Source organism: Phodopus roborovskii, unplaced genomic scaffold (genome assembly GCF_943737965.1).
Source record: "Phodopus roborovskii unplaced genomic scaffold, PHOROB, whole genome shotgun sequence".
Taxonomy (NCBI): domain Eukaryota; kingdom Metazoa; phylum Chordata; class Mammalia; order Rodentia; family Cricetidae; genus Phodopus; species Phodopus roborovskii.
Window position 1 is genome coordinate 5060885 of NW_026126638.1, and position 72089 is coordinate 5132973.

Consider the following 72089-nt stretch of genomic DNA (forward strand, 5'->3'; position numbering starts at 1 on the left):
AGTGCTTGAGCTTTGGATGGCAAGAGCTGACCAATCAGCCAATCTTGACGAGCTCTAGCAGAATGATGACCCAAAGTCCCACCCAAATTCACCAAAGTTATACTATTTTCAGCTACCCAGGAGATGAAGAGCTATAGATGCAACTCTCTCAGGAAGTTCTTACATTTGGCTAGAGGTCCTCTGTAGTGTACAACATTAAGAAAAAGTAAACATTAGGGACTGAAATTACAAAACAAGTTGTATATGCCTTTCTACTCTGGCTTTATAAACATCCTTATACCCTAAACAATCAAGAAGAATGTGAACGTATTTTTGTTTAAAATACGTTATCATTAGGTCGTATTCATCTGGACCCTTCCATGAAGACGTCACTCTTGTGTAAAACAGTCGCCTAAATAGGGTCAGGGGCTCAGAAGGAACGTCAATAGCCTATACTTGCATGCTGTCACTTCTTGTCCAGGGTGAGTAAACTATGACTGAGCAATGTAAAGGTTGCTGCTGCTTCCATTTTCTTCTTAGTCCTTTGTGAGAAGTGTGTCTCTTGGTACTTTTAATTCAGTGTGAACATAGGAACGTGGTAGTATACTGTAGTGTCTCTGGCGAATAACTATGACTAAATCTGCGAACTGGCTTAAAACTGTGAGATGATATTTTTGCATTTGTTTTTCTAAAGACAGTATCAAGCTCCCAAAGTATAACTTCAAAATTACTAGACAGCCTCTCAGAGGTCAAGTAAAACATGGTGTTTAATTAGAATGACAAGCGTTTCTACTCTGTCTAATATTTCCTCATCTGGATGGGAGGTACTAAGTGGCTGTTTCCAAAGGAACTTAAAGAAGTCCAGAGAAAGCTCATGAAAGAACATCTTAGTAAAGTCTTACAAATGTTCTTTGTCAGGGTTTAATGACAAAAAGGAACTTGGTCGTTTAATTAAAAGGATACCAGAATCTTAAGCACCAGGAAGAAAATTCAGAGATAAGGGATTTCCTTTTTGCTGGATACGTTTGTGTGATTCTCTTTACATAAACATACTATTGAGAATGACACACTTTTCATCAATAAAAGAGGGGAATGTCAAAATACTTCATTAAAATGCAAGTGCTTATATACAAATTCACATACTACATATGTAGACATATCTACATACATACACATGTATATTCAAATGAGACATGTAAGTCAAACACTCAAACCCCCCCCCCATTGAACCAAACCATTTACACAAATTTGGCAAACACTGGTAAAAATTTTTGTTTATCCTGTTTTGCTATACTTCAGATTAACAAAATATTTAGCAAATTTTTTATAATATAAACAAAGACATTGTATGGTCATGATTAAAAATGTGTATACTATTGAACTATGCATGGTTTTATACATATATGTACACTATCCATACACAGTAATGGATGCTTACGCAAATGGCAAAATCTGAGTAAATTCTATGGATCTCATCAATGTCAGTTCCCTGGTTCTCACTTGCATTCTAGCTATGTAAGATAGCAACCCTGGAGAAAATGAAGTCCATAGTATAAATGAATTCCCTATATTACTATTGGTGATCTATTAAAAAAAATTAAAAACCAAAACCAAAACCAAACCAAACCAAAGAACCCAAACAACAATCAGAAGCTAACAGTATTTTATAGTCTTTTAAAACATTTTTATGTAAATTCAAAACAATCTTATTTTACATACCATTCCCAGTTTCCTCTCCCTCCCATCCTCCTCCCCCTCCCACCCCAACCCACATCCACTCCTCAGGGAGGGTGAGGCCTCCCATGGGGGATCATCAAAGTCTGACACATCTTTAGGGCAGGACCTAGTCCTCCCCTGTGTATCTAGGCTGAGAGAGTATCCCTCCATAGGGAATGGGTTCCCAAAGCCCATTCATGCACTAGGGATAAATACTGGATCCACTGCCAATGGTCCTATGGGCCCCCAACTGTTACCCACATTCAGGGGACCTGGTTCCATCTTATGCAGTTGCCCCGGCTGTCAGACTGGGGTCTCTGAGCTCCCACTTGCTTAGGTCAGCTGTTTCTATGGGTTTCCCCAACATAGTCTTGACCCTTTTGCTCATCACTCCTCCCTCTCTATAGTTGGATTCCAGGAGTTTGGCTCAGTGCTTAGCAGTGAATCTCTACTTCTGCTCCCAACAGCTACTGGATGAAGGTTTTACGATGATATTTAAAGTAATCATCAATCTCATTATAAGGGAAGGACATTTAAGGCAGCCTCCCGTTAAACATTTTAAATGCCATATTCAGCAGATCTCTGACAAGTTTGAGGACCATTATCTACTAAGTATATCCGCTCATCACTCCTCCCTTTCTACAGCTGGATTCCAGCTTGATATAAACATGAGCTAACACCATTTTCCCATCCTTCCTTTTCCACACCCTCTATTGGTTTTCTTCTTAAAGTTCAGTTCTATTATGTTGATTAATAAAAGATTTGATTTAGCCCACATCAGAAATGGTAGATATACTGTTTCCAAATAAAAGTTCATGGGAGTCGTTCTTAATCCAAGTTTCAGTTTTTACAAACACTACATATATCACACATTCAGATGTGTAGCCCCTGTTTTCATTTTCCCCCAATGATTATACGTCAGAGTGAACTTTCTCATGTATATTATCAAAAGCCCCATGCAGAAAATACAAGTCTAGCACAAGAAGCTAAACAAGGAAATTCCAGGAAGTGCCATCGGGGGGGGGGGGTCATCTGTTTGCCATGCTGTATCCTTGTTTATCAGCATCTCCTTGAGATGATTGTTGCTATCCATTCTTATCTAAGTGGAGCTTCAGGGTTGACCATGGAACCTTCATTCATGATGTTCCCAGAGTTTCTTATCCACTGACCACAGAATCTATTCAGTCCACTCACGAACAAAGCAGAAGAGAAGAGTTTCTGGATGACTTGTACACAAGAGAAATGGCAGTGGACGAAAGAGTTGGGGGAGGCAGAGGGATGGGAATGAATGCTTAGAAGAATAGGCAACTGTCTGAAACAGATACAGTCAAGCTCAGTATCTGCTGAGCATCAGTTTCGGTGTTTAAGTACTGAGAAAAGTTTTGGGTACAAAGTTTATTTGGAATATATATAAGGAATTGGGGTGGGAGGGGGCCTGGTATCACAGGGAGAAGGCAGAACACAATTGCAATTGTTCTTTCTCTTAACCAGTCGCTTGAGTAGGATTTTTGCAATGTTTAGGCGATTCTGAAAAGTGGGACAGATAACACTGTCCCTATTTCCTTGCCTTAAAGCCAGTGTCACTGAACTGTATCAAATTCTGAGAAATGTTAATAAAGATTAGCCTGGTGATAATTCGCCTGCACAGATTTTTAGAGACAGCTTTGATGTTCACACACTGAAAACAAGCTCTCTCCTATCTCCTTTTGCTCTGTTGTTTTGTCACAAACTTACAGAGAGAATTTCCTGTGCTGTGGTTCCTGGGTCATGGTAGAGGCTTGCGGCCTCACTTCTGCTCATATTCCTACTGTGCATCCGTGTACCACCAACAGATGATTCAAGAGCATCACTTCAACACACAATGTCCTTGCCTCTTCTAATGCTTGTCTCTTCCTCAGCTTCCTGCTCAGCTCTGGGATCCACATCATTTTTAAGCATAAACACACCTCTGAATCATCCTTGGAGCATCACTTCTCATGGCAGGTACGTACGCCCAGTCATAGCAATGATAAAACAATAGCCAGATGTGACGTCTCACAGATTAAGCAATTTCAGGGCCGTCTTTAATACAAAGAAAACAGAAAGTACATAATCAGCATTGGATCCTTTAGACTTTCCATGCTTTAACACTTTCTGCAGTCATTGTTTTCTTGATTCCACATTTTTGAAACTTGAACATGACTTTATCAAGCTAAACCTCTTGCAAACCTTTTCTAACTGAGTTAGGGATTTTTTATTTTTAATTCAAAACGAAACTGAAACTAAATTGATTACCTCGTCAGCACCATAGTTCTAGCACAGGAATAGAGAACGTCAAATATTAAGGACACAACACTTTATAAATAAATTTTCTTTCTGTGTTGTGGTCTTTTCACTGATACTTTGCACTGTTGTTGATGGAAGCACTGTGTTTTGACAATATTCTAAAGAGAGAATCATCTACTATTGGAATGTTTCATCCAATAAGCAAATGACTTTACATATGAACTATGATAATGTTGAGAAAACAGAAAGTCAAAGGTTACTTTTTTTTTTTAATCATAATTCAGGGTGAACAGAATTCAGATCCTCAATCCATACATCAGGGTGGACCTCCCACCACACCAGATTTTCCTGCAGATCTCTACAAGCCACTAGTCTGAGCTTGACCTGCATTCAGACCTGGAACACACACATTCTGTGATGGTATTCTCCTGACAAAAATGGAATATGATAAATGGCAGACTCTGGATCTTGACACCATTCTGTTAGATTCCTGTTAGGTACTCACTAGTTTTATGCTGTAAGAAAACAACATTGTGATTAATCTTTCATTTTTATCATTTCTCTAATGCAGATTTTTTTTTTAATCCATGGTATTCTTGAAAGGAAAAAAAAATGTCTATTTAGCAAGCCCATTGTGCATCATGGCTACTTGTTGAGCTATTCTCACCATAGAGATAAACGTCCCTGCTGATTTAATGAGTCAGTGGTAAAGGGTTCTAATGGGGTAGAAAATATGTATGAATAACCTCATCAAAGAATAAGGCACACCACATCAAAAGATTGCTGCTGGGTGGAGGTCTGCAGTAAAGTTTTCATTCCCCAGTGTCTTATGGAGAGACATCCCAGGAAGGATTTGGGTTTTTTTCTCTTCTTAAGAACTTCATCTTCTGTGTGTTCACGCTTTAATCTGTTAGTCATTAATCTATGTGTTTGGTATTTTTCTAGTTTCTAGGATCGCTCTATGGAGGTTGATGTCTGTGATCTTTGGAATAAAATGTCTTTTGCTGATGGTTACTTTGGGATTTTTGATGAAAAAATGTAAGTGTTTCTAGACATAGCTATAAAAAAATCAACATCGCGATGAACTAATTCAATAATAAATATTTAATTTTTCTAATGTAGTATTTTATTTAATAAATGTACGTCAAACTAAGCAAATCTCTACTCATGTCTTACAGCATTTACTATACCTTCTCCAACTTCCATTGTAGAATTCCAGGAAGGTAGGTTCTACTTTTTTTCACAAGCTTTATGACTGATAGAGGATAAGACAGAGTAGTTCACTCTCATGTGCACGGTTGCACTCAGTAACAGTGTCTCACCGTGTTGTGCTGTAGTAAAAGGAAAATAAGATTACCCTGAATTGTCTGTGTCAGCCTACTTAAGAAGTACTTTAAGTAAACACTGCATACAGAAGACCTTCACTTTTTCCTCATAGTTTTAGAAGTTTTGGTCTGTGGTTGGCTAGGCTTGTCAGTCTTGTACCTAAGCCAAGACAATGCGTCACAGTGGAAGCATGTGTGGTTGCACAGCTTCTCATGTCATGGCTAGAAACCAAAGAGAGGAGGAAGATGAATAGGAGGGTTTCCACTCTCCATTTGAAAGCCTACGCCAGTGCCCTGAAAAAGAACTATTATATTCCTCATCTAAAGGGTTGTGTGACTGCCTGCCTCATTGTACCAAGTTGGGTGCTGATTTTCTCATGAAGGGGCTTTTGAGAAGACTCCAGGTACGCAGTCTAGCAAAACATCATCATAAATTTCAGGAAAAGAGAAGATACCAGCCTCAAATGGCAGATACATATTTCTTAAGGAGTGTTCTTGAATAATTAATAAACAAAATTAAATGACAATAGACACTATAGACAAATCTGATTTTGTATTTTGCTTTTATATTCTTTCCTTTCAACGTTTTTGATTTAGAATACAGTGTAGACATCTCTGTAATTACAAACCTTACTTACCCTCAAGAGATAGTCCAAAACTCTATTTTTATATTCTTTTTCAAATGCTCCTCAAGTTTATAATCTTCTTATCATACAGTTAATTTTCTCTTATTTCAACTTAGTGTCATTTGTGTGATGAAGATTTGGGTGCCTACAGTGTGTTTTGATGCTTATTACTAAGGAAGAGAGATTCGGAGGACACATTACCACCCATAAACTGTCAATCTTGAAGTTATTTGGCTTACTTATCCTCATTTTTTAAACACATAAGAATTCTTTCAAAGTACTGTATCCTTCTCTGACTTAGGGACTTGGTAGGGGCCTTCCCTGTAGTCGGTTTCAGCTAATTAGTCCTATGGTCATTATAACCCTCAGCTGTGGGTACAACCTCAAAGTCATTCTTCTGACTGCTACTCTTTCGTCTTCTCTGCCATTACATCTATCATTACACATAACAAAGGACAGAAAATGATTTCATTTCGAATCTATCTTTAGAATACCCTCTCCGTGAAGCAAGGGGTTTGGATTAGCAATCCAGAAATGTGATGCATATAACAAATTTTGAAGGAGTATTTGCAGGAAAAAAATGAATAACAAGCAAATATTTTTTTGAATGTCAAGTAGCATCAAAGAAGTTGAACTCTATAATGATGTGTTTTATCTTTTAGTTTCTGAATGCTGTGCTTGCCTAGAAAAGTGGATTGGTTATCAATGTAACTGTTATTTCATTTCCAAAGAAGAAAAGTCTTGGAAAGAAAGCAGAGATTTCTGTGCCTCTAACAATTCCAGTCTTCTTCAGCTCGAAACCAGAAATGAAATGGCATGTACTTCCTTCTTGCTTCTTACATTCTTTCTCACCGAGGGACATGAGCTCCACATAAGCTGACCACTCTCATGCAGGTCTTTATTAGCAGGTAGACAATGATGGTTGCTGAGATCCTCAATTTGCTGTACCTTGAAATATTCTTAAAAAGTCTACAAAAATTATTCAAGTATGTGTAGTATAAGGGAACTATTGTGCAACCCTCTTAACTTTTCTAGAATCAGTAGGCTATTATTTTTTACTATGCCAAAAAAAAAAAAAAAAAAAAAACCAACACAGGGAGTCTTAATTATTTTTCATTGGAGCAGAATACATAATCTCTTGCATGTATTATATATTATTTTGCCATCTTTCTGGAATGCAATGTAGGGCCAGCAGTAAATCATATGAACATAAAATCATTTAGATTATGATTGTTGTTATTGTGTGTTTCATATGGAAATAAGCCTAGGGGCTGACACACACCAAGTAAGCATGCCTACCACTGTGCTATATTCCTAAACTGCCCTTTAAACTCCCCCTAGGTCAATGCAGTAAAATTCTTTTCAGTCTCCTAAACACTAGGGGTTATAGACCAGAACCACCAGACTCATCTTGGAAATCATTCATTTCTTATGAAAAAAATTCTCAGGCTGTCCATATTCTGCTCAGGTTGAAGAGGATATAGGTCTGAGAATTATCCCCTATGATGCTGTCATTGGGGTCATGTTTAATCACTGATCTCATTTTCTTTATGACAATTTTCACCTTTCAAGAAACAAGATTTTGTAGTGTTTTTCCGTGTGAGTCAAAGTGGCCTGGTAAATGAGAAATTTAAGACATGTAACTATGCCTCCCAGATCAGAAGTTCAAAAACATTTCAGTTTGAGAACCCACAATGTGAATCTCATTCTGAATGTCTTTTAAAATTTAAGTTGATTTCAGAGTACATTCAGATTTGGTTAACTTGTCCTTTCTGCCTCTAAGCAGAGTTTTATGAACAACAGTCAAAACCATTTCTGGACTGGAATGCGTTATAGTGAAGAATGGCATACCTGGCTGTGGGAGGATGGCTCAGCCCCCTCAAAAGATCTGTAAGTGTCTGGCTATTGAGGATTTGGGGGAGGCATACTTTTTATGACTTTATCCTAGCTATGACTACTGAAGAATCACTGCCAGAGACACAGAAGTTCAAATATCTTGTGTGGTGCATGATAATATATAAAATCCCAAAGGGCAAAAAGGACTGTCCCACCCATAACATTCAAGTTCATGTTCAAGTAACATCAAATTGTGTACCTGAGACATCAAGAAAATTCTCTTTATTGTCTTTTCCTTACTGTAAGACAATAGACAACACCAGATTTGTCTATGCATACTCAGGTGGTCTTAGATACTGTTATGTCCAGAGAACAGGGCCATTTTCATTGTTCTAATGGTTTCCACCATTTTTTAGCATCCTCAAATATTCAGCAATTATTTTCTGAATAAATGTTGTCCTTGGATAACATTCTCATTCATAAGCATGAAATCTAGAGAATCGTACTGTGACAAAATGTATGTTCTTCCCTGTAAGGAATAAGGTTTTTCCTCCTGCCGCTGGTCTTGTCCCGCTGCCGCGCCAGCCCCAATTAACACACCAAGACTCTGTATTTGATATAATGCTGTTGGCCAGGTACTATTTTCTTATAGGCTAGCTCTGTCTTAATTATTAATCCATTTCTATTAATCTCCATGTGGTCTTATCTTACCAGGGAGTGGACCCGGACTTCTGTTCTCTCCAGTCTCTCCATCTTGACTCCTTCTTCCTACTTCCTATCTCCTCTTTGTCTCCTAGTCCCTCCTATCTTCCTTTCCTATTGGCCAACAGTGCTTTATTCATTAACCAGTATGAGAAACATATATAGAGAATGACATCTCCCATCATCTCCTCTTTTCTGTTTAAATAAAAAGAAGGGTTTTAACCTTAACATAGCAAAATATATAACACAACAGTTATCAAGTAAGAATCACAGTTAACAGTATTTAGTCCATTAACATTTAGCAAGATTAAAAGAAACTATTCTATCATCTATCCTATATTTGTGAGTCTAAAGTCCTATATGTAACTTATCTTTAAGCTTAACTAAGGAAAACTATAACCATAACTATCTGTCTTCAAGTCCCTCAAAGACCACAGAAGGATAATATATAAATTCTATAAATGACAGAGACAACTCTCTGCCTGGCCAGTCACCTGAAGTTCTTTTGTAATCTTCCATCTGTAGCCCATAGGCCATAGTGTGTCTTTCTGGCAGACTCTTCAGCAAAGCAGGAAAGTTTAAACTGTCTTCTTGTATTGGCAGTTTGTCAGTCACTTTCCTTTGTGTCCTGCAGACTGTCTGGCAGACACTTCCATGAAGCAGGAACTCTGTAGCAATGTCCATCTTGAATCAGCAGTCAATTTTCTGTGGGTCCTGCATGTCCAGTTTATACAGCATAAAGTCAAACAGTCCAGACAAGAGCAGTATCTTGTCCAAATGGCTAGTCTTGCCATATTGGAAGTAAACTTCATAACGCGTTTCTTCCATGTCCATCTTTCTTTCTGACGCAGGTGGTGTTGCCAGGAGCATTTATGTCTCACTGTCAAGAAAAAACCTAAACCATTTTAAATGCCATATTCTGTAGGTCTTTGAAAGGTTTGAAGAATGCCTATTCATCTCAAATACATCTCTGTATATCTAGAAAACCTAACTCATTTAACTATAAGTTTTGACTATTATAGGTAAAAACCTAACTTAAATTTTGACTATTATATGTAACTATCTACAATCTATACTAAATTATACATTATATTTCTAAATGAGCTATATAAACACAATACCTAAACAAGAGGAGAAATATATATATCACAAAATTGACCTTAAATTTGTATCAATAAATGAAAATCCATTCCAAAACAAAGTATTCGTATCTATACCATAATCCCCTTTTTACCTTTAAAAAGATATTGGTTGTGATCATTAACCATTTATAACTAACTCCATTTAAATGAAAACAAACATTTATAAATAGTATTTAGGAATTTGGGCGTCGTTCCTTCCAAACTACTTCCTGCTGGTAAAGGTCGCTGTCAAGGGGGATTCTAAGAAGATGCAGAAATCCTGGCTGTAGTCTGTAAGGCTGCTTTGTCTAGTTGTTTTGAATGTAGGATCACCTGGTACTCTGTTTCGGGGGGGGGGGGTCTGACTTGCTCAAACCACATTAGTCTGGAAGGAATCCACAGCTTTTCATTTTCGGAGAGCCGCTGGCCTCCTATTCTCTCCAGACTCTCCATCTTGACTCCCCTTACTCTTCCTCTTTCCTCCTTGTCTCCTAATCCCACCTATCTTGCTTTCCTATTGGCCAACAGTGCTTTATTCATTAACCAGTATAAGAAACAAATATACAGAATGGCATCTACCATCACTCCCCCCCTCCCCCCATGCTTAGGTCAACTCAGATTTTCTTTCACACAGTGTAATCTGATTGCAGTTTTCCTTCTTTCAACTCCTCCCAGATCCCAGATCCATGCCCCTCCCCTCAATAAATCCTACAAACCACACTTAAGGATAGACCCATGCCCAGCAGTAGTTGACCAACACAAAACAAGAAAAAATGTACTCAATGGTAGAGTGTTTCTGTTGCTGTTGTTGTTTGTTTTGTAATGCTTTGTCAGAGCACCTTTATTCTAACCTTTCAGATATTTTGTTCATGTGTTATGTTTTCCAACTTTGTTTTTATGGGCTTTTTGTGTGCTATTATGTATGTCTCATTGTCCATATATGTTTCTTGTGCTTTTTCTCCTCCTCCTCCTCCTCTTCTTCTTCTTCCTTTCTGTTTGTTTTTACACAACTCATACTTCTTAACTACATAGAATACCAACATATCATCAAAAACATTTCTGGCCAGGCATGATGATTCACACCTCTAATTCCAACTAGACACACAGAGGCCAAGTACATATCTTTGAGTTCAAGGTTGGCCTGGTCTGTTAGTTCTGGGTCAGCTGAAGCTGCATACTGAGACACTGTCTCAAAAGACAAAAGATACAACCCAGTCATTTCTGATAGGGACAAAAATCCAACAAAGAAACAAATAATCACATTCAGACTCTATCCTATGGTCTTAGTGCTAGTGGCCTGTGAGGAAGTAACTGAGTTTTATGAAGTATTGTACTTTAAAATTGTGGAAGTTTGCTGAAAGGCAACGAAATGAGACCAAATAAACAAAACCCCAAATCACTCGGTTTTTAAGTATCTCACTCAAATGTTATCAAAACATCCAAGTTAATAAAAATAACTTTAAACATCCTACTGTTTTCAAACGTTAACACTTTCTTCTTCATTACAGATTTCCAGAGTCCTCATATAGCAAAACAACGGACTGTGTTGTTTATAATCCAAGCCAACCTCTTTCTTCTGAATCCTGTGAAAGTAAAAACCATTTTATCTGTAAGCAATTGATTATTTAAACACCTCCTAAGGCAAAGGGTATAGACAAGAGAGGTCCAGGATTACTTCAATGGGAAGTTGAACTTTGTCAAAAGGGCTTTTCTGCATCTATACAATCGATTAAAAACTAACCTGTAAAAATTATAGACAATTTGATTTTAGTATGTGTTTGCTGTGAAAGTTGAGTATGAATTGTGACAACTTGCAAGACCTGTACCAACGCTGCACTGAGAAATTTCCTTCCGTATCACACCCAGGCTAATGACTATGGCCAAAGCTACCGACCAGCAAGAGTTCGTTACTTCTGAGGCTAGGCCATTACAGCATTAGACCCTTTTCTCTCTGTTTCCTCTCTTGATCTGAGAGAATCCAGGTACCACGCCATTAACAGCTCTGTTCAGCAGGTGGTGTAAGGAAGAAAGACTTAAGGGCAGTCTTCCAGGACTGACATCTGTTTTAATCATCTATGCAATGAGCAAGTCTTCTTTTCAAGGACTCTGTAGCCCAAGTCAAACTCTCAAATAAACCTAGCCCAGTCAGGGTCTTGATGACAATTTCCCATCATGGGCACTTCCAGTAGGGCTGGGAAAATGGCACAGATATTCATTCCCTTCACACTTCATCAGCATGTTTCTGGTGATATCAGCAAAATACAACTTGGCTAGAAAAAGTGGCTATAAAGATAACATTGAAAAATGAGAGTATCTGTAAACCACCAATCACAGCTAACCAATCGACTAAGCCAGTGATAACCCCAACAGTCATTGTTGGCATTCAGGCAAGTACTTAGTCAGCCCAGGGGCCCTATGGCCATACATCACTATGTCATATGCTGTGTGGTTACACCATGGGTTGTGTGGCTGTGTAAGGCTCTGTTTGCATGCAAAGGGTCCCCTTTAAAGCAAGCTCCGCCTATCCCTCAATCTCTGAGGGGACCAGGCTCTCCTGAACCAAATACTGTCATTTCTGAGAGGGAGCACAGGGTGGACATCAAGGTTTCAGGGTGATCCATATCCTTCCTCTTGGACATAGGTGTCACATACTCTGCCTGAGGGAATCTTGGGGACCCACCTCTCCTTGTTTTTCTATTTTGTTGGGGTTGGGGGACAGCCTTACCTACCTCATCAGATCCCACCACTCTATTGCATTTTCAAGGGTTATTGCTCTCACTCACTCAGTTTTGGTTGTGCCCTTACTGGGAAGGATCTTTTAGCCAAAGTAGGAGCTTCTATTTCTTTTGCTCTCCCCATTCGCCTGACCCCAGACTTGTCAGCAGCTCCTCCTCTTCCTAGCCACCCACTCTACTGGTGCCAATATGTCATTTCCTCTGCTAGCATCATATGTGGACCCCCAAGTCTGGGACACCCAAGTCCCCCCCTCCCCCTGTTGCTAGAAACCATTCCCCTTCCCAGTATGTTACCCAATCCTAGTACCCATTCCCATTCCAGAGGCCTAGGGGACTTAAACCTATCATCTCTGACCTCATAACAAACAAACAAACAAACAAACAAACAAACAAATAACTTTGTACTACATCCTCTCCTTTTAATGCCCCTAGTCTTGTAAAGGAATAAAGGAATCTACTGCCTAGTTCAAGATCTCAGGCTCACTAATCCTGCAGTGGTCCCCCTCTATCTCATCATGCCTAATCCCTTCAACTTTCTCTCTACTGTCCTCTTAGGGACCTCTCATTTCTCAGTTCTGGATCCCAATGATGCTTTTTTCTCTATCCCTCTTAGCTCTGTCTCAAAATATCTTTGCTTTCACCTGGAATAACCCTCATACTCACTTTTCCACACAGCTCACCTGGACTGTCCTACCCCAAGGATTCTGGGACAGCCCACATCTATTTTGTCCAGGCCCTAGCTTCTGACCTACTCTCCCTGTCTCTCCCCAAATCTAAACTCGAACAATATGTGAATGATATTTTACTTTGTAGTCCATCCTTAGAAATTACCCAAAGTAACACCTCTGCTCTTCTAAATTTTTTGTTCATCCATGGCTGTAGAGTCTCACCTTCCAAGGTCGAACTGTCCATTCCTCATGTCACCTACTTGGGGCTAACCATTACCCCAACTCACAAAGCCATCACCTAATCCAGTCTCTCACAATCCCCTCTACTAAATGTCAGTGCCCAAAAAGATGGCTGCACTTCATCTTGGCACAAGGGCAGAGAGTTCAAAACTGTTCTCAACAATTCTAAGACCTAAAGGTCAAAGGTGTGGCCACAGTAGGGTGTTTGTCTGTTTTATTCTAATAACAATAGACCTGAATCTGAGGTGTGGCTTCTCCTGACCTCAAGGCTAGGGAACAAGAAGTTGAAGCTAAGGTGTGGTTACGGAACCTGTAGAATAAGTGAGAAAGGAAAGTCTGTTTGTTCCGTATACATGATACCATGCTTCCCTTTTTGGTTTAGGTATATAAGAATTGTGAAAAATAAACTCAGGGCAATTCAGTATTAACTGAATCTGTCTTCCTGAATTTTAGTCTGTGTTTCTGTCTTTTCTTTATTGTCTATAGCTAGCCTTTCCCTCATCCACACACCCTGACTCAGGTACAAACTTTGGGCTGCTCAGCTGGTTCTTGATGCAGCCCCCAAAAGACAACTTCCAACAACTAAAGAGGAAATTTTTATTATCCCTAGAAATAGCTGGCTTCTTATATTCCCAGATTCTCTTTTTTTTCTTTCCTAGCTTATCCCTTATATCAGGCAGCCCTTGGATCTTCACATGAACCTCTCCTTAATCCCATTACTCAGCCCTTCTAGAAGCTCCAAAAGGCTCTCCTCCAGGCTCCAGATCTTCAACTCCCAGACCTCTATGCAATAGAAAAAGAGGGTTATGCCCTTGGAGTCCTACACCACCAGCTGGGAGCTTCCTTTGCACCTGTAGCATACCTGTCAAAAAATTAGACCTAAACAGCCAGGAACGGGCACACTGCATATGTGCTTCAGTAGCTGCTGAGCTCCTTATTTGTGAATTAAAAAAACAAAAACAACAACAACAACAAAATCCTAACTTTTGGGTCATCTACAACAACCTTCTCCTACCCCAACCTGTCCCATTTCTTTATTTTTTAAGTTAACTTTTATTTTAATTAGAAACAATCTCATTTTACATGCCAATCCCAGTTCCCTCTCCTTCTCATCCTCCCATTCCCCCCACCAGCCCCCATCCCTCCTCCCAGCCACTCCTCAGGGAGGGGGAGGCTTTCCATGGGGATCATCTAAGTCTGCCCCATCATTGTATCTAGGCTGAGAGAGTATTCCACCGTAGGGAATGAACTCCCAAAGCTCATTTGTGCACTAGGGATAAATACTGTTTCCACTGCCAGAGGCCTCATAGACCCCCCCAACTGACACCCACATTCAGGAGGCCTGCTTCTGTCTTATGCAGCCTCCCCAGCTGTGTCTGGGGTCCATGAGCTCCTCCTTATTCAGGTCAGCTGTCTCTGTGGGTTTCTGTAGCCTGGTCTTGACCCTTTTGCTCATCACTCCTCCCATTGAGCAGGAGTTCTGCTCAATGCTTAGCTGTGAACCTCTGCTTCTGCTGCTGCTTCTATTAGCTACTAGATGAAGGCTCTATGATGGCATTTAAAGTAATCATCATTTTCATTATAGGGGAAGGGCATTTAAGGTAGCCTCTTTACTATTGCTTAGATTCTTAGTTGGGATAATCCTTGTGGATTCCTGGAGATTTCCCTAGTGCCAGATTTCTCCTTAAGTCCATAATAGCTCCCTCTATTAAGGTATCTCTTTCCTTGCTGTCTTTCTTTGTTCTTCCTCTAACTCAGGCTTCCTAAGCCCTCATGTGTCCCTCTCTCCCCTCCTCTTTCTCCTACCTGTCCCACTTCTTATAAAAACTTACAAAGTCAAACTCCTTCCCAGGTTCTTTCTCTTCAAGTGGAACTAGTAGAAGATGCCAAACTTACTTTCCAATCTTGCCTACCCCTCAATATCTAAAATCTTCTTCCTTGGCCCAACACTGACCACTCCCCATCTCATTCTTGCATTGATCCCTAGAAGAATTAGTGCCCCATCCTTCATGTATACAAGAGGGACTATGCCTCGGGACACTTACACCTGGTACACAGATGGCAATTCCTTTTAACATGAGGGAACCTGAAACGTAGGCTATGCCATAGTGTTAGATACTGGGGTGGTAGAAGCATAGGCATCCCCTGCCCACGCTACTAACCAACAGGCTGAATAAATAGTTCTCACCTGTGACTTCCAATTAGCACAAGGACAGCCCCTAAACATTTACACAGACTGCAAATACGTTTTTCATATCCTTTTGGCCCATGTTGCCATCTGGAAAGAGTGCAGGCTACTTACAACAAAACTAACTCATGTTACATTATGGCCATGCTAAAGCTCCCCATCTTCCTAAATCTATAGGAGCAGCACTAGGGAGAGTGGCCCCTACACCAAGCCTGGGCAACAAAGCAGAGCCGACCCTGAAAGTGTAGATATGGGTTAACTGACCCCAACCCCCACCCCAGGACATGAAACTGGAAGAATTGGCCTGGCCGCTTAAGCGCTCAGCACTGCAAGGGCTGAATTAGCCAGGGTGATGCTGGAGAGCTCAGCTTGGTGCTGAGGTCACGGGAGAACTGGTGGCCTGACCAACCTTGCATCTGTCCAGGCCCAGAGCCAGGGTTATGACTTGGCTCACCCTAACATCTTCCCTGTCTGTGACCTGCTGGACAATACGAAGGGACTGGTCCTGAAGACACAAAGCTGCAGGTTCTCCATAACACAGGACAACAACAGGACATCTAAGAGGAGTTCCAATTAAGGCCCAGCATTGAGAGTGTAGCAGAAACTGGAGGCTTCAAACTAGACTAATAACTCTTTGCAATGAACAATAGCAAGTAAAGATTTATGGATGGAAGGGTTTACTGAATGACTCACTGGGCCTCATAGCTTCCATAAAACTGATTTTTCCCTTTTGTTTTGTTTTCTTCTTGTTTTTTTCTCCTCTCTTAAATTTTATTTATCTATTTATTTTTCTTTTTTGGCGGGGAAGGAGAGGTTGCAAGGACAGAGGGCAGAATCGAAGGAACAGTAAAATAAATGGGATGAAGATACGTGACATGAAAACACCAAGAATAAATACAAAGAAAGTTATAAAGATAGCCACAGAGATTAAGCAGACTGCAAATGTACATCTACGACAAAGAACAGCATCTACCAAGTGTGGGGATCTATCTGCAAATATTAAAATAGATAGACTAAAGGGAGAGTCTGGAAAGGCCCCAAGTAGTCTGGACTTCAAACACAACAAAGTTGCATAAACTGTGTATATAACTAGATAAAGAAACTTTAACAGTGTTGGCTTGTCCAGTCTGTGAACAAATGTTCTCAGTCCTTTATTTACGCTGTTAATTTCTCATCAAGCACCTCTGGTTTTGGAAGAGATGATTTACTTTCAGTAGACACTTTCTCATGCATTTGACAGTTTTTGAGCTAATGGGAAATAGACTTCAAGTATTTTTATTTCCTAAAGAAGATCTGCCAACATGAAATTAAAGGGTATTTCTAATCTTGAAAAGTGAGATGTCTAGCACTTCTTGATATTAATTTGAAGTTTTTAATCTAACAAAGTGAGAAAATTTTAATAACATGAATCTAAAATAGAATAAAACCAATTGTATGGTTGTGTGTGTGTATTGTATTATCATTTCTAACAAATTACAGTCTGCATTATAGTTGTGGTAGCTGGAATGTTATTGGCCCCCGTAAGCTCATAGGGAATGGCACTGCTAGGAGGTATGACTTTGTTGGGATGGGTATGGCCTCATTGGAGGAAGGGTGTCAATGTGGTGGTGGGCTTTAGGTGTCAAAAATGCTCAAGCCACATCCAATTAGACAACCCACTTCCTGTTGTCTACTGACCAAAATGTAGCCAGCACCATATCTGCCTACATGCTGCCATGCTCCCTGCCATTATGATAATGGACTGAACCACTGAAAATGTAGGCAGCCACCCCAATTGAATGTTTTCACTTATAAGTGTTGCTGTGCTCATGGTATCTCTCCACAGCAATAGAAACCCTATCAAGGACAAGTTTACCATCAAATCATTATACTTTAAAAAAACAGGTTCATCTTCTTAGTCATTTATGTTATGCAATCTTATCTTTTTCATAGCAACTGCTTACTTACTGGCCTTGCACTTTCTTAGGCTCTTAAAAAAAAAAAAAGTCTAATTGGTGCTTCATAATACTAACTCAGTATAGTGCTCAGACAGCCTCAGAGTTATGTAGATCCTCCAACCTTAGTCTTCTTCTGAAGTGCTAGCATTGTCCAACTCTGAACAAGTTTTTTTTTTAAAAGTCTTTCTTAGCCTGTGCCACTACCTTGAGCAACAAACAGTTCATCACTGGGCCACTCAGGTCTCTGCTTTAAAGCAGTCCACACAGCCTGGCAGAGCTCTGTCTTATGTATGATGTAAATTTTGGTTACATTGCATAGACAAGGGGAAATAGTAACCAATTTATAACCATGTTTCCCATCATAATTTCATAAATGGTTTAAACAAAACTAAGACTTGACATAAGAGACATGAATACAAGGTGAGCTCAGGCACTCTTTCTAACCAAGCCCTTTCTGACAAGCAGGTTAACATGGTATTAGACACTGAAGAACACACTATCAAGAAATTCAAGTTCAGGAGCCGTCGGGATGGCTCATTCATTAAAAACTCTCATTTGAAGACATGAGTTCAGACTCTGGAACCCATGTGCTGCACGGAAATAATTGACTTCCACGGGTTGTCTCTGGTGTTCACATGCTAGCTGTGGCGTGTGTTCCCCTGACAACAAAATAAATAAAGAGGGGGATAGGGAGAAGTTGGAGGAAAGAAATTACAAAAGGAGAGGTTATATACTGCCAGGTTTTGCTTGCCTGGTCTAATGGTAAATTGCTAGTATCCCCAATGCTAGTCTTTAGTCTGAAGTGTTGAATTTTAGGAGAGAGTTCATGAAACAAGTCATTCATGCAATAATTTGCCTTTTCTGTGTACATTCATGTTACATGCTCTTTATACATCTCCCATATCTCCTGAATTGCCTCCTCTGGTCATGTTGATTTCCACCCTTTCTGCTTCAGCCTTTAAAGCATCAATCCTTGCTTTTCAGTTCTCTGTGTAGAATGTATTTGGCTCATCCCCATCTGATTTTCAAGGCTTTTTTTCTTTTTTGTGGGGGGAAATCTATCTTGATGGGTATAGCCTGTTCAGTGGGTGGATGGGCTCCCCAGACCCCTCTCTGTGGTATCTGCCTGATATCAGTGAGATCTCACATGCGAAGCAACTTCCTGTTTGCCAGCAGTAGTCTTCTAAGTTGTACACCGCAGGTCCAGGTTACAAGGTGGTTTCCTGCTTCACTTCTAGAAGCAAATGTCGTTAACCATTATCAGAGTGGAGTATGGGCGGCCTGGGATTCTGTGTTTTCCCCTGACAGCAGGAGAGCTCCTCTTTCCATGCCTACAACTAATGGGGTAGCTTGGGGTGCAAAGCCCCAAAGTGGTGTAGAGCAGTCAGCATGTTTAAATACTTTCCCACTGGCTGCTTAGAGTCAGGACAATAGATGGGTTTGTGTCTGTTCTCAAAGAGAAACAAATCACAATCCTTTACTCAGGAAAGCTCTAGGGAAGAAAACACAGGTGCTCTCAGGCACTTACTGGCTAAATGCATTTTCTTGCTGATGCCATGCTGTTTCTCTTTCTTGGTTTTGACCTCTCCTAGGCTACTGTTTGTTTTATAAAATGGGGTCTCACTATGTATTCTTGGCTGGTCTTGAACTCACGATGTTAACCAGGCTGGCCTCAAACCCATAGAAACCTGCTTGCTAGGATTAAAGGCACGTACCATAATGCCTGCCATCTCCTGAACTTCTTTGTGTTTTGGTTATACAATTATATTTTTTCCCCTATTTTACTTAAATTTGAAACAAGGTTGTTTTACATGTCAACCCCAGTTCCCTCATCCTCCCATCCTCCCCTATCACTCCCACCAAATCCCTTTCTGCTCCCCAGGGAGGGGGTGAGGATATCATTTGAAGTTGGGCCCCAGCCCTCCCCCATGTATCTAGGCTGAGAAAGTATATCCCTCCATGTGGGATGGGCTCCCAAAGTCCATTCATATACTAGGGATAAATGCTGACCAGATAAATACTACCAGAGGCTCCATAGACTGCCCAGTCCTCCTAACTAACTCCCGAACTTTTATTCCCTACAGTTACGTTGTATTTTAAGAACAGACCTGATTGGTGAACATTTTAAAACGAAGAAGAGAAGCTAAGAAACAGACATCTTGTTTCTTCCTCCCCTAGCACCACATGGAGGATTCTGAGATCAAGGCCCAGAGTATTATCACTATAGCCAGATCAGGACAGTCAGCATAGATGCCACAAAGCCCCACCGACCCTCCCTCTGTTTCCGTTTCCCACTGCTACAAGCACCCTGACTTCAGCTCTTGTGGGTGCACTAATGCTTCAATAAAGCCCCTGCTGTGTTGCTATTAGTTCAAGAACCAGTGCTAGGCTCTGTCCGTCAGAAGCCCTGGGGTTAGGGTGCTTCCTTCTTTCTAGAATTGCAGTGTCCTCCTCCCTAGGCTTCTCCAGAGTCCCCAGAACTCAGCAGGCTCTCCCTGCACCTCTGTGATAGACAGAAGACATGTATGATCAGGGTCAACTCTGATTCTCCAATCTTTCCACGCAACAGCAAGTGGGAATTGAAGAAAGAGAAAGTGGGTGTCGAGTGGATGCTGTCTTTCTTGATCTGGGGGCTATAAGGAGCCTTCACATCTCAGGGCAGCTTCCTCAAATTGTATTGGAAAGTTGGAAGAGTTTTCAACAGTTCTAATTGTTGGGATATTCCTTCACACTGTGTGAAGATGTGTCACTGTGACTGGTTTAATAAAGAGCTGGATGGACAATAGCTAGGCAGAAGAGGTTAGGCGGGACTTCTGAGGATAGAGAAGTCTGTGGAAAGAGAAAGGAGGAGTTGCCAGCAAGACAGGGAGGAAGGAGGATGGGGTGTGCAGAGTAAAGGTAAATGTTAGGGTCCAAGAGACCCCCCCAAGAAAAGACTAACAGCTATGTATGCAATAAACAAGGGCACATTTATTGTTTTCAACAAGATGGGTGGCAAATAGTGACCACCAAAGAATGCCACAAGTTCCTTTTAAGTGGAGTTAGGGAAATTCCAGGGAGGAGGGATTAATCTCGTGATGATTGGTGGAGGAAAAATTACGCTGGGGGCTGATGTGTGAAAACTGATTGGTGGGAGGACTAGCGGTTAGGGTAGGGAAAGCTATCTTTAGCTCCAAAAAGCTGGGGCACCTGCTGATCCAGCAAAGGGGCTCTGGGGGCCCAAGGAGCCAGCAGAAGGCTATGGGACACTTGCTTGTTGGTTGCCCCTCAGTTGTGATTTTCCTGAGAGCTGCTTACTTCTCTCTGGCTACATTCCAGGGAACTGAAACCAAAGTCTGGTCTCTGTCAGAGCTGTTAGGAGAGCCTGTCTTGGCTCTCTGGTCTGGGCCCATCCTGTCCTTTCAATAATCACATTTAAAAAAAAAAAAAAAAGTGTATTAAAAAACATGGGTCAATTGAAGTTATAAGAACTAGTTGGGAGCAAGCTTAAGCTAAGGCCGAGCTTTCATAATTAATAGTAAGTCTTCAGGTCATTACTGGGGAGCCGATGATGCTGCCAAGAAAAAGACCGACTACCTCTAATGGCAACTGCCTTCACAACTGTGAGTCACTCATCCGCAGGGCTTATCTGTTTAAACAAAACACAAGGTGTTAAGTTGGCTTTCCCTAGCCACAGTGGAATTTGTTTACATTCCAAAATTAACTCAATTTCCTGACCAAGTATAATGCTCTTTGCATGGTACTGGAGATGATCATTATAGAAATATCAAGTCATTTTCTAAGCACATCATGAAATGCATCTAAATATGTTACATTTTGTTTTCATGTTTTCTTTATTAAATGTCTTTTTAAAACCCCCCTTTTCTGGTAAAGTTACTGGCACTGCTAGCTGAACAAAACTTCCCTCCTCTGTAGCCTGCGGTATCAACCTGCCTTGTATTCTAGTCTTGCTTTTATGTTTAGGGCTGTCCAAATTGAGTACTTGGAAGCAAGTGGGATTTTACTGATTGATTTTTGCATCTTCAAATTAGATACAGTGTGTGAAACATAGGAATGGCTTAGTTTTTTCTCTCTCATGAGTTTTAAGATTAACTTTCTTTAGTTACTCAATGAATCAGATTACTACCCCTCACTAGGCTCCTCTGGACACTAAAACAAGGCTGTTAGCTAATAAACGGCCCTAGTCTGTAGTACCACTGTTACAAAATTTCTGTTTTACTGTTCAGGCTATGTGTGAAAAATATTAAAGGGGTGAGTTGAGGTTATTTCCCTTAAAAAAACAAACAAACAAAAAAAACCAAGGTGTTGTTGGGTGGCTCTATTGCACAGTGTCTGTATACTAGACTTGTAAAATTAAGTGTTGCTTATATCTTGTTCTTTATCTTGCTCTTCAACCCCATTTTACTGCAAATGCTGCTGGCCAGAATGGGGCTGTAAGCTTGAATGAAGGCTCTTTCATGGCTACAGATTCCTCCCAGAGGTTTGCATCCCACCCCCAACCCCCATCTCCTTGGAGGTAAAGATAGCTAGGGTCCTTGTTGCCACTTTCTAAAGTGTAGGTCTTATTTGTTATTCCTTGCTTATAAGCTTGCAGCCTTTGGAGAAATGCCTTATTCTGGTGATCCTTAAGCTAAATCTCATGTTTCTAACGAGTCACAAAAACTTTCAGAACAGCCATCTAAGGCTTGCCATGTTTGTTACAACCTCTCAGAGAAAAATCAGGTTCTATGGTTGCTTTTCTGTTGTGACCCCCTGTCCTATTTACATGTGACATTCTACAGAACTTTTTACCTGCCTATGGGCTTAGGATTTTTCCATGTTGCAAATTATTCTACGACAATATCACACAGTTTTCTGTTTTAGATTTGTTTTTGTTTTGTGTGTGAGTGCTTGTCTTTGTGCTTGGCTGTGCACCAAGTGCATGCAGGTGCCTGCAGAAGCTGGAAGAGAGTGTTGCATCCTTCGGAACTGGAGTCAAGGTAGCATGAGCTGTCATGTAGGCGCTGAGAATGAACCCAGCCCTCTTTACCTCTGAGCTACTTGTCTATCCCGCCCCCCCCCCCCCTTTTCAATTTCAGTGAAACCTACTACCTGACTGCCTTCCCCTCTGGTCTCAGCTTATTTGTGGTGCTATTATAAAACACTCAGACAAATTGTAAGTAACAGAAATCCATTTCCCAGAATTATGAAACCTGGGAATCTAAGGCCAGGGTAGTAGCATCTGTTGGGTTTGGTGAGGGAATCTTGTAAGTTGTACATCAGAACTTTTCTGTATTCTCTTGTGGCCAAAAGACGAGGGAGTAGTCTCTGCAGGTATTTTCTTAAGAGGCAATCCCACTCACTAAGGCTTCAAGCTTGTGACTTAAAACACGATGTTCCAATGCTTGTCTCCTAGTATTAAAAATACCAGGAGCTGGGATGTCAAATATGACATTTGACATGCACATTCAGCATATAACGTTATACCCATGGCCCCAGGAATTCATTTCTTCATTCATTTAACCTTAACAGCCTCGGGGCTTTCAGCTCCCTCCAGCATCACCGTTCAAACCTCAAGGTCAAGACTTCATCTAAATTTGACCCAAATCAGATGTGAAGCAGACAGTCAAAACTCTTTTTCTAGTTGTGACTTGTAAAATGAACCAAGTAATGCATTTCCAAAGTGCAATGGTGTATCTGGCCTTCAACAGACATTGCCATCTCAACAGGAAAACACGAGGAAAAGGGAGCGGGTGAGTCCAAAGAAAGTGGAAAAACAAAGCGAGTTCCGGGATATCTTCAAGTTCCAAAAGCAGTCCTGCTTGCCCTTAAGCAAACCCTGCTGTCTCTCACAGAAGCCGGCTTTCTTGCACCTCGGTGATTGCAACACCACTGGGGCACAGTGTGGACTGCCCTGTAGCTCTCTACTGCATCACCAATCACCCTGCGTTTTTCTATGGTGCTGGAGCTTGAAGTGCCAGGGTGTACCGGAATGCCTCCTCCCAATCTCTTTGCTCCTTTACGTGTTGGTCCCAGTTTGAAATTGAGGCTCCTCCTTGCCTCTTTCCCCACATCTTCGGCAGACGGGAAAATAACGTGAATGGCAGGCAGCCTTGATGATCTTCAAGTTAGCAATTGTTTTTATGGGACATAGAATGTTCGGCGAATTGTTCTGTGGCTTGTTTCTAGAAGGTGTAGGCCTTCTGTTTTGTGTTGGACAAATGTTCTTTTATTTTTAGACCCAGTTTCTCCCGGGACAACCCTTTCTCTCACCCTGGGTGTTGCGGAGATGGTTAATGAAGCCCCGATACTGCCTTCATCATGCAGATGTATGTGTGCGGAGTCGAACAGTTCTCCGTGTAGGCCTTAAAGCTCGAGCCATAGACAGCACAGGATCCGCTCTGCATTTCCACCAGTGTTAACCTGGAACACAGAGAACTGCATTTACATCCAGACTTGTTTAATGGATGATATAAACATGGAATCTTATTTATAGGATTTGATGTGGGAATTTCAAATATATTTCACATCGTTTTAGCACCAAGTTTAGCCCTCCTAACCTGCACACATACAAAACAGAGCTGATTTAGATAATAAAAATAAAAGTAAAAATGTCTTCTTTTGGAATTTTGTTTTTGTTGTTTTGGTTTTTTTATGAGTTAATTTTTTAGTTTTTTTAGTTTTCATTTGCATTAAATGTTTTGCCTGAATGTATGTTTTGTGTCAGGGTGTCAAATCCTCACATCCTAAATAGTTGTTAGCTGCCATGTGGGTGCTGGGAATTAACCTCTGAGCCATCTCTCCAGCTCTGTTTTTGTTTTCGGAGATAGGGTTTCTTTGTTTAGCCCTTACTGTCCTGGAACTCTCTAAGTAGACCAGCTTTGAGCTCAGAGATCCACCTGCCTCTGCTTCCAGAGTGCTGGGATTAAAGTAATTCGCCACTACCGCTCAGCTCTTGTGCTCATATCAGAAATTAATCACCTCAGAATTCTAAATTCTCAAGCCTGGTGGTGATAGCACACACCTTTAATCCCAGCACTCAGGAGGCAGAGGCAGGCTGATCTCTGTGAGTTCCAGCCAGTGTGGTCTACAAAGCTACACAGAGAAGATGAGTCTTGGAAAAAAAAAATTCTAAATTCTTTATATATGAACCTAAATAAAAATTCTTCAAAATGTTTATTTAATAGTAAGTATTTAGAAATGGATGTAGGACTAAATTTAGAATTCAATTGCTGTAATGTTTTGTGCAAAAATAAGCAAGTTTCCGCAGGTAAACAGATTATCATTGCCAGATACAACTGACTACAGATAAGAAATACTCTAAACAAAGCCCACATCTCTGTACTTTGTATGTTGTCCTGATTTCCTGATCAGTGTGAGAACTGTTTACACAATATTTACATTCTACTTGGTATTGTATAATACATACTATATATATGTATATATACAACATATAGCACATATGCAATCATACAACATTGTATTATATAATGTACACAATTATACAACATAAAATGTTTTAAATTGTACAGAATTTTCCATAGTCTACAAGCAGATTCTATGCCATTCTGAATAAAGATGATGATCAGTCGTGGAATTTAGTGTCTTTGGAGAGAGTTAGACTTTGAAATAATAACCCATGGCTACCAAGAGGTGACTGTGTACACATTATAATTGGTAAGTAATCAAAAGTATTCGTAATATCCTCAACACACGTCCACATGTATACACATAAATGTGTATATGTGTGGTGCATATGTGTGTTATATATGTGTGTGTGCACATGCATGTGTAGTGTGTGTGTTAGTGTAGCATATATGTGCTCACACATGTGTGTATGTATGTGAACATGTACATTTTACTTTTGTCTTAACATTTGGAATTCCATGAATTAATATAATAAATTTATTAATATAATAAATAAATTAGAAGAAGAAAAAGTTCATTATATTATTCTTCTTCTAAGAAAAAGTTGGAAATAGAAGAATCAAGAAAGTAATAATGTCATTTCAGCATGAAATTGAAAACTAAAAAGACAATGGTCTGATGTTAATCTCACTTAACATGATGAGGTATGAAATATGATTGGTATAGATACAAACAGCTGGTACAGGCAGGGATATTTCTATTAGGTAATTTCTTTCTGAGTTTCAATCCAGGCACATTAAAGCATTCTTTAATAATTTTTAAATTGCCACTATAATTGTATGCATTTGTGGAGTGTAGCCTCATGATGGGACATATAAATGGCATGTATTGATCATATAAAGGTATTTAGCATCTTTGGAGTCTCATGAATTTGTTATTTCTATTGTGCCATTGTACAATAGAGTGACAACAGCTAGCAGTTACTTCGTATTTTAAAATACCTGCAAACATAAAACCAGAAAGGAGGGTCCTGGGGATGGAGGAGTACAGCTTATTGTATGGTAGCTTTATCTTCATAATTCTAGTCACAAAGGCTTCAACCTTCTACTTATAAAATGGACATAATACAAGATCGGTCTCTCTTAGTACTTAGCCCTTAACAATCAATTTATGCTACTCTGCTCTTCTCCCTGCCCTTCAAATTAAGGGTCTAATATTTTTCTAACTCTATTAGAATATGATAATGCATTGCATTGTGAAAGTGAAACTGACAAACAATTGCTCATAGGGACAGCTGAACAGGTTCCCAGCTCAAAACCTGCCGGTCTGAGACTCACTGATTGGGCGAGAGAGTAGAGCCATCTTCCCACTGCCAGGAGCCTTTTGCCCGAGTCTGGAATAGTCCCATCCAGTGATACGACTTCACCAACTTAAAGAAATCCTATTAGAAACCACAAGAAAAGCACAGATCTAAACAGGACATTAGAAACACAAAGCCAAGTCACTCACTTGCCCCTTGGGGAAGGAAGCACTGTCACATAGGTACTTGTGAGGTGTCATTGCTTTTTTAATTTTTCTGTCTTTGGAGGTGTAGTGTGTATGGTTATGAGTGTGCAGCAGATCGTTTTGCACACAAAAGGTAGGGCAAGACATCAGACATCTTCTTCCATCGCTCTTGCCTCATTGCCTCAAAACACAATCCACCACTGAAGCAAAACCTCACCTTTTCAACTACATTGACTGGCCAGGAGCTTTTGGGATCTAGCTGTCTATGACCCTAGTGCTGGGGTTAGAGACGTGTGCAGCAATGGCTAATGGGTGCTATTGTGTTCATATACAGTTCCCAAGTTCTTAGAACAAATACTTCAGCTCACTGAGCCCTCTCCCAAGCTCCTACTTTCTTGATTTTTTGTTAACATTGTCTGGAGTGGGTGTTAGAACATCTTCATGCTTCTTGTATGTTTCAGGTTCATGCTCTAGTGAGCTACCTACCTCATGTATTAGAATTAAATGAAATTAAATATGCAACCTGGTCCTCTTTGTTGTATATCTTCAGAAGGGTGGAATTCTGAGACAAACACGAAGCTTGGCTCTGGTTCCAGTTTTTGCTCTCATTAAAAAAATGGTAGCAGTTGTTTCTATAACTTATCCAGTCATTAGGGCATTGACCACAGTAACCTTCTAGAAAGAGAATAGATTAAGTCTATGTAAGAGCAGATTTTTATCTAGGCAAGTTAAACACATTTCCTGTTTTAACTCTCAAATTCTAAATAATTAAACCACTATAATATATAAAGGGAGGAAGACCCCCAAACTAAGGATCATCAACTATTTTTTCTTTTACTGAAAATAGATATTTTCCTCATACATTACATCCTGATTATACTTTCTCCTCCCCTACTCCTGCCAATTCTTCCCGCCTCTCCTTCCCTGAAGATCAACTCCATTTCTGTCTCTCATTAGAAAATAACAGGCTTCTAAGAGATAACAACAAGATATGACAAAGTAAAATGTAATAAGACGAAGCAAAAACTATTCATTATTCATTTTTGTTTCCAGCTAGGGCCTTGTGTAACCCATTCTGGCTTTGGACTCTACAGAGCTGAGGTTGGCTGTGAACTCCCGATCCCCCTGCCTCAACCTGTGAAGTGCTGGAATTAAGGAAAGCAATACCATGACTTCCACCCATTACATGGCTTTCACAGTTAAAAACAATAAAGTTTATAGCGAGCTATAGACAAAACCCAGCAATTTCATTTCTCTCTTGTGAATGCCTTTGAATATATACTAAATCCTAGGGTGTGCAATTTGTATTTAATATTAAAAAGATTCACTCACCTCTTGAAGACATTGGAACCTCATTGTTGCATAACACTATCAAAATAATTGTGATTTAAAGGAGTTAGTAACTTCTACTGCAAACAAAAGTGACTTTTATGTTTCTGGAACAGCAACAGCATGGTAAAAAGACACTTTCTCTATTGCTCTTGTATGTTTCTGCACTTGTATTTTGGCTTTTCCTTTCTAAACCGTGTGTGGGCCCACCTGTGTGTGAGTGCAGACATGCGTGTGAGGACACCTATGTGCCATGGAACGGGTATGGAGGTCGGAGAACAGCACCGTGGACTCACTCAATTCTTCCTTCCATCTTTTTGAGGTACCTTTTCCTGGTTGAGCCATCTCTCTGGTCCCCAGTGTGCCTCTGAAATCTAATCAAGCTACACCCCATTGATTAACTTACAAGCTATGAAAATGGCAAACCATATCAACGTGATAATGACGAAGCGTGTTGCCATGGCTGCAGCAATGACTCGGCTAACGGAGGATGGAGATACTAACAAAGAAAAACAGGAAATGTCAGAGCAAAAGAAAGGCAATGAACCACGGTTTTCTGTTGAGTATAAATGCTGGTATTCATCTTTATGAGAATGAAGAGGAAGTACTTTGTTTTAGGCCAAGCAGGATAAGTACTCTAAAAATGACTTAAATATAAGAATACCAAATGTGGTATCCGCTCCCATGATTCTTTGTAAGTTGTCTAAGCTTTGTTTTTCTTTTTTTAGACAAAGTCTATCTATGTAGCCCCAGATTGTACACAAATTTGCAGTCCTCCAGCTTCAGATGCTGAATGGTGAGATTACAGATCATGCTACTATTTTCTGCTCTTAGAATAAATCACATTTCTTGATTGTATTCCTATGTGGATATAAGAGTTATTAAATATGAATACTCTTATAATCATTGTTTTTAAAAAACATGCATTTAAGGTATTAGTAAAATATCTGTATGTTTTTTGTTCTGACATGTCATATTTTGACATATAAAGAGGTCAAATTTCATAAATACTTGTATTCTTTTGTTGATATTTGCACAAAGTTTATTAATAACTGTGTACACATATAAGGTGCTGTCTTTATCTTTGAAGAGTTTCTATTTCCATTCTGTATGTTTTATTCTTTGTTCATTAGCAACTTTAACTAAGTAATGAAGTCATTTCTAGCTTACTTTTAATCTAAAAGTTTATTTTTACCTTTTTCTTTTATCTTTGTTCAGAAAATTTTTTCCCATTACCATTTGCTCATATTTTACTTAGAAAAGAAATTGATTTTCATTTGCGTCTTAAATTTTAGTGAAGCCTACATTCCAATTCTGTTACTACTAATTTTAATATTTAGGGAGTATCCATTTGCAAGTTTTCAGATATTTTTACTTATATCTTTGTCAAATACACTAATTTTGCTTTTAAATTATGATGTGATCCATATCATATTTTACCTTTTCTTGAACAGTAACTCAGAAACCTCAAAACAATGTTCAATAATGGCAATAACTGTGATTTTTTTGCATTTTAATAGTTAATTGAAAAATCTTCCTAACTTTTAATAGTATAATAAGGAATTTTGTATATATTCTATGTGTTTATATTCTCATAAAAGCTTATGTTTATAGAAATTTGAAGAACAAAGTCTCATAAAATAAGAATTTGTACTGAACATCATGTACACAATTACATAAGCATTCACCTTTGGTGAATATCACATATCACATATCACATGGGTTAACAGGCATGTGTGACTATACCAGGCTCAGGTTCTCCCCTTTGCATCAGCCATCACAAATTCTAATATCAATAATATTCTGGCTTGAAAATAGTGTGAGTACAAACTGTCTCCATTACATTCAGAAATGTCTCTGAAAATTACTACCATTTATTGCTTCTATCATATTTAAGACGATAGTTGGATGGTTCTTAAATTTCCTCTCTCTGCTCCATTTCTAGATATTCTTCCTTAAAGGTAGACCAACCCCAAATTTCTTGTTTCATTTGTGCTTATGATAAATTCTCTCATCATCTGTAACTTGATCTCACTTCCTAATATTACTTTAGAGCAAATACAACTTACTTCCCTGGGGAGGTAAGCACAAGCATCGTCACTGACAATAGTATGGTTTCTACATTCATGTCGGACCATCAGAAGGAGACAAATGGAACCCGAGACTTACCATTTTCTCTGGGCTGGCTAGGACACGGTGCAGATCTTTGTTTCTGCCACACTTGAGAAGCATCCCTCTTTTTGGGCTTGAGTTTGTAATTATGACATTTGCTCGTCTCTAGAGAAAACAATTCAAGCTGGCACAAGTCAATGGCCTTTCTGCCATTTGAAGAATAGGTTTCTACCTTTCAATTTGTGTTTCTATGGATATACATTCCATAAGCATCCTTTTAAGTGATGACATGAGTTTCCTTTTGCTTTTTATTATCTCATTATGATGCTTATGCTTCATAACATATGTATATATAAAACAATGTACATTCTGTGGAGAAATAGTGTTAGCAAAATAGTAAGTACTTTTGAAATAAATGAATTTACAATGTAGAATGAAATCTAACATTGAAGCAAGCTTTTTATAATGGAAGTAAATGGTAGAAGAAGACAGACATATAATTATGCCATACACCCAGATGTAATAAATAAGCAGAAGTAATTTAAAATCTGTATCAAGTGTCCTACATTGCAGAAGAGAAAGAGTATCTACACAATATCCTAACATCATAACAATTAAATTAAATGTGATGAACTTGGTATCAATAGTGCCAACTGCATACAAAGAGTAAATCTAAAGTGTCAAATTTCTTGACAGTGAGGGACACACAAAGTCCTAAATAGTAGACTTCAAAGTCTCAGAATATATATGGCAGTCTTGCCTTTGAAGAAAGCAAGTTAGACAAAGCCATTTAACTGTTTTCTTTACATTTCCATCATTAATTGAATCACTTTGTAAAAGAAAAGATATAACCCATTTTCTTTTAGGCTTAAATATTCACCGTACACATTGATTGCACATAATCCTATTAATAACCTGAAGAAAATAGTACCAGTTATAATGTTGTGTGAAAAATTTGACAATAAGTTCTATTCAGCATAACATTGTTCATTTAGCATGGTATTATCAATTATGATAATCCATAACACTTTTAGAACAGAAAACACTTTCAAAATCTATATCCCATGCAATGCATAGTCTTTAATTCCACTAAGGTAAATCTTTATTTTTCTATTGGTAGAAAGAGAAATGAAAATTCGCAGAGACCATGGACTGCCCCAATTTAAAAATGGAAAGCTGGGAAAAGTTGATTAAAACCCAGCTCTTTCCACTTCAAGTCCTTATGCCATTTCATTAATTCTATGTATCCTGTTTAAATGCTTTCACAGTAGATAGATGGCGAAGTAAAGGGAAATTTTCTTTTCACATTCATAAAAGCTAAAATGTAAACACAAAGTAAATATGACGTGAAATACACGTAGTGAGAATAGCGGTAAGTGGCTTCCCAGGCCTGACATGCTTTGTATATAGATGCTGGGTGTGTTAGCATTACAGAGCAGTAGACATACACATTCACATGTACATTACATACCTGGACCATGATGAGATGTTCGATCACGAATCGGTGTCATCATGTGATGGTTATGACACATTTACTTCAGGAACAGACCCGGGTTCTGGGTTTTTGTTATTTAATTAATTAACTGTTTGCTTTGAGACAGTGTGTCTCTATGAAGCCCTGGCTATCCTAGAACTCACAATATAGACCAGGCCGATCTCTGATTTACCAGAGATGGCCTGTCCCTGTCTCTGCCTCTTGAGTGCTGGAATTAAGGACATGTGCCACCACTTGTGACTGATCTAATTTCTGTAAAGCACAAAGGATTCTTTAAAAAAAAAAAATAAGGTGGAGTACAAAAGATTTTTTCTGATACCTTTGTACTGAGATGAAATATTTGTATTGGAGATGTAAAAATACAGAAATTTTTTTTTCTTAAACATTAAATAATGGAAACAATAGCTCACATAAGATAAAGGGAAATTGATTAACATTTTTTTATTGTAAAATGAAGACCCATTGCTTCTAAATACCATAAAATATAATAAATACTTTAAGTTCAGTTACACTGAGATATTTAATAAGAAATATTTGGCTTCCTGACATAACAATTTTATCATTTTTATTTGGTGATGAACATTTTTGGTAAGTAAGTTCATGTCACATACATTAATTTCTGTGGTACATTTTTTCTTTATCTTTTAGTAAAGCTTCTGTTTACCACTATCAATAAAATGCTACCACTTTCAGCAATGATTTCATGTATGTTTATATTGTAACATTTTATATTGTCTGTCAGTGTTCCCAGAGAGTAGCTATTTAATAAATATTGCTTGGATTTTAAAAATGAACGGTATTCATATTTTTATTATGATAATTGGATGAAATGGATATAAGTTGTCTCTTCGTGACTGCCAAGTTGTGTTATCTCAGAAGCAAAGGTACCTTCCATAAGATGTGAGAATTCTCATTCAAACATCAGCCTTCTAATACCCAAAAGATATTTTGCTTAAGAGGTAGTAAGGCTTATTAGGTCAGCAACATAATTTTTTACTCTTCTGTAGACATCTCCTGATTATGGACACTGGATATTGTAATAAAGAATATATTAATACCTCAGACAAGAAAAGCCATCTTCTCATCTAGCAATTCTACTCAAACTCTTAAGCTAGAATTACCATACCGTGTAAACAGTTATAGAACTTTCTCCTAAGTTGACATAAAACTCCCATTTCTTGGAAAACAGTTGTTAGAAACACATGCATAAGCATATACACTCACAGTCCTGGGCAGAGAAGGGAAGTCCTGTGTCTTGTGAATCAAAGACTTCTACTCAATTAGAAAATACGGCCTTGTTCTGAGCAACAATTTGGAACCGAAAGTAGAGATGTCTGTGTAATTTCTGTCTCTGAGACCGATAATGTCAAGGTTAGTCTCTTCTTCCTGTGAAGAAATACCACACAGCCACAGCAGATTTGACTTATTTGGTGAATGAGGTTTGATCACAGTTTGTGAACAAATATCTGGTACTCAGACCATTTTAGGGGTTGAAAATGGTGATTTTAATGATAAGAAGTAACATGGAGTTATATAAGATGGGAATAAAAATTGAAAAATATAAAACATGGTTTTCAGTCTCTTTTTGAAATTAAACAGAGGGAGAATTTTTTAAATGCTTTACTCACCCTGTGCATAAACTTTGGTTCATTTGATTGGAATCAAGTCTGTTGCACTATGTACGTCAGAACCATGGGAACTATCTTTCCTGACCATACACAGACACATACACACATGTATGTTATATGCTTGCTGTGGAACAATCTTTTTGTGCAAATATTTGTTTTCAGTTGCTTAATAAAGGGCAAAATGGTCAATAGCTAGGCAGGTAGAGGTTAGGTAGAACTCGTGGACAAAAGATCATGGGGAAGAAAAAGGAAGGAGCCATGAACATTTATTATTAATAATAAGTCTCTGTGTGGTTATTTGGGAGTTGGATGGCAGGACAAAGCTGACCAGTGGCCCCCAAGAGAAAACTCCACCTACATATGAATACATATGAAAACAGAAAATGCATACTAGTAATAACCTCATAAAGGCTTATGACATTCATGTACATAGAAAATAAAGATAATTTAAGTTCATTTAACAGGAGTAGTGTTGGCATAACAGTGTAGCATTAATTTACAGATGTTATTATATTGCTAAAGATGATTGACTAGCAGAAACAACCATTTTATTAAATGTACAGTTAAACCAACAGTAGAAGCATTGCAAAACATTTGTGAGGAAATAACAAAGCACACTTGTGTGGGACTTACCATGTCATTGTATAGGAAACATTAAAAATAACAAACTAAAAATTTATAGTGCCTGTGAATATTCACAAAGCTGTCAAGTATTTGTAACATGCTTTAAGTATTTGGTTCAATTCTAATTAATAATCTGGGTTTTGGTGTAGGAAAATCTCCAGTATGCATTAAGTACATAGCTAAGATCCAGGAGGCCACAACAGAAGAAACAAAAGTTGGGAACATCATTTTTATTTTATCTTTTTTTGTTTTGCTGGAGGGAAGGCTCAGCAATTGAAAGCACTTGCTGCCCTTTCGGAGAACTTTGGTTGGATTCCCATCACCCTTTGGTGGAACTCTCACTCTTTTTCTGGATTCTCCATACACCAGGCACCTATGTGGTACACATACATACAAACCTGCAGGCAAAATACTCATACATATGGAATTTTAAAAAGCCATTTCATTTTTAAATTAAAATTCAAATATAATGACATAATTTCTTTTTCCCCTCTCTTTTCTACAAACCCTGCCATGTCGCCATATCCCTCTTGCTACCTCTCAAAGTCATGTTTCTTCATTAATTCTGTTATCTATCTATCTATCTATCTACACAATCACACATACACTAAATAAATAAGTACAACCTTCTCAACCATCTGACTCTACTTGTATGTACTTAATTTCAGGGCTGACGCATGGTATTAGATAACAAATTAGGAGACTGAGGAAGACTATTTCCCCTGACTCTCAGCATTCCTTATTCTCTGTATATTGTTGTGGAATATTAGTTGAAGATCTGTTACATCCTTGTATGCTTTGGAATATTTGTTTAATGATTCAAGGATGTGTTGTATTCCTTTATGCTGAATTTATTTAACTCTGTGAAGCTGCGTTACTTTGACTGCCTGAAACACCTGCTTGGTCTAATAAAGAGCTCAACAGCCAATAGCCAGGCAGGGGAAATGATAGGCAGGGGTAGCAGGTAGAGACAATAAATAGGAGGAGATATCTGGAAAGAGCAAGAGAGGGAGATGAGGACATCAGGGGCCAGTGATCTAGCTACAAAGCAAGCCACGGAATAAGAAGTAAACAAAGGTACATAGAATAGAGGAAGATAAAAGCCCAGAAGCAAAGGTATATGGGATAATTAAGTTACAAAAAAAGCTGACTAAAAATAAGCCACTCTAAGGTCAGGCATTTATAAGTAATAACAAGAATCTATGTATTTATTTGGAAGCTATATGGTGGGCCCCTAAAGTCAAAAAAGAGTAAAACCAACCAACTACATTTTAGCATACCAATGTGAGACTCTGGAATATCCCTATGGCCTGAGAAATCTGGAAAAACAAAAACAAAAAAACCCCATCTCCTTTAGCCATATAGTAGAGTACTGAAACAACTTTTCCACAATAAATAGAAACAAAAAGCTAAGTAAAAGTGCCAGGTACAGTGCAAGCTTCGACATCCTAGTACTCTGGGGGATTGAATGCTATTCCTGGTCAAAGGAAGTTCTGATCAGGCTGTGAGCTTTGGTTTGGCTCTCACAACCCAAGAAGTGGGCAGAGCCAGTCTTCAGAGGGGTGCAGAGAAGCCTGCTGTAGCTTAGCAGGTTAAAGTTTGTTGACACGGTCAAAAGGGGCTAAGAGATATGTAGTAAAAGAGGTTCAGATTGGGAAAACAAAAACAAAAACAAAAAACTCTAAACAGGTTCTAGTGTGTTTAACAGTGTGCATAGGCTTAAGATAGAAAGACAAAGTATATACATCATTTTAGAAAGAAATGAATGGTTTAGTAATAATAAAGTCTTTTAATGCCATCCTAGAGCCTTCATCTAGTAGCTGATGGAAGCAGAAGCAGACAACCGCAACTAAACTCTGAGCTGAACTCCTGGGATCCAGTTGCAGAGAGGGAGGAGTGATGAGCAAAGGGGTAAAGACCAGGCTGGAGAAACCCACAGAAACAGCTGACCTGAACAAGGGAGAGTTCATGGACCCTAGTCTGATAGCTGGGAAAACAGCATAGGACCGACATAGACTCCTTGAATGTGGGTGTTAGGAGGCCTAGGCAATCTATGGGGTCTCTGGTAGTAAATCAGTATTTATCCCTAGTATACAAATGGTCTTTGGAAGATTATTCTATGTAAAGGGATACTCTCTCAGTCTGGACACATGGGGGAGGGCCTGGGCCCTGCTCCAAATGATATGACAGATTTTGAAGATCCCCATGGAAGGCCTCATTCTCCCTGGGGAGCAGAAAAGGGGTGGGCTGGGGACTGAGGGGGACAGGGGAAGAGGGGAGGGAGAGGGAACTGGGATTGACATGTAAAACAAGCTTGTTTCAAGTTTAAATAAAGAGGGAGAGAGTAAAAGTAACATAAAAGAGAAGACAACATAACAATGGAAAATATACAAAGAAGCCTGGATCCTGTGTAGTATTGTGTTGATTTTGAATTTTTTGATTACTGATAAGCAAAAGACAACTGCTTGCAGACATGGTATTATGAACAGGACTGCAAAACTGAACAAATCTAGATACTTTAGGGCTATTGTAACTTTAAAAAAGAATCCATGTATTTGTCAAAAGGAGTTAAAAAATGCTTATGAGAAGATGTTTTTCTTTTGTTTCCACAGAAAAGGAGAGGCTATGGAATTTCTCCAGGTTAATACGGATAAGGTTAGATCAGGGAGTTCTCCTCAATCTTGACAGGTGATATCTATCAACAAAGGTAACCACTGGTCTTTCCAATTATCTCAATTTTCTCAGGGACTCTTAATGATGCCTTCCCCCATAGACATCAGGAAGCAGTTCAGAGAAAATAATGCCCACATTTCCAAGTGTTTGAATGTGGAAGACTTTTGGTTATTTAGTGGGACATGAATATTTGTTATAATTTAGGGGAGTATAGGACTATAAGATAAAAAGACAACTATTAATTTCGGATATTTTGCATTGGCATGAATTTTGGGAAACTGATACAAATTTAAAGTCAATTTTTGTTATATTGTACATATGTCTCTACTCTTACTTGGGGTATTGTGCTTATGCACCTCATTTAAAAATGCAATATATAATTAAGAAATGATGTTAGCAGTTAACCTATAATAATCAAACTTGTAGTCATTAGGTATGTTTTCAAGATTAAATGGGTGTATTTTAGACAGATGATTTTCAAAGACATACAGAATGTGGAATTTAAGCTGTTTAATAAACTAAGGTTTTTCGTGACAATGAGGCACATCTGCTCCTGGCAGCAACAGTTTCCTTCATGAAAAGATAATGGCCATTGAAGAAACTCCATGTGGAATTTGCTTTCAATATGGCAAGACTAGCTATTTGGGTATAAACAGTTTTGCAGTATGCTCTACAAACTCACATACAGGACCCACAGGAAAGCGACTGTTGAACTTTGTCAAAACAAGGCAAGACAGTCCTTCAAAATTCCTATATCACAGAAATGTCTGTCAGACATTCTGCAGGAATAGTCTGTCAGACATTCACAGGAAAATGACTGCTGAACTTTGTCAACAAGGTAGGAATGTCCTTCAAATTTCCTGCTTCATTAGAAAATCTACCAGACACTCTAGGCCTGTAGGCTGAAGATGGATGCCCCAGCATTGCAAAGGAAATTTGTGTGACTGTGAAAGCAGCCAAATGTCTCTGTTAGGCAATATTATATCCCTCTGGGATCTGTGATGGAGTTAAAGACTAAATAACTAGAGTTGAATGTTTTCTTAATTGTGATAGAAAGTAAATTAGGATTTATTTAGGATGGATTTACTAAGTTAGGATAAATGGAGTATTTTTTCTAAATTTGACAGACACAAATGACTGAACATTGCAAATGTAATTTTTTATTTGATTACTGTTTTTGTTGTATGTATTTTTACTATGTTAAAGTTAAAACCTATTTTTATTTAGAAGAAAGGGGAAAACGTTGTGGAATATTAGCTAAATATGTGGTATATTTTTGTATGCTGTGGAATATTTGTTTAATGATGCAAAGACATGTTCAATTCTTTTATGTTGCATTTGTTTTACTCCGTGAAACTGTCAGTGCCCATAAAGATGGCTGCACTCCATCTTGGCACAAGGACAGAGAGTTCAAAACTGTCCTCAGCAAGTCATAAGACCTAAAGGTTGAAGGCATAGCTACAGTAGGGTGTTTAGCTGTCTTCTTCTAAATAACAACAGACCTGAATCTGAGATGTGGCTACTCCTAACTCTCAAGGCTAGGGAAGGAGAAGCTGAATCTGAGGTGTGACTACTCCTGACCCTCAGAGCTAGGGAACAAGAAGTAAGAAAAAAAAAAAAAAGTCTTTGTTCTGTATACATGATAGCATGGTCCCCTTTTTTGGTTCAGGTATATAAGAATGGTGAAAAATAAACTCATGGCAATTCAGTATTAACTGAATCTGCCCCCCTGTTTTATTCTGTGTCTCTGTTTTAACTTTATTGTCTATAGCTAGCCTTTCCCTCATCCACACCCCCCTCCCCAACTCAGGTACGAACTTAGGGCCACTCAGCTGCTTCCGATTGGAGCCCCACAAAGACAGCTTCCAACAGGAAACTCTGTTAATTTGCCTGCATAAAATACCCAACTGGTCTAATAAAGAGCTGAATAGCCAATAACTTGGCAGGAGAGGATGTCCAAGGATGCCAGGGAATAAATAGAAGAAGTAAGAGAGCAAAGAGGAACAAGAAAAGGAGGAGAGGAGGATGCAAGGGGCCAGGCACCCAGACACACAGCAAGTCATGAAGAAAGAAGTAAATAATGGTATATACAACAGAGAAAGATAAAACCCCAGAGGCAAAAGGTAGATGGGACAATTCAAGTTAAGAAAAGCTGGCAAGAAATAAGCCAAGACAAGGCTGGGCATTCATAAGTAATAATAATCCTCTGTGTGTTTATTTGGAAGCTAAGGCGTGGGCCCCCCAAAGAGTAAAGAGAAAGATCCAACACCATGAGATTTTGTTCTTTTATGTCAGCATTTTCTGTAGGTGTTGTACTAGTTAAGGTCCTATGTAGAGAACCATGTTCCTGAGATATCATGATTAACGCTTTCTGTTATTTCCAGGAGATGCAATCTGACAGCAGCTTTGCTGGGCCTCTAACCCTTACAATCTTCCTGCTCTCTTTTCCTCAGTGTTCCTTGAACCTTGAAGCACAACAGTGACAGGGATGGAAAGATACCTGTAAGGGTGCTCCAGTGACACTCGTCTTGGAAGTAACTAACAGCTGTGTCACTGAACGTAGTCATGCCTGGTCCTGGAAACCTAGCCAGATACCTAAAGCTAGTGAGTTCATGGTTTTTTAGAGGAGATCATACCATTGCATAATTCCTAACTTTATTCTTCTAAACACCTATCCTTATACCCACAGGTAATTTGGAGCTCTCAAGTCTCATTAAAGAACCTTCTCTCTCCCCTAATCTCTCTCTCTCTCTCTCTCTCTCTCTCTCTCTCTCTCTCTCTCTCTCTCTCTCCAATAAAGCTATTTTAAACAAGAGAAAGGGATATGAGAGCAGAGATGGGCAAGTTAAAAAGGGAAGATATAAAGGCAAGAGGAAGTTATATGAATAGGTGCACACAAAGTGAGAAATGAGAGAATTTGGCTTCAGCAAGGGCAGTTGGATAAAGGTCTACAATTGTGATGACTGTCAGTGCTCATTGGGTTTCAAGCCCTCATCCTCAGTGTTTGAAACTGGCAGGAACTCCCACAGGAGGTGGTTCCTCAAACCATGCCTGCAGATTTAAAATACCTTTCCTTTTCAGACCATCTGTCAGGTGATTCTAATCCCATGTTTCTTCAGGACTTCAGACAAGAACAGGATTTATCTACAGCAGGGATTGTTGCTGAGCTGTGGACAGTAACAGCCTAAGTATGATGAATATGAATAATAGAAAATGTTGTGAGCTGTGGACAGTAACAGCTTGAGTATTATGAGTTTGAATAGACAGAAAATGTGCAAGGGCTCCAAATCCAGGGCCCCACAGTGGGATTCTACACAGAACTACGGCAGCTCTGAATCTTGCTGTCTCTTCAAGCATGCCACCATCAAATCTAGATGCATCGCATACTGGCTGATACTCTTAAAGTATTATTGTGTGTCTATGCTTAGGTAAAACTGGATGTGCCCTAGTGACTCTGATGGCTGTACTGCTTTTGTCACAGTGGCCTCTGGTTCCCCAGAGCATCAATCTGAGGAGTGTCAGCTGACTTTCATCTTCAGGCCTAAGGGAAGTCTCATAGCACATCTTTTTAGGAGTCATGCATTTACTCCAAGCAGTAATTTATATGCTGAGCAGTCAGTAAAATATAAAAATATAATTATTTATAAAGAGAAACTCTTCAAGATAAATACCTCAGTGAAGCCGAGCACAGAGCTGTTGCATTATACATGTCCTAAACACAATGATGAAAAATATTTTTTCGACAGTTTCTTAGAGATTTTATTTACATGTATTAAGTATGAGTATACACATGTTTGTGACTGTGTGCAGAGGGCAAATATGGTATCAGATTCCTTAAAATTGTAGTGCATTTTCCAGACCACCCAACTGTACCAAATATAGATACTAGTATTTGAACTCTGATCTTTGGTTCAATACACAGGAAGTGGTTAAGTACTGAGCCATCTCTTCAGCCCTGAAAATGAATGTTAAAGAGGAGCACAAGGAGATAGGTATGGCCAGTTTAAAATATTAATTAAGTAAAGAAACATTATGTCCAAGAAATTTCCATTTGTTTTTTTAGTACTGACTCTACAGTTATCATGTGGGAACCACCACTGAACATTTGGGCAGCATTATTCTTGGTTTGTGGACTTGCAAAAGGATGTGGCATAAACCTTCAGAAGATATCATTTCATATGAATTGAAAAACCAAAAAGAATTCATGCATAAATAGTAACTTGACTGTCCAAGTTCATGTATGGACATTGTATGGACATAATTATCTGATAAAGGTGCTATGCTTTGTGAACAGCCTACATTCAAGTCACTTGATAAAAACCACTAGCATAACAAACTATAAATATCTCCTATTAATCGAGGTTGGCTACCAAGATCTAACTAATGGTTTCCTTGGTCACTCACCTCCTGGCAACCAAGTTCTTCCTTTGAACAACACCCTTTAGGGTGAGAAAGACAGGCAGGCAGGATGCTTACCAAAAACTGTGAAATTTAAAATTGGCTTATCAGCCACTTGCTCAGAAATGAAACTAACAGATGTGTGGTTATGGCTAAGTGCAAATTCTCAACCTTTCCTGAATTGATAAAAGACATGAAAAATTGACAGACTCTTAAATGTACACAAGCAAATGAAGTAGATAAAAAAGACAAGGAAAAAACTCAAAGATGAATCTTTGGATATGTGTGGCATATTGCAGTAGAAGTAAAATGGCACATGACAGCGAAAAGAGAAGATTTGAAGAAACATGTATTTGTCTCTCTCTGGCTAAGACTCTAAGCACTGTGTTAACTAACAGTGTAAAGGACAATCTTGTCTCCCATCTAATTTTTTATGTAATGTTTTTAGTTTTTATCATTTATCATATGTTTATATAAATATATCCTAATGAGTCCATTTAGTGTTGCTCACAGGTATATGTGTTCAGGGCAGACCACTTGGGGTGAGATAACCTATTAGGGGACTCATCCTACAAGAGTGATTCTACCTCCATTAGGAGCCATTGGTTGCCTGTAGCTGTTAACAAGTGGGCGCCATTTGTAAGGTGTATGGTTTTTCTGCCTGCCGCCTGCTCTTGTTCCACCGCCATGCCAGCTCCAAATAACGCACAGAGACTCTGTATTTGATATTATACTGTTGGCCAGTTACTACTTTCTTATCGGCTAGCTCTGTCTTAAGTATTAACCCATTTATGTTAATCTATGTATTTCCATGTGGTCTTCTTACCCGGAGCCAGCTGCCGCGTACTGCTCTCTCCATGCTGACTCCTCCTTACCACTTCCTCTTCCTCCTTGTCTCCTAGTCCCTCCTATCCTCCTTTCCTATTGGCCAACAGTGCTTTATTATTAACCAGTATGAGAAACATATACAGAATGACATCTCCCATCATCTCCTCTTTTCTGTCTAAATAAAAAGAAGGGTTTTAACCTTAACATAGCAAAATATATCACATAACAGTTATCAAATAAGAATCACAGTTAACACTATTTAGTCCATTAACATTTAGCAAGATTTGAAGAAAATATTCCATCATCTATCATATCTTTGTGTGTCTAAAGTCTATTTAACTTATCTTTAAGTAACCATAACTCTCTGTCTTCAAGTCCCTCAAAGACCACAGAAGGATAGTATATAAACTCTAGAAATGACAGAGACAACTCACTGCCTGGTCGCCCGAAGTTCTTTTGAAATCTTCCATCTTCAGCCCATAGGCCATAGTGTGTCTGGCAGACTCTTCAGCAAAGTAGGAAACTTTAAACTGTCTTCTTGTATTGGCAGTTTTCTCTGTGTCCTGCAGACTGTCTGGCAGATTCTTTCATGAAGCAGGAACCCACGTAGCTAATAAGAACTTACACTTAAAATTTAACGAAAGCTTAAAAAAGGGTTTTAGAAACAAAAGAACAGAGCAAGCAAGGTTTCTTGGTAGCAGCATTTTTCTCGGTTGGACTCTGCTTTGCATGAGACAAGCAGATATTCGCGCGGCTCCTTTAAGGGAAGGTTCCTGACTCAGCATAAGTGGCAAAAAACCGCACGGCTTTTAAGAAACTCTGCTAACAATTTATTGGTGTGTACGAGAGCTTGCAATGGCAGTGACCACATCTCCAAGCCGGCAGTGCAGTCCAAGGCAGTGGGCACAGCTTTCAGTGCTGGCGGTAAAAGTACATGCCCCCATCTTTGGTAATCCGCAGCAGGAACAACTATGACTTTCATTTCAGCAATGTTGTTAACAGATAAAAGACTCGTGGCTATAAAAAGATTTACAGTAAAGATGGATTCATATTAAGAAAAACCTCTAAAGGTTTACAGTGTGTTTTAAAATATAAGTAGACATGGAAAAAAAAATAAAATGGTTTTAAAAAGACAAAGAGGAACTGGGTGTTGTAGCACACGCCTTTAATCCCAGCACTCAGGAGACAAAGGCAAGCAGATCTTTTGTGATTTCAAAGTAAACCTAGTATGCAGAGTGAATTCCAGGACAGATAAAAGTTACACAGAGAAACCCTGCCTCAAAAAATGAAACAATAAAAGTAAAAGAAACGGAGTAATAATAAAGCCACGTAAAGATGAAAAGCTCAGAGAGAATCTGGTTACTGTGTGGTATTATATTGTCTTTGCATTGTTTGACTGCTGAGGAAACAACAACTGTTGAAGGAAATGCTGCTGGATTAATTAAATTTATATATTTTAAAAATGCTTTGACTCCAAAATTAAGTTCAAGGACAAGTTACTGGGGAAAAGGATTTCTATTTTTGTTTCAACAGGAAATAAAAAGCTGTGGATTCCTTCCAGACTAATGTGGTTTGATCAAGCCAGGCCCCCTGAAACAGAGTCGCTGGTGATCCAACATTCAAAACAGCTTGGACAAAGCAGCCTCGTAGACTACAACCAGTATTTCTGCGTCTTCTTAGGATTCCCCATGACAGCGCCCTTTACTAGCAGGAAGTAGTTTGGAAAGAACGACGCCCAAATTCCCAAATATTGTTTATAAATGTTTTCATTTAAATGGACTTGGTTATAAATGGTTAATGATCATAGACAATTCTTTTTAAAGGTAAAAAGGGAATTATGGTATAGATATGAATACTTTGTTTTGGAATGGATTTTCATTTATTGATACAATTTAAGGTCAATGTTGTTATATGTATATTTCTCTTCTTGTTTATGTATTGTGTTTATATAGCTCATTTAAAAATGTATAATTTAGTACAGATTTTAGATAGTTACCTATAATAGTCAAAACTTATAGCTAGGTGAGTTAGGTTTTCTAGATATGCAGAGATGTATTTGAGATGAATAGGCATTCTTCAAATCTTTCAAAGACCTACAGAATATGGCATTTAAAGTGGTTTAGGGTTTTCGTGACAGTGAGACATAATTGCTGTTGGCAATACCACCTGCACCAGAAAGGAAGATTGACATCGAAGAAATGCATTATGAAGTTTGCTTTCAATATGACAAGACTAGCCATGTGGACAAGATACTGCTCTTGTCTGGACTGTTTGACTTTGTGATGTATAAACTGGACATGCAGGATCCACAGAAAAGTGATTGCTGATTCAAGATGGACATTGCTACAGAGTTCCTGCTTCATGAAAGAATCTGCCAGACAGTCTGCAGGACACAGAGAAAACTGCCAATACAAGAAGACAGTTTAAAGTTTCCTACTTTGCTGAAGAGTCTGCCAGACACACTATGGCCTATGGGCTGAAGATGGAAGATTTCAAAAGAACTTCGGGCGACCAGGCAGTGAGTTGTCTCTGTCATTTCTAGAGTTTATATACTATCCTTCTGTGGTCTTTGAGGGACTTGAAGACAGAGAGTTATGGTTACTTAAAGATAAGTTAAATAGACTTTAGACACACAAAGATATGATAGATGATGGAATATTTTCTTCAAATCTTGCTAAATGTTAATGGACTAAATAGTGTTAACTGTGATTCTTATTTGATAACTGTTATGTGATATATTTTGCTATGTTAAGGTTAAAACCCTTCTTTTTATTTAGACAGAAAAGAGGAGATGATGGGAGATGTCATTCTGTATATGTTTCTCATACTGGTTAATAATAAAGCACTGTTGGCCAATAGGAAAGGAGGATAGGAGGGACTAGGAGACAAGGAGGAAGAGGAAGTGGTAAGGAGGAGTCAGCATGGAGAGACCGGTGAGACCAGATGCCTGCCTCACTCCCCGGTAAGGAGACCACGTGGAAATACATAGATCAGCAGAAATGGGTTAATAATTAAGGCAGAGCTAGCCGATAAGACACTAGTAACTGGCCAACAGGATTATATCAAATACAAAGTCTCTGTGCATTATTTGGGGCTGGCGCGTCAGCGGGACAGACCAGGCGGTGGTCGGAAAAACCGTACTCTTACATGTAGCTCTTCATCTAATGGTGAGGCCTTCTGAGATTTCCCACATCTACTTTGGGAATGATATTGTTGAGAACTCATTGGTAAAACTCTCTGTTATAGAGATGTAATGATCTCACAACAGACATCCTGGTCCTCTGGCTCATATAGTCTATGAGACACTATCATGTTATTATATTAATTTCTTTTCTTGTTCTTGTGCTAAAATAATCTGACAAAGGAAAGTTAAGCAGGAAAGAGCTTATTCTGGCTCCCAGTTCAGAGGGAAGTCAAGATAGCAGGAACTGGATCCACAGTTAGGAAGCAGACATCAATGAATGCGTGCTGCGATTCAGTTCCCTTCCTCCATATACACAGCCCTGATCCCAGTCTGGGGCCATCCATAGTGGGTAGGTCACCAAATTCCAATTAATACAAGCAAAGTAAACAACATGCCCAGAGGCTGACCTCTTGGATTATTCTAGATTCTGTAAAGCTAACAATTAACACTCATCACCACAACCTCACCCACCCCTTTGCAACTTGACGCCCAAACACTTTAAAAAGTTACATCTTTCCACTCATGATAAGTTCACAAACATGTCATAACATAAAATGCATTACATCTAATTTTAAAGTTCCCACAGTCTAACAGTTCCAAAGTGCAACATCTATGGTTCCATAGTTCAAGATATCACAGGTGTGGCTCACAGTTACGACCTCCACACAATTGTAATTCTCAGGTGTGTAAAATTCTAGAGCATTTAAAGACTGGCTTCCTCCCTCCTAAAATTCAAATCGTTCATCAGACAGCCTGGAGCCCTGGTAGAAAATGACTTAAAGTGGCATTTACTGTTTAAGTTTCTTTTGTGAGCCATGTGAGCAAGGCTGCATTCAGGTTCCTAGTAGAGCTGAGACACTGGTAGATTTCAGTGTCTACCTGGGGAATCTACCGATATCAACTTTTAACTACACAAGAAAACTGATACAACAAAGTCATAGGTATAATAATACTTGACATATTCAGGACCTGTCTGGCAACGATGCACACTTTTGACACATTTCTCCCTTGGATGATAGGAATATCTGGTCTTCCTCCTTGTCACCATTGAATATTTGATTTCACAGATGAAATTACAGACCTTAGAATTTTGAGTTAATATTTGGAAAAAATTGGACTACTTTGGCCTACTGGGGTGGAATTCTTTGCCTTGCCTTATGGAGACAAACATGGATGTCAGGACAAGGATGAAATGCTATGGTTTTGATGTGTTTCTTCTTCAGAAGTCATATTGAAATGTTATTTACAATGTAGCAGTAAGAAGAGGGGAAACATTTGGAGAGTCCTTGCATCACTAGAGATCTACTGATATAAGGGAAGCTTGAAGTCATAAAACTGATGCTCAAAGGGATGCACTAGGAAGTATTAAGTCACACAAAGCAGAATTTAGCTATATGACTAAGCACTGCCTCAACATGACCAGGCTTGTTAGAACAGCAGGAAAGCAAAGTTCAGACTGTAACTAAAGTTTGGGGTTGCTGATAATAACACTTCTGCTAATATTTGCCCCCCCAAATTGACCCCTAATTAGGCTCCATTCACAATACAAAAGGAGACAACCATGACTAAGAACCAGCCACTATATCCATCCCATTTCAAGGAACCTGTCTCTAAATGGCAGCTCACGGGGGCAGCACAGGACCGCAGCCATCCTTACGACCTGGTCTGCAACAATTTCTCCTGCATTTTACTTGAAAAAGGAAAATTCTGCTATGTGGGTAACATGGGTCTGGATAACAACCATTCAAAAGAATAGCACTACCCTACAAGGCTTTTGCTTATGTATTATGGTTTCTGGTTTGGTAGTTTTAGGGGACTTCTGTGGGGACCAATATGTGTGTACTTACATCTATATGTGTTTCTTGTGGTTGCTTTGGTAGGTGAGAAGGTAGGGATGATCTTGGAGGAATTGGAAGTTGGGGAACCATGATTAGAATGTATGAAAAAAAAGCCTATTTTTAATAAAAATATTCCAATGAAGGAAAAGGGAGAAGGACCACAGTGATGTACTTAAAACAATCTGGACAGCATCTTTTCTGTGTGTATCTTATACATGCTGTAATAAAAAAAAAAAAAAAAAAAAAAAAACCAGTGCGAGAGGGAAAGATGCCATGAGGCAGAGTTCAAGTGGAGGTATTATTATTTTTTTTTTTAATTAGGGGAAGGAATTGTAAATAAAGGGGAAGAGGGAGACCAGTCTCTTGGGACAAGAGCAATGGGAGAGAGGAAAAGGAAGGAAGAGGGAAGAAGAAGAAGAAGAAGAAGAAGAAGAAGAAGAAGAAGAAGAAGAAGAAGAAGAAGAAGAAGAGAGAGAGAGAGAGAGAGAGAGAGAGAGAGAGAGAGAGAGAGAGAATGAGCTAGAGACTTTGGAAGGAAAGGTCTTCATCTTCCACAATAGTGAACATGTTTTTTATCTCTACCCAAATCAGAAGGGGCTAAAAGTTACACTGGTAGAACATGGCCTTTGCAATCCACTTTTCTTTAATTCTATATAAGACTGCTTTTATGTATGTGTGTGTGCATGACAGAGAAGAACATGAGGCGAGGAGATTGAAGGTCTGAGCACTAAGAATAAAAATGTTAATTCTTACAAATAAAACTCAGTAGCTAAAACATTTACTGCCTATATATGAAAGATACTAAATTTTTAACAGTACTTCTTTAGAATTCTCATCTATTTGATATAATATTAATTAGTTCAACTAGATTAATTTTTGATGTCTGAATTTTGTGAAATAATAAATAATATCTAATGGAGTAAAAAAAAAAGTACTGGTTTTTAGGACTTGGGTTTTGTTAACAATGCATTTGTTGAATATTTGATTAATTTTAACCAAAGATCACAAACAGAAGAACTTCTATGGTGATGTTTTAAGTACCAAAGATTTAGTGACTGTGTATGGGTAAACTGGGTTTGGAATAATTTACATATTTTATAACATTTATGAAATTAATTTTGAATACATGGTTCATATTTGGATGTTAAAATAAAAAAGATATTACAAGACACATTTCATTTAAAACCATATGAAACATTAAATAATTTTGTGAATAATTTTCCTCCCTATTTTATATAAAGTCCCCTAATCATAATTAAATTACTGAAACACATGCCCATCTCCAAAATAACAAGATGCTTGACTCAGGCAAATCATTTTTATCATTTTAATTCTTATTTTTCCATTATTTAAAATATAATTTTTCCAATAAAATTATTTTTCTAATTATGATTGTGATGACAGAAAGGGAGACACACAGAGTTCAATTAAACCAACTATCAAAGTATTCTAAATACACTGGTGGGAAGCATGCAGAGATTAAAATAGACCTAAGGACATTGGTTATCAGTGAAAATATCTGGGGCTGAAGAAATGGTTCAAGAACAATTCATTGTTTTTGTAAAGGACCTGAGTTCAGTTTGCAGCATTCATGTACAGCCAGCAACAATAGCCTGTAACTCCAGCTCCAGGGGATCTAACATCTTCATCTGCCCTCTTTGAGATGTTTTTTTTTTTTAATCTCTTCATGTGAACTCTGGAATGAATAGACATTTACATGTATCTACTGAGAGAAATTAATGCAACAAACTTGTGCACAAACAGAGACCCAACAGAACACGAATGGGAGGTGGAACAGCCCATTGTATGGGTAATAAAAGTGCTGAGGCTGAATTATCTGAGAGTGGAGAGTGGAGTGTCTGTGAAGACAATTTCAAATTGGTCATCTTTCCTTTTAGGAAATGGAGTGCTATGATTCCTTATTGTAGTAGCCATCAGAAAGAGAAAAAGACAAGCAGGAGATTTGTCAGGGAAAGGTGAGGATCACAATGGATAGGAGAGGAAAGGGTAATTCCAGATCACTTAAAGGCTGCTGTAACAAGGCTTTGGTTGATTTGACTTCCTAAGGATAAACTGGACAGAAAGCCCAATGTCATGCTTGTGAACCTGATGAGTTTTAAAGCCTGAACAGCCACTCCTTGAAGGACAATGAGTGCAAGCAGCCCCCATTGCACTAACACTGAGAAGGAAGACTATTCTCTGGGAACCATCTTCGCCATTTCTATAATGGCATGGTCAAGGTAAGGGCTGTGAAGGGTGCCCAGAGGCCCCAGGTTCAGCTGTGGATTTCTTTGTCTTCTACAATGATCAGGTCACTGTTCCAGGGTGGATACTGGGTCCAGGTGTGCCTTGAATTATGATGGCCCCAGTAGCATTAGAGGCAATGGGAAACAGTGTGTAACTATGGTGATAGAATAGTTAAGATGGAAACAGTTGTTTCTCCCACCTCCAGTATACTTCATTTCTTCTTCCCAAGCAGAAAAATACATTGTGGGTGAAGATGTTGTTGAGATGCATCCTCCATTACACTTTTGGTAAATTTTATCTAGGGAGTCTCAGGGTTGGATCAAGTTCAGATGATGCTTGACAAGATGGTTGAGACAAATCCTACAACCTAGGCCTGTTAAAATGAAAATATCAGTTCATATGTTTAACACAGGAGAGGTGGTGCACATGGGTGGTTAAAAACATTGGATCATGGAATGGTAATTCCAGTGAAGCTGCATTACTTCCCTTAACATTATTGGCCAGGGAGACCCCCTGGTGTACGGGTTATTGCAATAGAAGGCTACATATTTCTGAAGCCCCCACATGCTGTATTAGCAGGGCATATGGAAAACAAGCTGAGGTTCCTGGAAATTTCATCCTTTCTGGATAGCATGTGGTCCTAGAAGGCAATATGCAGAACATTGGTTAAAATGGTCATCAGTGACCCTGTTTAACAATGGAACCTCTGTGTTAACATCATCATCATGGCAGGCAAGGTGTGCTCTTTAGGTCAATAGTGGCATGGGTGATATAGATGTAAAAAACTATGTTTAAATTTTGCTTTAAGGTCCTCCTCAGGAGGCAATCCGTTTTGTAATCAAAGACCGTATAAAAACTATGGCTGGGAAATAATAGATCCTAATGGGTTAGCTACTTGTATGGTTTGTTAAGTGGATGTGGCTTGCTTATAAAATTGTTTCTAAATACTTTTGCTTATGACCATAGATTATTTGGCTATAGTGATAGGAAAATTATCTGTATAGCTACTTATACTCATAACCAATTGCGCTAAAGAATAAGTGTCCATTACTGACATTTATACGGTGCTATAAGTACAGTGGCAGAGGATTAAAAAAAATAGTCATACATCCATATTGTCTTCCAGGAAAAACAGATACCACCTTCACCAGATTAGCTGTGCCTAATTCATGAGTCTCAGATTCTGACACGACTGGGTTGTAATGTGTTACTATTCCCCCATAGAAAGGGATGGTTTGAGAGACTTATTGTTCCTCATCTGAGTTTCCTGTCATATGCAATGATGTCCCAATTACTCATGGTCTTCAGTTTTGGGAGGTGATACAATATGTAGGCTATGGAAAGCGAGTTATGGGGTCCTGAATCTATGTAACTATGGAGAAGCCATTATCTACAATGGGTGAAGAATTGTCAATGTGGCCGCTTTGGAATCACACATTTCTCAGTAATATTTCACCTATGTGCACCTGATGCACTCGTAGTTTTCCTAGGGTAGAACTGAGGTGGAATTGCAAGCTTTGTGTGTATACTATATTTTAGTAACTGTTTCTGAGAGAAATTAATAATCATAACAGGTAATTCGCTTTAAGATGTACACAATCATAACTCTATTTTCAGGTTATGAAATGTGACATTACCTGAAAGACTCCAAGTGCAGGTGTTTTAGTTGGTGAGCTTACGCTTACAAAGATATGTATGCAAAGATATGCAGTTATCTGCTAAGAGGCCAGAAGACGACAGCATGACACAGTTATATTCATCATGGGAAAGCTCTGTTATCCTGCAATGGCAGAAACACAAAATTCAGGTATACTTTACGTGGATAATCTGCTAAATGAATGACTCCTGTAAGTTAAGTGCAGAAGAAGGATCTCATGAAAGTCAGCAATGGCGTCTTCACTGATAGTGTGGTAAGGACTGATGATTGGGAAAACCAAGTAGCCCATTCTTCAGATTGACCTGAGCAGTTCACTAAGATCAGCATCATTCTGCCTGTGCATAACTCAACTTCATTCACTGACACCATCCTTGAGGGCTTCTTGGTGTGGTTTCTTTTTCTTGTCTATTGCATCATTCATGAAAACTTACTTTGGTTTGAAAGTTGAGTCTTTTTTCCAAATCCATAGTTGATCTCTGCTCTTCCGAAAGACTCCAGTCCATGGGACCAGTGAGAACAAATTCAGAAAGTCCTTCCAGAGAAACAAGGAATTTTCATCAGTATGAAGGCTCTTATTACTTTTAAAAATGTGTTATTATATTCTGCCATAGTATGGTTATTGCCCAATACAAATCAAGTTATTAAAGTTGAGAACACTTTTTACACTGCCCAAACAATCACATATGTGTTTAATTTCAATCTAGAATTAGCTTTTAAATGTTTATAGTTACAAGTTTTATTCTATTAATGGGGAATTTGGCAACTGATTTATGTAATTTAATAGTCATTCGTGCTAACAACACAAAAGATATTATGAAAGAAATTCTCTGGATGCAAATTAATGCAAATTAATCTATTTTCTGTTATTCCTTAGACTTTAGGTTTAGGAGAAACTTAATTGGTTGTGATTGAAGAAATGTTAAAAAACACATGAAAATTTTGTTTTCTGGGTTCTACCTTATTGTTCGGCTAAGTCCCAGCTGTTGTCTGTTAACATTCTGATAGATCGAAATAAGATAGTACTACTGTTTCTCTTGGCTACTGTGATAAAACAAGGATAAACTTGGGAAGTAATAATCGGAGGCATAAGCAGCAAATTGTGAAGGCCAGAAAGAAAAAGTTGAAAGAGTTTGGTACTTGAAGATGAGGGGCGATAGAGCGTCAGGGCATCTCCTGTCCCGCATGTGACAGAAGGAAATAACCTTATATGTTTTCTGTGATCACCCACTCTACCACGGGTGTGTCCTGTAAGTTCACGCTTCCTCCGTGTGGAAGAGAGTCTCACCAGCAGCAGTGGACAAGAATGAAAGGGCTCGACTGTGCAATCTGTTATCGCAGGCCAGCGTGACTTCTCAGAAGAACTGGCCGGAATGGTTACCCACAGGGAGTGCTTTTTTCTCACTAAAGGACACCAGGGCAGGGCTGTGAGTTGAAGTCCCATGCATACATATAAATGTTCTGTGTAGGGAAGCTCTGTGTCTGCGTCCCCCCCAGGGACACAGGTTCACACAGTATTCACATAATATAGTGTAATACGCACACAATAAAGCAATGATAGTCAGAGACCTGCAGACAGCAGGGCAGTAACGTGAATGAACTGCCTCAAACACTACCAGAGAGGGAAGTGAAGCAATAAATAGTGCATTCAGGCTGATTCCACCCATATACAGCTCCATAGCAGAGATAACTTAGGAAGGCGAGAGTCAGGAAAACTGGTTTGTGCAGGAAGACCTGATGAGAGTGAGCACAGGGGAGGGGCATGGAGGAAATGGAAAGGTCTGCCTAGTCTGCCTAGCCCTTTGACTATGATTGTCTCCACCCAGTCAGTGGAGTATAGGTTTCTTCATTTACAGTAAAACCAAGTGGCAGAGTTATTTCAAACTAAAAGCACTTGAACAAGAATGGCTTTCTTAGCTGGGCATTGGTGGTACACTCCTTTAATCCCAGCACTTGGGAGGCAGAGGCAGGTGGAGCTTTGTGAGTTTGATGCCAGCCTGGTCTACAGAGCTAGTTCCAGGACAGGCTCCAAAGCTACAGAGAAACCCTGTCTCTAAACCCCACCCCCCACCCCCCCAAAAAAAAAAAGAAAAAAAAAGGAATGGCTTTCACAAATAAAAAAATAACTGGATTAAATATTTACCACCAATACACAATACAAATAAAATATTGTAAAACAAAATATTATACAGAGTTCCAATAAAATGAAACATGTGAGAATAGGAAAAAGCAGGTTGTTGGTGGTGGATGCCTTTAATCTCAGTACCCAGGACGCAGAGGTAGGTAGATCTCTGGGAGTTCGAGGTTAAACTGGTCTACAGAATGAATTCTAGAACAGTCAAGGCTTTACAGAGAAACCCTGTATCCAAAACAAAACAAAACAAAACAACAACAACAAAAAGCCAAGCAAACAAAACACGAACATGAATGCGATCTACAACATCACATTGATAGAAGGAAAGGCTAATCAATGATGACACATGCTGGCTCTTACCTGCTCTCCTTCACTATCTATGTAGAGCAGACTAGAGTTTTTGGAAATGCAGGACTCCAAACTTTCATTCCAAGTCTTTTTCTCCACAGAAATGTAATAACAACTGTGGGAATATGATATCCACTCCTTTGGACAATGGATACAAGTATGTGCTGAAGAAAGATTATGTTTTCTGCTGTTGTTTTTTATCTAGAAAGCAATATGAACTTAATCCCGAAAATTAGTTTACAGGTTTGCATCTTTTTGAGCATCCATGTATAAAATGTAGCCATGTACCCTAGATGCTGGTCCATAGAAAACAAAATGCACACACGAACATACTCAAGCATAGCATCAACCCCGGGTCCATAGTTTATGTCCATATAAAGCATATAAATCTGAAATAAATTCTCTCCCCACAAATTTCTTCAAAATCACTGAATATAACCTCTATTCTAGAAGTCTGAATTTATTTTGCCAGTAGGAAATTTAAGCCAATCAGCAAAAACTGACATACAGTTATTTTACATGATTATTTCTTCTCATTGCATGAAAAAATGTATTATAATTCTTAATATTATTTATGAGAATGTAGTGGTCATACTTCTAGATCATTCTCTTCCTAGAAATATATTATTATTTTTGCCTGGGTTAAGTCGAAGGCAAAGTATAATGTGTGCAAGCATCAGAACTTGGACAAGCAATGTGTACCTCTCTGACTTGTAACCAGGAAGGAATAGATCTGCCCCTTTGGTTCAATTAAACTAATGCTTAGTAAATTTGACTTCTAAAATAACCATAACAACTTTAGTACCTTAGTTTGAAATTTATGTACTATTTGAATTAGAATAATACAGAAGAAAATTGCAATTGCTAATATAAATAATCTTGGTAACAGCTTTGGAGAAAATTAGTTCAATGAAATCCTGAATTTTAACAACTTCACAGGATATCCAATGGGGGGGTCAAAAACACTTTAAAAACTTAATTTGTATTTTCAATAAAATATTCTAAAGTGTGTTGTTGAACTATAAAGTCATAATTGGTATACTTAAAATCAAATGTATTGCAATCCCCGTTATTTATAACTTTGACAAAATTAGATTAACCATTCTACATTTAATCCACATATGTACTTGAAAATAAAAGCTGCATTTCTTACTAGGAAGGAGCATGAAAGATGCTTCGTCATTAAAGAGGAACGTTCCTTTATAATCTCTCAAAAGCATGCTTACATGGAGAGACAATGCTGGTTGTTATCACCAAGGCGACCAATAAGGCAAACCAGATGATGCCCAGGATCCCAGAGATGAGCTTCTCTGGAGGTGACAAAATATCTGTAGAGATATATGGAAGTGATGAGAGAGAAAACAGACACAGATGTTCTCAGGGTTTACAGAGAAGAGAACTCGAGAATCAAAAGAATAAACACACCAGCAGGCTCTGCTCTATGCTGTAATTGGACTGTTTGTAGGGAATATCATTGCATTTTCAGTGAACAAAATGACCATATATTCTTGAATCAATATCTGAATGAAAACTGCTCACATCTTAAATTATAGCAGCATGGGTGAAATTAGAGATCCTTTCCTTCCAGTTAGGATTCTATTCCTGTCTGCATGCCAGCCGGCACCCCAGAGCAGTTACACTGAAGGTCCATTCAATGCCTTACTTCTGCAGTACCAGTGCCTGCTGATCTCCAGGTGATTGTGGGAAGCGTTTTGAAGGCTGAACTCCATCAGGTGATTCCGGGTTACTGGAGTGGAGCTGTGAGTGCCCCTGGGTTTCCTTTGCTGTTTTCCTGGGTCCTGAGCCACCTTCGGTTCTGAGGAGATGAGTCATGCTTGTTTACAGCCCGGTGAAGACCACAGTGAAGATTCTATTTAAGAAGCTACACATCCTGATGCAGTCACAGAGGAGGAGCTCAGAGACTGGAGCTTTTGCACAGCTCTAATGTCTAATTTTGCCATGGGTCTTGAGCTCATCGTTATGGTTAAAAAATAAAACTAAAAGTACTTTAACTTCAACAAATTATTATAAGCATGGAAGATATAAAAACCAAATTACTGAGACAAAAAGGTTCATAAATGAAGGATAAAATTTATACATTAAATTCAGTTTTCCTAAGAATAACACCATGAAATATTTTAACGCCTTCATGAAAAGACCCAATGCTATAATAAATAATTATGTATCAGTTTTATGATATTTGAATGCAATAGGGAATAGAAACTGAATGTTCTAGATCAGTGACTAGAAACGTTATATTCTAATTGCTTACATATTCTTATTCTTGGGCAATGATTTATATAAATTTAATAAAATGAGCCATGTGCTATTAAATTAGCATCTTATCTGGAGTGCTAGAAGAGTTCAAAGAAATTACAAAATATTTTTAAGAGGATTGTAAATGTTGGAAAACATTTTGTGTCAAAATAAACATGCATAAAATAAACAATATTTGAAACACAAAAATTATTTTTCTTGAAAGAGATTTTTAAACGTATTTTATTTGATGAAATAACATGTAATCAATTTAATGGTTAAACTTTGAATTTATAAAGTAGTAAATGACAGCTCTACACTATAGAATATTATTGGTTCATACTTACCCAGAGAACCTGATTGTTAAAATCTGCCATTTTATCTGATTTCTAATTCAGTTATAACAGATTTGATCCAGTAATTTGATCCTTGAATCCCAAAATCATTGAGTTCTAGAATCAATTCTGGCTTTGAGACATGTAACACGTGACGTTAAATATTATTATTATCTTAAATCTAATAACTATTCTTCTAAACTCTAAGTTCAATTTTATACAACATAATTCACGTAAGGCAGTTCATACCCAGCTTGGTGTGTCAAACCCTGAATCTGTGCCTTCTGGGATAAATCCATATGTTTTTATCTAAAGTTCCACAGAGCACAAGTGGTAACACTTAAAACCCACACTCCATCATCAGGTCTCCTGTGGCTGTAGGTTTAATTACAGCGATAAGGAAACACAAAGGCCAGTGGGTGGCTAACTCTCCACAGGCAACAGGGACAGAACTCTGAGATAACTCCAGAGTGTACCACGTGCTGGGTTTCCCTGAGGTGTGTAAATGCACCTGCGTTCCCGTGTGGTTCCCTGCATCAGAACCATTCCTCAGTTGCTCTCCATGTAGCATTTGAAATGTCCCCTTTACTGACTGGGCTGGTGGACACCAGGGGCCAGTGACAAGTTCCCTCTGTTGTCATAAAGCTAGGCCTCCTGCAATGCGGTGTGGAGCTCACTGGAGGCCTGTGGGAGCTGAGTACCAAAAAGTGAAACTCTCACAGGACAACAGTCACAGTGAACCAGGCAGGCTGCCGCCGTGAGGCATGAGGCTCGCAGTGGGTGAGTCAAGAGTGGAAAAGGAGATTTCTCACTAATGTGTCACTGAAGGTGGAACAGGAAATTCTCACACTCGCCTGATTTTGAAATCAGGTTTTCTCATCACACCTTTACAATGTAGGTCACTTTGGGTTCTTGTTGAAAGGGCTTAGTGGTCAGCCAAGTGTGCTGTGTCCTGTGTCATTTTCCGAGTACCTTACAAGAATTTCTGTGTGTTCTAGAAAGGCGAGAGAGGATTAATCACCAAGCTTCCTCTTAAAGGAGATTCTTAGATGGGTTTTCTCCTTTACTGAAAAAAAGATTTTTGTATATGATACATTCTGATTACCGTTGTCTTCCCTCTACACCTTCCAGCTCCTCCATATTTCCCCTCCCATCTGAATCCATACCCTATTTGTCTCTCGTTAGAAAACAATCAGGCATCTAAAGAGTAATAATAATATAATATAACATAAATCACCAGCAAACAAATCGTAATAGGAAAAACAACTGAACAAGGAAAAGAACCAAAGGAAAAGCATAAGAAACACATATGGATGCAGAGACAGACATTCACTCACATAGAAACCCCAAACTGTAAGCCCTAATATATATGCAAAGAACCTGTAAGACAAAAAAAAAAAAAAAAAAAAAAAAAAAAAAGCCATTGAATTTGTTTTATTTTGGCCATTGACAGCTGGGCACCGCGCCTGTCCTTAAGAATGGTTTGTTTCCTCGATGTGACTCTCTTGGAGAAATTAAATTTTCATTTGCCAGTGGCCACTGATTGGAGGTAGCTTTTCGGTTAGGCAGGAGGACATGTGTCCTCTTTTCCTTTCCCATCAGTTCCAGGACGCTGTCGGAGGCAGATCCAGGCAGGCCCTGTGCATGCTGCCACAGTCTCTGTGAGTTCATATGCGCGCAAGCCCCATTGAGCCTGGAAGGCCTTGACTCCTTTGTGTCCTCCATCCCCTCTGGCTCTTGCGCTCTTTTGGTCTTCTCTTCCATAGTTCTCTGAGTCACAAGGGGAGGGATTTGATGGAGACATCCCTTTTAGGACTGCAAGTTCCAAAGTCTCTCACTCTCTGCACCGTGTTCAGTAGTGGATCTCTATCTGTTTCCATCTGATGCAAAGAGAAGGTTTGCTGATGAATGCTGAGTGAAACGTTGGTCTATGAGTGTATCAGAATGCCATTTAGGAGTCATTTTGTCGCTATCCTTTAGTGGAGCTCTAGCGTTTGATTTCCCCTAGGTCTCTGGCCTATCTAGTCTCGTGCACTTGGCCATCAAAAAGCTTTGCATGTGGATTCCATCTCACGGAGCGAGCCTTAAATCCAATCGAATATTGGTTGGTTGCTTGCACTTTGGTAGCTGGGTGGTGTTTACTTTTCTCACTTAGTAGCAATCAGAGTATCTTCTAATCCCATGAACACTAGTCAGCAGGAGTGGTCTCTACATAGACACCAGCTCAACTTCTCCATGTTCAAAGAGCTGTGTAAGTGTTGTTTTTAGCAATAAGGCCTCACTGATGGTTTGTAGAATGCCACCATTTGCCTTGGCAATTCTTGGATTGTTTGAGTGTTTCCACGGGAAGGTTCTTATATTTTAAGTCTCTCTCTGTCTCATATCTAGCCATGCTGGAGGGCCCACACCAAGTATAAATGGTATTATGTACCGTTTTCCTCCTCATAGTTACACCATGCCATGACATCATGGAAAAGTCATGGAAACATTATAAAACTCAGAGTACACTATTAACTGATACTAAACTTGATGTTAGTGAAATCAATAAATTTTCATCTTCTAATAACTGGCAAAAAATAACCCCACAAAATGTCATCTCATATTTTTGTTAAAATTCTTGAAGTGACCACATTTTATTTCATTTTTAAAAATAATTTTTGTTTAGAATTCCTTCAATGATATAAAACTTTGGTGGGAAATATATTATTGAATATTATCAATGTTACATTGCATCAGTATGACAGAAAATAGACTATTAAATATGTACTTATATTACTCACTTATTTATCCTTAATTGTAACTGTCTATATAGGAATATTTAGTTTTGAATATGACAAAGATTCAAATATAACTATGTAGTATGGCAATAACATAATGAAGATTAGAAACAGTAACAATCAGTAACAACATTGATATTTACCAATGACTCTGCATTTTGCATAGCTATAAACTGGCACATACAAATTACAGCTATGCAACCTCATAGGCTGTTACATAGAAAACAGCACATACACACTAATACACACATGCACAGAACAATGTCAGGCACAAATCCCTAAATCTATCTTCATATAAGGAAAACAAAGAAAAACTCACTCTACATATTGCCCCAAAGTTATGGCACACACTTTTTTGAAACAGAACAATTATTTAAATCTTGTCATGTAAAAACAGTAGCAAATTTGAGGAAACTAATACCAAAGGACATAGTGACTTCAAACATTTCCTTTTAATATTATACAAGTATAAATGTTTTCCTAAAGTCTTTATTTGTGAAGATTCACTAACTAATTCTTATTGTTTATTTCCCCTGAAAGTCATGATCACTTTGCATAGGCTGAGATCAACACAAATACAACCTGTGCAAATATTGGGACTTTGGAAATTATTGTGTACTTTGTTGGGGTTTATTGAGAAAGCAATGTTCTGTCCGTAATTACAATAGACACTCTTAAATAATTAGTATTCATAAAAATATGAATGTTAATTTCTTAGTTTTAAATAATTTGATATCAAAATATAGGAATATACAATAAAATTTATTGAATATAGAAATGAACTTATGGGAAGAAAGTATTATAAAAACTTACAGGTTCAAAACTGACCAAACTTTTCAATAGTTAATGTAACCACTTACAAATAATAAGGGTTTCTAGATGCATGTCTTTGAGTTACAAAAGCACAACGTAGATATTAAAAAAAAAACTTTGCAATAACTGTCATTGTACTTTCCATAAATTCAGAATAAATGTTTGACAGATTTTTTTAATTACATGAATATGAAAATATATTCAACGTATCCTCTGATGACTATGTACAGAGAAATATGTACAGAGACTTCCAGCTGTCAGAGTGAAAATGACCCGCCAATCATCATATTACGGGTAATATCAGCGTTTGTCACCACCAAGCGGGATATATATAGAGGGAGCAGATGATCCTTTGGGATCCAGCCACAAGTTCATCTGAAGGGGGCAGGAAATCTGCAGGGAAAATGGAAGCAACGGGAAAGATGGATGGAGACAGCTGCACAGGGGGTTTCATGCATGTGGAATAGAAGAGATACACTCAACCAAAATGCTACATCCACAAGGCTATTTTCTTTTTGGAATGGATATCTATATTGTAATAAATATGTTACCCCATGAGTTCTTTGTAAAGAGCTAGAGCTTTTAGCAACATAGTAGTTACATGCATACATCGTATGAGGTATGCATATATCATGTGATATATGTGAATATATTTACCATATCCAGGTTTGAGGTTGGATTATCACATGTGAATGAGCCTGTTTCCATCTTCAGCTCACCATCCAAGTGAATAACCTTGGATAGTTACACAGAAAGGTGAATACATATTTCATTTGAGCCATGACAATTCTTGTCATTTCCTACAAGGTGCTGGGGAGCACTTTGAGGATGAAATTCCAGATAAACACCTTCCTGTACAGTCACTAGGTTGTATCTCCAACTCTCCTTCATTTCCTGCACTCAGTTTTGAGTTCCTTGGCCTGATTCGGTTCATAGTAACCTCTCAGCTCTGTAGCAGGAGGTATTAGGAAGTACACTTTAAGTAAATGTGCTTTAGACACTAATATTGCATATTTTCATAAACATATAATTTGGGAAGCTTGGGAGCATCCAACTGGGTGAGATGTGGAGTGAAAACTTCTTATCTTACAGCTGCATCAAAAAAAATCTAATTAAAATATCCACAGACCTGTGAATTGTACCTCCCTGCACAAATAAGAAAGTTTCAACAGATGGCTGGGTTCAACATAAACCCATACTTTGGACCTTGGAACACAGTAGAGTGACAAAATTAAAGGAACAAAAGCCTGGCATTCTGGTTGCCTTTTATGTTGTTGTGATAAAGCAACTAAGTGAGGAAATGATTTGTTTGAGGATGTACTTTGAGGTCACATCCATCACAAAAGGAAACCAGGGTGGGAAATGAAGCAGAAATCAGGGAGGAACAGGGCTTGCTGCTTCCCTCTCTAGCTTTCTTAAGCATGCCAGCACTATGAGGCTAGGAATGGTACCATGGACAAGGGGCTGGGCCCTCCCACATCAGCCATCACTCAGAACAACCTCAAGGACTGCCTGGTCTGGAGAAATCCATGCTTGCTCTAGAAATACAACTATGTAAGACCTGTTTCCAAAACAAAATTGTGAAGGTGCGATCTGGAGTAAAGCCTTTATCTGGAATGTAATTTTTAGTATTAGAAAAATGATCCTAAGTTAAAATATTAGTAATCTAAAGCAAGAATACATACATGTCTTAATTACAATGTCTAGAATATTGTTGAAACTAATGATTAGAAGAGTTGAACTATTTTTTTGTTTTATTTTGTAAATGCTGATTCAGGTTTTAATGAAAATTTTGTTATATGATAATGGTCAAAGACTAGATGTTCCATGGGTATGGGGATAGTATTTTTTCACATGTATAGTAATTATTTCACTATAATGCTACTATTTAGTGACTTCTATTACTCTTTAAAATAAAATGCTATTCTTTATTTTGAATGGCTCAATAGTTCTGACAAATCTTTAAAATTTTAAAGAAACAAGTATTTTATGTTTGAAAATGTTAATTGACATTACACTAGCCCATGAAATACACAAAATCAATATCAAGCAAAGGAGAGTCTGTTATCTGTCACTTTAGGGATGCTCTCAGCCTTGAAACCTCTGGAAGACTGAGCTCAAACAAATCTAAGTTTTTATTTCCTAAAGTTTATAGAAATAAAATTTATTATAACCTATATAGTCACTGGCCACCTAAAGACATTATGTGTTGAGAATGTGTCTCAGTGTCACAGTATTTGTCCAGCATATAGGAGATTTCCTAGCAACACAGCAAACCAATGACCAGAATGAAGATATTCTGGTCAACGATGAATCATATGTAACTATCGTCCCACAATGTTGCTTAGCTGAAGACACTGCAGCTTCTACAGTTTGCCTATTTTCTTTGGGCTGTTTATGCACATAATGAGGCCATGCAATGATGCATTCCTAAGAATGTCATTGTCATTGAGTCATGAATTGTGGGGTTCTCTCAGATCACCACAACCAGCAGGTTAATGATCTGAGGGAAACAAGAAGAAAATTCAGCTCAACATGGCTCAACATGACTCAGTAGCCAGTGTTGGTTCAAATTTCGAGAGTCTGATCTTGAGTAGTTTATTTTAGGCATATTCAGTTTCAGCATGGAAAAGCAATGTTTCCTGATGATAATTAGTTCAACTTCATGTGTACAACAAAACCCCCTACTGGGTTGACTTATCCAGCCTCGATATGAGAGCTTTAGCTTTTTATTGCATATTGTTTTCTCCTAGTTTGTGCTGTCCTGTCTTGGATGCCTTCTCTTTTCTGAAGAGGGAATGGAGGGGTAGTGGATCTATGGGAGAGAGGAGACTGGGAGGAGAGCTAAGAGGAGTGAGGGAAGAGAGACTGTGCTCAGGATGTAATATGAGAAGGATATATTTTCAATAACAAAGAGATGTGAATATATCTAACCTCTTTATAAAGAACATGCAACATGTCAATACAAATAGGTTCAATAGAATTACTAAGAAATCAGGCTTAAGATAAGGATCTTTGGTCACACAGACATTGAAAAAGCCAGCAGGCTATTTCCCACCTCTGCTTCCAGGCTTCTGGGTGGAAAACGGCATCACTTTGGAGAGAACATTCTGAGTTTAACATTCCTGGTCCTTCTTGGGCTGATCTGTAAGCACAAAGACCTACGTGCCTCCTACAATGAAACTGTCATAGTTTCTACTAATTACACTTGACTTTTATAAACTGAATCTTATTTTTTAAGTGTTCCATATATGTACTCTATGCATGCTCAATTTGTTTTTCTTAAATATTAATTAGTACATTCAAGATTTAAAGCTGTCAAATAATGTAAACCACCTCATATTCATTAATATTCCATGTCCTTGTTCAATATAGCTATATCTGTTACCAGAATAGACAATGACGTGAAGTTTTAAATTATGTAATCCTACTTATATGGACCACATTTTTATTATATGCAATGATGTGAGCTTTCTCTTTTCTGACATGTAACTCCATGAAATCTATGGTCAAACAATGATGTAACAAAAAATAAAAACCAAGTAAATGATTTAATATAATAAGAGTAATTATAATTTATCCTTTTAAACATGGATTATTATTTTTTAAAATAATAAAGAATAATTGCATCTTTTCAAGTTATCCATCTCTCAGGATAGTATTATTAAAATAACTTTCCTTTGACTCTTGTTAAAGGTATGTGAACACTTAAAGATGAATAATTTGGAAGCAAAAAGATGTAAATGTATTTTTTAGTATGATGCCAAAATTCATTTTTCAGGAATTACCAAGAAGAGAGTCATCATTTGACTATAACTAAAGGAAAAATTTGAAGTTTTAAAGATAAATTCTTGTGAATAACAGCCTTGGACATACAAATAGGAAGAGTAGAAGGAACTGTTGGGTTTCTTTAAATAGATAGTAAATGGGTACAATATTGATGACAAAATATCTAATTTAAAAGTTTGTTAGGATAAGATACAGTATATCACACCATTTCAGAAAGAAAATGTAGAATAAATTGTGAATAAAAGTAGAAATATGAGCCAGGTGGTGGTGACGCATGTTTTTAATCCCAGTACTTTGGAGGTAGAGACAGGCATATCTCAGAGAGTTTGAGGCCAGCCTGGTCTACAAAGTAAGTTTCAGGACAGCTAGGACTGTTATACAGAGAAAGACTGTCTCAAAACAAAACAAAACAAAAAAGAAAGAAAAAAAGTAAAAAAAAAAAAAAAGAGAAAAATTATTTATTGGATTTTAATGAGTAAAGAATTATGCTGTAAAATGAGAGATATAAATTAAAGAATATTTAAAGTGAAATTAACAAATTCATGTAATGGCATATGATCAAAGAAAATAATGTGAAAAGATAAAGAGACAGAAAAGTAGAGTTCATGAGTCGGTAGTGTTAAAAATTAAATGAAAATTAGAATTAATTATATATTTAAGCAACATATAAATATCACAGTAATCTAATAATACAAGCAACTTATAAATATTACAGTAACCTAACAGTACATTAAATACAAGCTAAATAACATTCAATTTAGATTAAATACGGGCTTATATTTCAAATTTCTCAAATTAATAAGAAACTCTTAACACAAGCAAAAGGAAAGATGAAACTAAAAAAATGAAAAATGATACAATAGCGTTCTATCATAAGATGACAATAACCATTATTGGAGATGAAGAAAGTATTTGATAATGACAGAACTGATATGCCAACCACTAATAATGTTTCATTTGCTTTTGTGTACCTCAAAATAATTGAACGAATAATAAAGCATAGACTTGGAAGACAGGAATTTAATCCCAAATGGGACCTAGATACTTCTACACCATACCTCAGGCAGCAGATAAATCTATGAAGTTATGGAAATACTTAAGCTGGAGTGTCAACACAGGCATTCACTCACAAACTCTCTTCTGTGAGCCCAGAAGGCTTATATTCTTAGATTCACTTGGGAAATTTCCTCAGAACTACACTAATATTTACAAGTGTATAATTGGAAAGTATTTAAAGCTGAGCTGTCTACTTAGTAGTTGTGGTTGCCCCTAGTCATGCTTGCATAAGACATTCAAACTGTAGCAATTTAAAATTAATTAAAAATAAATATAACATAAAATAGGTTCTCCATTAATAGTAATCATATCCATAGGCGTGTGTCAACATAACTGACAATTCCTTTCAGTTTATCTAAAAAATTCAGTAAACGATCAAAAATTTGAAGCAGGTCGTTTCTAAATCTAAAGCACATTTCTAATTAATGATGGGACAAAGATTATCATAACGGCTTTTCACAGTTAAGAATTACAAAAATATAGCAAAATGTCTCTTATGAGAAATTGATTTCTTCAAAGGCAATATTACAGAAGAGAGATTTTAATGTGAACATGAAACCATAGAAGATTAAAATTAGAAAAGCAAAACAAGTTGAAATTCTCAACAAATGAAACAAATTCTCAACCAAAGTCACTTTCATTGCTGAGACAGAAAGCCAAGTTTGGTGGCACATGCCTGTAAACCTGTGCTCTCAAGAGACAGAATGATTGATGTCAGTCTGAACTGCATGGGGAGACACTGACTCCGAAACAAAGCAAAGCACTATGGGATGGTTCAGCAGGTAAATGTGTTTGCCACCAAACATTTTTACCTGAGTTTGAACCCTGTTCCAGATGGAAGAAAGAGAGATTGAACTCCTGTAAACTATCTTCTGACTTCTAAACATGTGCAATGGCTTGTAAACACGCGCGCGCGCGCGCACACACACACACACACACACACACACACACACACACACACACGGCATAAGTAAATGTGAGAGACTTTAAAAAACAACAAGAAGAAACGAATGATGTATAACATTTACTAAAGGTCCTTGAAGAAGTATTTAGAAGATGTAAATATTTGGTCTGTTCTTAATAATTTTTTCATTGTAAGTTTTACAGACCTGAGATATTGAAACTATATTTAGAAATCATTTCAGGAACATTGTCAAGTACATTTTATGAGGTCACAGTCACCCTGATACACAAACACAAAAAAGATTTATCAAAGTATGAAGATTACAAACTAATTTCCCTCATTAATATGGGAGCAATAATATTCAATAAAATATTTGCAAACGGAATCCAAGAACACATCAATAAGATCACCCACTAGGAGCAAGAAGGCTTCATCCCAGAGATGTGGGGATGGTTCAACATACAAAAATCTGTCAATGTAATCCACCATATAAACAAACTAAAAGAAAAAGAAACATATGATCATTGTAGTGATATATTATTTGTAATTTATAAAGTTTGACTGAGGATTCAGAAAAGCCAAGTCAGCCTCAAACTATAGAGATCAGGCAGTGGTGATATACACCTTTAATCCCAGCAGCCAGAAACTAGGAAGTGTTAGTACACATCTTTAATCCTAGGACTCAGGATTAAGAAATAGATGAATCTCTGTGAGTCCAAGGCCACCTATATCTACACAATAGTGAATCAGTCTAAAAGAGAATTATAGTTTACACCTCTAATCCCAGTATTAGGGATGTACATAAGACAAAAGCAAGGTCTCAGAGAGGCATTCACCAGCCAAGCTGAGAAGTTACAGTCTGAGGCTTGGTGAGAGCTCATGGAAACAGGATCAGCCCATTCAGCCTGAGGTACAGATAAGAAGCTAGTGGCCAGCTGTTTTGCTTTTCTGATATTCAGCTTGAAGTCTGAACTCCAATATCAGTCTCTGAGTCTTTTATTTTTTCATATTACAGATCATCTCATTAGGTGCTAAAATTCAATATCTCTTCATGATAAAAGTCTTGGAGAGATTAAGGACACAAAGGACGTACATAAATGTAACAAAGGCAATTTTAATCAAGCTGATAGCCAATATTAAGTTAAATATAGAGAAATTCAAAGCAATTCTACTAACATCAGGAATAAGACAAGGCTATCCACTTTCTCTGTATCTCTCCATAGCCACTGAACTTCTAGCTAGACCAGTAAAACAACTAAAGGAAACCAAGTGGATACCAATTAGAAAGAAAGAAGTCAAAGTATCATTATTTGCAGATAATACTATAGCGTACATAAGTGACCCCAAAATTTCAAGCAGGGAACACCTACAGCTGATAAATTCCTTCAGAGAATTGGATGGATACAAGATTATCTTAAAAAAATAATAAGTAGCCTTCCTACACACAAATAACAAATGGGCTGAGAAAGAAGTCTCAGAAACAACACTCTTCTCAAAATCTTCAAACAATATAAAATACTTCGGGGATAACCTCTAACAAGTGAAAGAACCTTATGACAAGAACTCCAAGTCTTTGAAGAAAGAAATTGAAGAAGACATTAGAAGATGAAAAGAACTCCCATGTTCTTGAATCAGTAGGATTAATATAGTAAAAATGGCCATGTTACAAAAAGCAATCTATAGATTCAACACAATCCCCATAATAATTCCAACACAATTCTTTCCAGAACTTGACATAACAATACTCAACTTCATATGGAAAAACAAGAAAAAATAGGATAGCTAAAATAGAACCAAATATGACTGGCTAAAAAAGTAAATGAAACGATTCTTCAAGATATTTTGCTATACTGAAGCAGGATCCTGGCATAATCAGAGAGCCTCCAACTAGCAACTGATGGGAACAGTTGCAGTGATTCATAGCCAAACATTAGTTGAAACATGATCAACTTTTCAGAAGGTAAGGAATGACTGTAGGGTAAAGAAGGGTGAAGAAAACCCACAGAATCAACTAGCATGGACTCATAAGGGTTCACTGAGCCTGAATCAACAATCAGGGAACAGACATGGAGCTGATATATGTCCTTGGCATATATGTTATAGTTGTATAGCTTTGTATTCTGGTGGAACTTCTAACAGAGGGAGTGGTATCTGTTTCTGACAAGTTTGCCTGCTTTTGGGACTCTTTCCGTCCTATGGGATTGCTTCATTCAGCCTTATCATGTGCCTAGACTTATTGCAACTTGATATACCATGTTTGGTGGATATCCCTGGAAGACCTCCCTTTTCTGAATAGAAATGGAGGCAGAGTAGATGAGAATCAGGAAGGACTGGGAAAGGAGGAGGAAGGGTATCTACACATATATGGAAATGTAGTTAATAAATGTGTAACCTAATTGTACTGAGGAAACTCAATTTGTAATCTGCTGCTTCCAGCAAAGGAATTCTACAAAGTCCTATGACAACACCTTGGATAGTAATTTGGAAATGTAACAGGGCTTCTGAAGAAAACTGCCTTGGAATATGTGCAATCTGTTATAAAATTTAACATTATAAGGAGTATCATAAGTAAAAAGATTCAGATACAAATAAATATTTGTACTTTTTTGTCTATTTAGTACACTTCAATGATTATTTTTGAAAAATTTCATTACTCAAATACATAATATAATTCACTTTAAAATGTACACATTATAACTCTATTTTCAGGTTATGAAATTTGGCATTACCTGGAAGACTCCAAGTGCGTGTGTTTTAGTTGGTGAGCTTACGCTTACAAAGATATGTATGCAAAGATGTGCAGTTATCTGCTAAGAGGCCAGAAGACGACAGCATGACACAGTTATGTTCATCATGGGAAAGCTCTGTTATCCTGCAATGGCAGAAACACAAAATTCAGGTATACTTTACGTGGATAATCTGCTAAATGAATGACTCCTGTAAGTTAAGTGCAGAAGAAGGATCTCATGAAAGTCAGCAATGGCGTCTTCACTGATAGTGTGGTAAGGACTGATGATTGGGAAAACCAAGTAGCCCATTCTTCAGATTGACCTGAGCAGTTCACTAAGATCAGCATCATTCTGCCTGTGCATAACTCAACTTCATTCACTGACACCATCCTTGAGGGCTTCTTGGTGTGGTTTCTTTTTCTTGTCTATTGCATCATTCATGAAAACTTACTTTGGTTTGAAAGTTGAGTCTTTTTTCCAAATCCATAGTTGATCTCTGCTCTTCCGAAAGACTCCAGTCCATGGGACCAGTGAGAACAAATTCAGAAAGTCCTTCCAGAGAAACAAGGAATTTTCATCAGTATGAAGGCTCTTATTACTTTTAAAAATGTGTTATTATATTCTGCCATAGTATGGTTATTGCCCAATACAAATCAAGTTACTAAAGTTGAGAACACTTCTTACACTGCCCAAACAATCACATATGTGTTTAATTTCAATCTAGAGTTAACTTTTAAATGTTTATAGTTACAAGTTTTATTCTTTTATTAGTGGGAAACTTGGAAATTGATTTATGTAACTTAATAGTTATTCATTCTAACAACATAAACATAACAGTGATTCAAACAAATTTCCAGAAATGGAATGAAATTCTTTGTGTGCTGTGCTGAAATCAACTTTTCTACTGTTTCTCCCAATTCAGTGTCAGAAGGAAGGTTATGGTTTGCTATTAAAGAATGAGTGATACAGTGAACAAAGTTTCTGTTTTCTGGGTACCACATCATCGTTAACTAGCTGAACGTCCACTGTTATCTATTGCCTTACGGGTGGGTTACTGAAACTGTAGTATTAAAGCTTCTCTTGGATACTGTTACAAATACAAGAGGAAGCTTGGAGAGTAATAACAGAAGACACAAGCAAATAATTCTGAAGACCTGAAACAAAGAACTGAAGGAGCTTGACACCTGAAGATAAAGGACTACACCCTGTGTCCCTCGTCCAGTGGAATAAAATAACCTTTCATGCTCTCTCCTAGAACCCAAGAAACAATAGGCAAATTTTGTGAGCTCTCTCCTCCCTGTGTAAGAGAGACTGGCCAGCAGCACTGGGCAAGGCTGAAAACGCTGAATGGAGTGATTGGTAGTATACGTGCTTCTCCTACTTACTGAAGGACACCAGGGTAGGAGCAGGTGTCAGGGATCCCATGAGTACAAGTGGCCACGTAAGATGCCTCTCTCTTTGAGGGTGTGGCACGCACTTCCCTGCAGGGTCATCAGATAGAGTGTATTTTAGAATGTTATGCTTATAAAACACAGCTGTGAAAATTACTACACTGCAGATCAATGCAGTATAATGGACCGATGACTCGCTTTAAGACCATGAAAGAGTAAATAGTGGTGATTCTCAACCTTCCAAATGAGCAACACTGTAATACAGTTCCTCGTGTTGTGGTGATCCAAAACCATAAGATTATTTTTATTTCTATTTTATAACTGTAATATTGCTTTTGTTATGAATCATAATGTAAATATCTGATATTTCCTACGGTCCTAGTGACCCCTATGAAAGGCTTATTGTACCCTCAAAGGGATTGAGAACCAGGGGTTGAGAACTGCTGCATTATAGAATGTCTGTGTAACAGTGTATACATATGTCTGACCCCTGTTTTATAAAATCCAAAGGCGTATGCAGCTAATTATAGCAAAAGTCAGAGAAATGGTTCTGTGTAGGAAGAACTCATGAGAGTATGCATAGGGAATGGACATGAAGGAAATGGAAACATCTGCATAGATATCTGACTGTTATTACCTCCACCTAATCACTTTTTGACAAGTGTTAACTATCATACATGTATAGATATTTTTGTGTATGGTAAAATTAAATGGAAAAGTGAACTTCAGACTAAATGGACTTGTACAAGGGTGGCTTTCATAAAATTAAAAAAAAAATAAACCTGAAAATAAATACTCACTGCCAGTACACAAATATAATAAACCATTGTAAAATAAAATAATAAAGTACCATACAAAATTGTTAACTCTATGAAACTTATAAGAATATGAATGGATTCTACACACATCACATTGATAGGGAAAAGAGGTTAAGCAATGATTGACACAGCCCAGCTCTTACCTGCTCCTCTTCACTCTCTATGTAGAGCAGAGAAGAATTTTTGGAAATGCAGGACTCTAAACTGTCATTCCAAGTTTTTTTCTCCACACTAATGTAATAACAATTGTGAGAATATGATATCCACTCCTTTGGACAATGGCCACAAGTGTGTGCTGAAGAAAAAAAATATTATTTAGATGAAACGCGAACTTAATGATAAAAAACAAATGTTTTCATAGGTCCTAACATTAATGTAAAGATGTATCTACATAGCCTAGAGGCTGATAAATATAAAACAAATTATTCACTCAAGCACACAAACAAAGAAAAGAGTCTGCCCAAGGCCCCCATGTTTATTCATCTGTCTAAACTGAATAAACAAGTCTTTACCCTACAAATTCTTTTTTCAGAGTCAGTGAACATAAGCTCTCTTTTGGAATAGTGAGGTTTTTTTGTCTTATCATAGTTCACCAGTAGGAAAATTAAGCCAATTATTTAAAATCTTGTATGGTCATTTTATCTGAGTATTTCTTATTGTAGGATTAAGGAGGGATTAAGGAGGTTATCACTCTTAATGTTTACTTATGAACATGTAGTGTTCATGTTTCTAGATTATTTTCTTCCTAGAAATCTACTATCGTCTTTGCACAGCTTTAGTCAGACACAAAATCTAATGTGTACAAGCATCAGAACTTTGACAAAGCGAGGTGTACCTGTCTGGGTGCTAGTCACAGAGGTGTTCTGCGAGTTTGCTTCAGGATCTGGAGAGTTAAAACAATTCTCATGAAATAAACATGCAAAATACGTGACAATTGTAGTTTCTTGGTCTGAATCTGATGTACCATTTTGAATTAGGATACAGTGGAATACAATTGAAATTGTCAAAAAATAAATAAATAAAAATATAGCGAAAACCTTGGAGAAAACTACTTCAACTGAAAGCCTGAATTTGAACCCCATAACCTATGACAAAACCACCTTCAAAACAGTTTTCACATCTCAGTAAAGAGTTTCTGAGGTTCTAAACTGTGTTTGAGTTATAAGATCCTTGGTAAAATCAGAAGTAAACATTGTATGCAATTGCTATGGTATTGACAAAATCACGGAAACCGTTCCACATTTAATCCAAATACATACTTTAAAATTTAAATAAAAACTACTATTTTTGATAAGTTTTGAAAGGCTCTTCTAGTGATTAAAGTCAAGAGCTCCTTTATAATCTTCTTAAAACATGCTTACATGGTATGGCAACTGTTCTAATTACAACCACAGCGACCAGTAAGGCAACGCCGATAATGCCCAGAATCCCAGCGATGAGTTTTTCTGGAGGACATGGAAGACCTGCAGAAACAAAAGGGTGGCTGTTCACAAGGTTTGCTTACACACACACACACACACACACACACACACACACACACAGAGAGAGAGAGAGAGAGAGAGAGAGAGAGAGAGAGAGAGAGAGAGAGAGAGAGAGAGTCCCAGGTCCTCCTCTACACCTGTGGGCAATATAATCTCATGAGAATGGTCTGTAAATTCTTGCAATGGAGAGCTAGTTCCAGGACAGGCTCCAAAGTCATAAAGGAACCTTGTCTTGAAGAACCAAAAAAAAAAAATCTTGCAACAGAGTGAAATCCACGTTCACAAATTATAAAAGCATAGGTCAAGTTCCAGTCCTCATAAGTAGGCCATTGCAACCTCCGTGCCCACCTTTTCACGCCCCTGGCATCCTAGAGTAGTTAAGAGGGTCTCACCTTCGCAGCAGCAGTCTCTGCAGACTGGGGGATGCTCTTGAGGAGCATTTTGAAAGCTGAATTCCGCATAGGTGATATCCTGGTCAGTTACTGAGATGGATCTTCGAGTGCCCCTTGGTTTCTTTTGCTGTTTCCTTGAGTTCTTCGCCACATTCAGTTCTGCGTAGGTGACTCTTTCATTACTCATCTCGGCAGCTGAATGATGCCAGGGCCTGTGCTATGGCGACTGTTCACAAAAAGGTACTCATTCTGATGCAGTTAAATGGGTGGAGTCTGGAGCATCAGAGCTCATTTGCGGATGAAATTTGTAGTCTGTTTTTCCCCCTTTTGTGTGCTGTGCTATAAACAAACAAACAGAGTATTGAAAGATAATCCACTTTTGACAAAATATTTTTGGCAGGACAAAATGGTGAGGAAGAAAGATGTCTACAGACAAGGGAAATGTTTTACGAATTAAATTTAGCTTGCATAGTGCTAACAGCATGAAATGTTGAATGCTTACATCAAAGATCTTACACTGTAACAGAAGAGAATATTGCATTAATGTCTGCAACTTGAATCTTTTCATTGTTTTGAGAATTTCATACATGAGTACGATATTTACATCATTTCCACCCCTCTCTCTTCCCTTCCAGCCTGTCTCATGCAATCCACTCTCCCTTGAA

General features: G+C 38.1%; 3 protein-coding genes and 1 pseudogene across 4 annotated transcripts; 1 reads left to right on the top strand and 3 right to left on the bottom strand.

Annotated features, from left to right (window-relative positions):
• Positions 1–3508: 3508 nt before the first annotated feature.
• Positions 3509–11312, top strand: LOC127213003 (natural killer cells antigen CD94). Its single transcript, XM_051173234.1, has 6 exons — positions 3509–3678; positions 4906–4998; positions 5139–5183; positions 6574–6725; positions 7698–7801; positions 11079–11312. The coding sequence occupies exons 1-6, from the start codon at positions 3672–3674 to the stop codon at positions 11197–11199; spliced, it is 522 nt and encodes a 173-aa protein (XP_051029191.1). The 5' UTR covers positions 3509–3671; the 3' UTR covers positions 11200–11312.
• Positions 11313–22421: 11109 nt separating this feature from the next.
• Klrk1 (killer cell lectin like receptor K1) lies at positions 22422–32466 on the bottom strand. 2 transcript variants are annotated; one of them, XM_051173220.1, is made up of 8 exons: positions 32352–32466; positions 31104–31188; positions 29690–29797; positions 27927–28019; positions 27524–27559; positions 26715–26866; positions 26023–26126; positions 22422–23740 (listed from the first exon to the last, which is right to left on the bottom strand). In XM_051173220.1, the coding sequence occupies exons 2-8, from the start codon at positions 31162–31164 to the stop codon at positions 23611–23613; spliced, it is 684 nt and encodes a 227-aa protein (XP_051029177.1). In that variant the 5' UTR covers positions 31165–31188; positions 32352–32466; the 3' UTR covers positions 22422–23610. The 2 variants fall into 2 exon arrangements, with proteins under 2 accessions (XP_051029177.1, XP_051029175.1); XM_051173218.1 differs by lacking the exon at positions 32352–32466 and having other exon boundaries at positions 31104–31395.
• A 17605-nt stretch (positions 32467–50071) lies between these two features.
• Positions 50072–54548, bottom strand: LOC127213013 (NKG2-C type II integral membrane protein-like; annotated as a pseudogene).
• A 4489-nt stretch (positions 54549–59037) lies between these two features.
• LOC127213012 (NKG2-A/NKG2-B type II integral membrane protein) lies at positions 59038–71646 on the bottom strand. Its single transcript, XM_051173243.1, has 7 exons — positions 71425–71646; positions 70913–71014; positions 70387–70434; positions 69695–69846; positions 67794–67894; positions 67343–67485; positions 59038–59257 (listed from the first exon to the last, which is right to left on the bottom strand). The coding sequence occupies exons 1-6, from the start codon at positions 71609–71611 to the stop codon at positions 67368–67370; spliced, it is 708 nt and encodes a 235-aa protein (XP_051029200.1). The 5' UTR covers positions 71612–71646; the 3' UTR covers positions 59038–59257; positions 67343–67367.
• Positions 71647–72089: the final 443 nt, after the last annotated feature.

Coding starts and splice junctions, on each gene's coding strand:
- LOC127213012 (XM_051173243.1), bottom strand. CDS start 71,611: ATGAGTAATGAAAGAGTCACCTACGCAGAACTGAATGTGGCGAAGAAC. Junction 71,015..71,424: donor CAGAGACTGCTGCTGCGAAG/GTGAGACCCTCT, acceptor TTGTTTCTGCAG/GTCTTCCATGTCCTCCAGAA. Junction 69,847..70,386: donor TGTGACTAGCACCCAGACAG/GTACACCTCGCT, acceptor TTTTTTCTTCAG/CACACACTTGTGGCCATTGT.
- Klrk1 (XM_051173220.1), bottom strand. CDS start 31,164: ATGTGTCATAACCATCACATGATGACACCGATTCGTGATCGAACATCT. Junction 29,798..31,103: donor AACATCTCATCATGGTCCAG/GTATGTAATGTA, acceptor TGTTTTCTCTAG/AGACGAGCAAATGTCATAAT. Junction 26,867..27,523: donor GGTTCCAATGTCTTCAAGAG/GTGAGTGAATCT, acceptor TTCTCTTTCTAG/AAGGTTACTGTGGTCAATGC.
- LOC127213003 (XM_051173234.1), top strand. Junction 4,999..5,138: donor GGGATTTTTGATGAAAAAAT/GTAAGTGTTTCT, acceptor CATGTCTTACAG/CATTTACTATACCTTCTCCA. Junction 5,184..6,573: donor CATTGTAGAATTCCAGGAAG/GTAGGTTCTACT, acceptor TTTATCTTTTAG/TTTCTGAATGCTGTGCTTGC.